We start from the raw sequence: 72,089 nt of genomic DNA, 5'->3' as shown, positions 1-72,089 counted from the left end.
TATTAATATTACTCCCTCCCTTCTGCCCACGCGCCCTTCGTTGCCGTTCTCACTTCTCACACTCCATGTGATACTTCTTTTTTCCTCCTCTAATAAAATAATCTTAACGAAATATCATTGTTACTATTTATTTTTAACATTAAGGATATTTTTACTTTAAAAAGTTACTTCTAATATTATTCACTTACAACACATTTTTATTATTTTTGTTAAAACTCAAAATTTTCAATCAATTTTCATAGTTTTTCTAATAAAGTATCATTTGTGAACCAGATAATGACTTGGATCCAATCTCCATACGATATGGCGATGGCCATGCAGACGACTTTGAGGAATATTTTGCTTAACCCTGTCAAATAATAGTGACGTTTACAACTTTATATATTATTATTAGATGTGTTTAAATTTTGACATTTGTATAGTGGATGCATACAATTTTAAAATTTAAATTCATTTAATGATAATAAGTAAAGCGGTTAATATTACTAACACTTGAAAATCGTGAGCAAAAATACACCCAATTTTGACTACATAAAGTTCAAGTTCAAATCACATTTTTCCTGTAATTGTTTCCTAGCAATCTTTTGACAAGGGGATATTTTCTAGGGTGTTAGTGCCACTTTAAAATATCACGCTGAACTATTCTCAATGCAAAGTTTTTAATTTTTCTTTAATGGCATGCAACATTAAGTGATACGAAAGTGAGTGATTAAGACTGGAAATTAAAACATATAATTGCTATGACAGTTAAATCTAACGACTAAAACACACGTTAAACTAAGTGCTACGTAGCATTGAAGTCGGACTCCAAATTTTTCTCATGCTTCTGTAAATTTGGAGTGCACGATGACTTGTCAATAATGGCTTCTCATTTAGATTCTAAAATACTCAAATTTAAGAAGGGGACTCAAGTTCGAATGCAAGAGAGCGAATCTTGATCAACTAGTCTAACTCACATTTGCTAAAATTGACCAATTTTAATCATTTAGTTTTGTTAGTTAACAATCAAGTATTAAAGAGTTTTAACATTACAAAGAAGAGTAGAAGAATGCTTAGGGCCGTTTGGTATTCAACTCAGATACAATTTTTAATAACTCAAACCCAAATTATTATTTTTATTTTATTTTTAGCCGAAGTATGAGGTATCCCACGCCCAAAAGTGTAGGAATAATCTCCACTGAGGCTTGGAAGGGTTAACGTATTTAAGCACACTCCTAATTACAATCAAATGACACATATCTTTCCAAAATTTTTAATCTGAAAATCACCCGTGTTTATGTTAGCTTCGTGCCTCGAAACAAAGATTGGGGAGCAAACCCGATTGGAAATTCTACTACGTTTCCACTAGACCACTTGCCATGGTTAAACTCAAATTCTAGTTTTGTAGGCTTGTTTTCATAAGTTAACAAAAAATTAACTTAAACAAAACTTATTTGATGAAACCACAGAAAGTACGTATTTAGAGTTTTTGTACACCAAACAACCTTCAAACACAAATCAACTTTGGATACAGCCTAATCCTCAATCTTTTCCATATCCTCTCTCTCTCCGAGAAGATCGTAGCGTCTCTCTCTTCTAAAAAAAGAGACTATTTTTGCTCACCCCTTAACATCAGATGACCACTTACCCAATTCCTCCATTAGCTTAGTATAGATGCTATCGTCAATTAAAAAAAAACACACACGCAAAGTTAGTCCCCCTACCAAAAATCTACACGTGTCACATTCACTACCATGATTATGTTGTGTATTTGATTAAATATTTATGGAAAAAAATAAACGAATTAAAAATAAAACTTACCATTTATTCCTATTCTCTCACCTTAAATAATAAATGATTGCAATCTTTAATTTCACACTCCCCCTTCCTCCTATCATCATAAAATAAAAAGAATTTTAACGTAAAGCTTTTGGTACTGTTCATTTTAACGAAAAATCATATTTTTACATTAAAAATTCAATCCTGATACTATTCACTTTACCCTTTATTTTGTCTTTATCGTTAAAACTTAAAGTTTTCAAATCATTTTTATTATTTTTCCTTAAAATAAAAGTTCATGCCCGCACCATACCAGAAAACAATAACAATGTAAAGCAAATATGGCAAATATGGCAATCCCAATGCTTAAGTGTTAGTGCCACTTTAAAATATCACGCTGAACTATTCTCAATGCAAAGTTTTTAATTTTTCTTTAATGGCATGCAACATTAAGTGATACGAAAGTGAGTGATTAAGACTGAAAATTAAAACATATAATTGCTATGACAGCTAAATCTAACGACTAAAACACATGTTAAACTAAGTGCTACGTAGCATTAAAGTCGGACTCCAAATTTTTCTCATGCTTCTGTAAATTTGGAGTGCACGATGACTTGTCAATAATGGCTTCTCATTTAGATTCTAAAATACTCAAATTTAAGAAGGGGACTCAAGTTCGAATGCAAGAGAGCGAATCTTGATCAACTAGTCTAACTCACATTTGTTAAAATTGACCAATTTTAATCATTTAGTTTTGTTAGTTAACAATCAAGTCTTAAAGAGTTTTAACATTACAAAGAAGAGTAGAAGAATGCTTAGGGCCGTTTGGTATTCAACTCAGATACAATTTTTAATAACTCAAACCCAATTTTTTTTTTTTTTTTTTTTTTTTTTTTTTTTTAGCCGAAGTATGAGGTATCCCACGCCCAAAAGTGTAGGAATAATCTCCACTGAGGCTTGGAAGGGTTAACGTATTTAAGCATACTCCTCGTTACAATCAAATGACACATATCTTTCCAAAATTTTTAATTTGAAAATCACCCGTGTTTATGTTAGCTTCGTGCCTCGAAACAAAGATTGGGGAGCAAACCTGATTGGAAATTCTACTACGTTTCCACTAGACCACTTGTCATGGTTAAACTCAAATTCTAGTTTTGTAGGCTTGTTTTCATAAGTTAACTAAAAATTAACTTAAACAAAACTTATTTGATGAAACCACAGAAAGTACGTATTTAGAGTTTTTGTACACCAAACAACCTTCAAACACAAATCAACTTTGGATACAGCCTAATCCTCAATCTTTTCCATATCCTCTCTCTCCGAGAAGATCGTAGCGTCTCTCTCTTCTAAAAAAAGAGACTATTTTTGCTCACCCCTTAACCCAAGATGACCACTTACCCACTTCCTCCGTTAGCTTAGTATAGATGCTATCGTCAATTAAAAAAAAACACACACACAAAGTTAGTCCCCCTACCAAAAAATCTACACTTGTCACATTCACTAACCATGATTATGTTGTGTATTTGATTAAATATTTATGGAAAAAAAAATAAACGAATTAAAAATAAAACTTACCATTTATTCCTATTCTCTCACCTTAAATAATAAATGATTGCAATCTTTAATTTCACACTCCCCCTTCCTCCTATCATCATAAAATAAAAGGAATTTTAACGAAAAACTCTTTGTACTGTTCATTTTAACGAAAAATCATATTTTTACATTAAAAATTCAATCCTGATACTATTCACTTTACCCTTTATTTTGTCTTTATCGTTAAAACTTAAAGTTTTCAAATCATTTTTATTATTTTTCCTTAAAATAAAAGTTCATGCCCGCACCATACCAGAAAACAATAACAATGTAAAGCAAATATGGCAATTTCATGAGCCACCAAGTTGTCATCTCGCCGTTGCCAATTACATGATATTATTTCGATTCTCGAAAGCTAGCTCATAAACATACCCTTCGTTCATATCAACTTCAAAACAATCACTAGGGTGGGCACGGGTTGGTTTGGATCGGTTTTGGGCTAAAACTAAAATCAAATTGACCTGGTTGATTTGGGTAAAATTGCAAACCGAAACCAATCCAGCTGGGTTTAAAATTGATTAAGTCGGTTAACCGAATGTGACGGGTTGATATGTATTGGTTCTCAATTTGTGTGAACATGAAAATACATAATAAATTTCTCTTCCAAAAGCTACAAAACATCTGGTCAATGTGAGTGATTGCTCAAAGGAAAGCACAAATGAAGCAATCCAAGAATAGCACCAAAGCAACAACTGCTGCAGTCTCCAAATGGTGCTCTTATTCTTCTCGAAGGGGACTCTTAAACTAATCAGGTTTTGTTTTCATGTGGTTGAAATGCGGTAATTCGTAAATAACTAACTATTTATATAACTACACGTATTAATTATAATTAAAAAAATTAAATTAAATATATGCGGATTGGTTTGGTTAACCGCACCTTAAGAATTTTGAGAACCGATCGCCAAACCGATTAAAGTTGGTGTGGTTCAGTTTAACCATCATAAAAAAAAAAAAAAAAACCAAACCGTCGGTGCAGTTCCGGTGGTTCAAACGGTTTTTTTTTTTTTTTTTCTTAAATGTCCAGCCCTCACTCTCTCTGCCACACAAGCCTACCAGCACCAACACAAGTTCAGTTGCACCAACGCTTATATGCACCTGCACTGCACACCCAGCCACGAATTCACCTGTATCATTTCGAATCACAACATCAATCCAATAATTTAATTGGTGGGAGATTGATGAAAGAATAAACATTAAGTTTTTAAATTTCACGAAATTATTTTTCTTTTAAGTGGAGATTTAATTAAATACATTGCTTAACCATGGCTAGTAAAAGAGACACGTGGCGCAATTTTGAAGAGAAATAACGGTCCCTTTAGGTTAGGGGGGTGCGGGAAAAAAAAAAAAAAAAAAAAGTCACTCTCCACGAAGATCTCTGCCAGCAAATTCCTCAGAGTATGAAGCTTGTTAAAGTATCAGCAAATTCCTTAAACCAAAAAATTGAAACAAAGTGCACATTTGATAACACAGGCTCGAGTTGTCGAAGAGACTTACATGAAACCATATAATTCAGAGGTAATTGTTGAGACCTTCAAAACATTCAGAACGATTTATACAGAGTTCTGGTAATAGGTGTGTCTCCGTTTGGTACCATCTCAACATTTGTTCATTTTGAATTAGGAATATCTGTTTCGGAGTTCCAGCGGAAAGGTCTGGTCAGAGCGCCGGAGCGTGGAGACGAGTGAACTGAAGCACTTTGAGAAGCATTTGTTCTTTCTGGCCGCTGGTGACGCTGCAATAACTTCACAATGGTTGCATCATCGTGCAAGGAGAAGGGTGTACTGCCAAAAAGACAATTTAACTAGTAAGAGAACGATTATTCAGAACTACTTTAAAGTGTCTCCAAAGCAACACAATGTATGTATATGGATACCTATTGAAGTCGAAGTACACCATGCGCATGTCTTCGGAAATCTCAACCTCAACACTAGCATGAGAGCTTGTCTAGAGACGGAAAAGAATTGAAAACTGTAATTACTGGTCATACACATAGACAAGCTGTTGAATACATTGCTTATATTGTGAACCCTATGTATTTATACAAGTTAGAACCCATGATTCTAATCCTTGTAAAACCAATACTTCTCGCACTTGATTTGAATGTGTTAAAGAAAGTTAGAGACGTTACACGAAATTGAACTATGGATACGGATGGTTGATTGATGGTACAAACATTAGGAACAGGGTATGCCTTCCTTTCAACATACTATCCTTTCCTACACATTCAACTCAAAAGGAATGAGAACCGCATGCATGCTTCAGTTGTGCGATCATTAGGACTCGGAACAGATTTTTTTTAAACTTTAGACAAGTCATAGTCATGCAAAACAGACAGAGGACAACAAAGTCATATACCTGAACCAGTATAAATGGCAACGAAAATCCTTCAGGAAGAGTGTTCCCATTCTTGAGCAACTGCTTATTGTGCAACATTAAATCTTTGAGATCTGCAATCTTTAACATATTTCCACAAAAATAAAAAAGACGATTAGAACATAAGCCGGTAGAGTAATTTCTTTGGGACAAATTAAACAATGCTAAATTCTATATTTTCTAGTCTTTATAGATTTTTTTACAAGAAATCACGCCAACTGGTTATTGCAATTTAACAACTAATGTTCCAACACAAGTCATACTAGCTAAACCATTCCTACAATGACAGAATAAGAGTCTAACAACACAAAAGACTCCAAAATCATGAACGAAGAAAACCAGACGTAAAGTATGTAAAACTTCGTTACTTGCTCCTCTAATTCTTTCAAGTGTGCCGTCTTCCTTCCAATCGTATTCACCAATTTGACACACTCTTCCTGAAAGGATCAAAAACCAAATCAACATTGTCAAATTATTCCATCCCATTATCGTATGGTATGTTGAGGTATCACATGATCAAGATAATGACATTCACTAACATTCATCCCTTCCAGATTCATTATACTTCTGTCTGGAGGACGCCCCTTCCACTTGATTTCCTTTTTAGCTGTTGTGACGATATCCAGTGCCTCAAGAACATGGAACACAGTATATACTCGACGTCGTACATTTTCAAACTGAGAAGTTGAAAAATCATTTTCACAACATACTTGAGTAATTTTCATGATGGAAAAATCATGGTAAAAGTAATGATTATTATAACTCAAAAATCAGTTCCATGTATTGTTCTGAATCGAACCTCTTTCGAACACTTTGCTGTTTCACAGTCATTTCCAGAAAACTCAGAAATTATCTCATCTGCAACCTGAACATCATCACTATAAATACTGATACTCAACCACTCACTGGTCAGATAAGCCAAAATAAATTACAAAACTCTGAAGATTGGGTGGCACTGGAAAACTTTCCTTCACATAACCACGACGAACTCCAAAATTTAATTAAATGAGAAGCCATACCCATTATCCGCAATGAAAAACCATAGATACACGATCCTATAAACAGTTACTAGCTACTACGTAAGGGATCTCTTAATTATTTTCCCCAACGCTCCTTCACCAAACAAACTTCATAGTTACTCTAGAAAAATAAAGAAAACATACCTTAGATAAGGTTGTTGTTCCCTTGCTCTCCAATATGTTGCAAACTGAAAAAGAAGAAGAGAATAAGATGTTGACTAGCCCCATCTCCTACAAGTAGTAATCTATTACAACGAATACGATAGTCTTCTTTCATTTCACAGACACATACACACAAATCTGAATCGTTCTTATGAATTACTGACCTCTTGAACTGAACTCTCGCAGACCTCCCGCCATTATTGCCGATGCCCTTTTCTTCTTTGGTGCATTTCTGCAGGAACAAAAAGAAAAGGAAAAGAAAAAAAAAGAAAACGTTTTTGAGAAACAAATGCCACTTGATGCAGCCATCAAGCAGCTGCATTTCAGAACTCAAAATTTTTCAAATGATAACATATGGATACGAAGAGCGAATAAACGAATAAGCCACTTGACTCACATCTCAACAGAACTTTGGGCACTCTCGGAAGCAGCTGTATTGTTCATCACTGAAGCTGAAACAGAACTTGCTGCACTAGAATCTTTCTGAGAGAATCCACTAGAAGAATCCCCTGAGTAATTATCATCCATATTGTTCTAGTATCTACACTTGGCAGTGATCCTCAAATTCCTAAGTTCCTGCAAATTCAACATAAAAATTCAAAAAAAAAAACTAGGTGTTTACAGTTTGAATTTGTTTTTTGCATCATGAAAGGAAAGAGACCAAATTGATGAGTTTCCAAAAAAAAAAAAAAAAAAATCAACTCAGAATGACCAAAAACTAATTGAATTAAAAAAATAGAGAGTGAGCAAATTGATGAAGTTCAAATTTACTAGAACAATGAGAATCCAGATATTGTTCATCAATAAAAAAAGTACAGAAAATAATTTAAAAAATAATTTCAATGATCATGTATTTGTGGGGTTAAATTTCAACAGATAATGAAAAAAATGGAGGCATTCAACTGGAAAAATAGTGAAATATGTAACCTGAAGAGGGAAGGTTAAGCTTTTCGAAAGGAGGAACGCGAAACCCTAAAACTAGAGGGGTTTTTGCAGCATATTTGGAGTTCCCGCTTTCCGCGAATACGAAGTAGGAACAGTCTCAGATGAACCCAGGTCCCAAAGGGAAGCCCAGAGACCAATTGACGAAATTGCCCATCCAAGTGGGTCAGCCTGTGTTTGATTTTTATTAGTAGTATTATAGTATGTGGTGCTGGATTAGATTACCAAGGTTTCGTGGTGTAGTTGGTTATCACGTCAGTCTAACACACTGAAGGTCTCCGGTTCGAACCCGGGCGAAGCCACTAATCATTTAAATGTTTTTTGCTGTGAGATGAAGTTCTGATTAACCTACGACTGTCCGATCAGTCTGTTTTGTTTTCATTTCTTCTCTTTTTGTGATGAAAAAACCTTCGTCTTTGAATCCTTAGTTGTTACTGTTGAATTGAGCAGTCTGGAGCTTGAAGATCAACAATAGTATGACAATCCGTAATACAGATACATTACGTCCTATCGTGGCAGAAACGATTCATGGGGGGGTCAGAGCTTAACACAAAAAGAGAAGAAATAAAAAGACACATTACGTCCTTCAAATGTACTGGTAGAAGGAGCTCCGCTTTGGACCATGTCGTTGTAATGTTCCAACGTTAGATTGATTGGATTTGCCTTCGGTGGGCTATTCCACCTTATATAATGCAGGTTATGATTCACGCTTAGTCCTTATGGCTGCAGGCAACAGTGTGGAAGTAGCCCTCTGGGGATGACAAGAAGTTGGTGTAGTACATGAGGAAAGTACGGGGAAGATTGTCCCACCCCAAACACAGAATCCGAGAAATTACTTCGTCAGCACCACCCACGTCGATCCTGAAAGTAGAAAGTTTTAGGTTCAAGGTGTGCAAAATCAAATGGTACAACAAACCATCAGCCACAGAGAGTGCAACTGACAAAGATAGATTACAGTTCCACAATCCACTACAAGTTCCCAACAAGTACAATAAGTTAGTTTGCATCAAGTAAATGGCACATTCAGACTCCCAATCAAGGTCACAAAAACCAAATATATAAAAACGCCAGGTTACAACTTAAGTGTTAAACATGACTATTGCGACAGCACACTTGTTAAAAATCTAAAGAAACACTGATGGTACGTTTTCCAATATCATACTGATGTTGGAGATAATCGAATGCCTCCAGTCTTGCGAAACACAGAAATTATCTAATTTCATTAGAAATGGTACTCGGCGCTAAAGCTGCATTGGTTATTTGAAGAAAGCACATTGAACACATAGTTCTAAGAAATACCAGATACTTTATGCTTTTTCTTCTCAAGGTAAATGATGTAATGCAAAATTACAGTAAGGAGGCTGTACAGAAAGCTTAAAACTAAAGAACCAAATTTGTTTTGGGCTTTTTGAAGCAGTATTAATAGGGTTTAGGGTATGAAAATTGTGAAACCATTTCCATGTCATCACTTCCGATTCACCTAACAAACCCTACCACTAGTATAACAAGTGTTGATGCATACATTGTATTAGCACACACAAGCATCCATTAGCAGTACTAGCAGAATCCACTCGGTCCTAGCTTTCATAGACTCAACTGGAAAATAGGAAATCATACACTTCTATCCTAGCCAGCACAAGATAACTAAAGCAGAACAACGTATGCTATGCTTAAGTGTAAAGGAGTAGTACCCATGTATAACTTGAACGAAACGAAGCCGGAATTGATCTTCCCTCTTTCGCCCAAAACACACCGGATTTCATAGAGTGGTACAAACCAGGATCAATAATAACAGGCCTTGCTCTTTGATTTCTGCAACATTTGCACAATGTGAGAAACTATAAAAACCACGTCCAACGCTCGAACTCGAAACAAACATGTTAAAATTTAAAAAGCATTATGCTTTACTCACTCTTTCCAACCAATATTGCTTGTGTGCTCCAAGAAATTGAGCTCCCTTGGCAAGAACGAAAATATATGCAACAGATCTAGATAACCCAAATAATAATTAGTAAACATAATTAACCCTTAATCAAAAAAATTAACTAGATTTACCGCAAATAGTAAAGCTTAATAAACCAATCCCAATGCCCGCTTCAGCAAAATCGCAATGGCGTAGAGCGTGGAGGCAGTCATGGTGGGGCCTTGGCGGTGACCAAATTGGCGTTCCCGATCACCATCGCGTTCCGAAACTCCCGAATCGCGCCCTCCGATTACACGTACTTCTCCAGCTCGAGCCGCTCAACATCAGAAGCTTCGAGATAGGTGGAGTAAATAGTAATTCCTTGGGTGGTAAACCGCCGCAGCTGGGGGCCATCGCCCTTGGAGCCCGATATGAGGTAGGCGAATCGTTTCGGAAGCCCCAACCGGTGGTTGTTTTCGTCGTCGGTGTTCTCCGTCACGTCTTCGAAATTCCGGTCGAGGGTAGTGAATTCGCGTTGCTCGAAGTAAAAATCGGCCGCGGCGGAGGAGGAGTATTTACCGTGTCCGGCGAGAGTTAGGGTGAGGAGGAAGAGGAAGAGGAAGAGGAGGGAAGTGGCGGTCAAAATCATGAGCCATTGAGAGCGAGCTCTTTTCATGGCGGTGAGGTGGGTTTTTGGGAGAGTATTTATCAAAAATTAATTCTTAATTTCAAAAATATCATTTTTTATAAAATCTTTTAAATATATTTAAAATTTCACTTAAATAAACACAAATACTTTCAAATTTAACAATCAAATATATTAAAGACTTTTTAGCCTAAATGATTCGTGACATTGACATAACTCCTTAATCTGGTCCTTAACAATTAATGATAATCAATAGTAGTGTTCTTGAATTTATCTATCGTGAATCATTTTAGTCTTTCTTTGAATTTGTTCATCGTGATCGTTTTAGTTTTTTTTGTGAAAAATTTGTTAATTGCTCTGTTAGTGTGATGATGTGGTGTCACATGGGTCTCACAAATACAATCATATAATGACATGTGGATTAACTTTAAAAACTATTTTTATATTTAAAACTAAAAATGATATTAGTAAGAAAAAAGACGTTGAAGGCATGATTGAAATTATGCTGCTCCCACTTGCAGTAACTGCGGCAGTGATCAATGTCGGTGATGACGGGGTCAAAGGGGATAGGGTTGTGGTGGTGGAGTGTAGAAGCGAAGGTGAAGTTGAACCGGAGCTTGAGGTGACAGTATCTAAAAAGCCTTTAATTTATTTAATTGTTAAATTTGAAGGTATTTGTGTCTATTTAAGTAAAATTTTGGATATATTTGAAAGTTTTTATAAAAAATGACATTTTTGAAGTTAAGAGTTAATTTTTGGTTATATTCAATAAATACTATTTTTGGGAAAATTGGTAAAAAAAAGATGAGAGATTTGTGGATTATTTGGGCGGATGTTTGGAGGGAGGAGTCTTGAGCTAAGACCCAATTGTGACTCTATAATCGTGGCCGTGGGGCAAATTTGGAGATTAAAATTCGAATATTTTTCGGATATAGAAAAAAAAAATCGTGAATATCATTAAATCAGAGAGTTGATTTTTCGTGTTTCTGTGCAAGAAACAAACTAGAGAAGGAAATAGAGATAATGAGAGAGAGAGGAAGCGAGAGTGAGCGTGTCATTGGCCCCAACTATTACACCGAGCTTTTTAGAGGGATATCCAAGCAAGTGTGAATTGAACCTCAAAAGTGAGACCGGATAAATTCTATGAGTACTATTTAATACATAAGTGCACCTAACAACTAGATCTATATTATTAATCTTATTCGATCACTTATACGAATAGCCAAACGAGACCTATCTAATATAACGTCTCTTGAATAATTATAGCCTCAGCTTGCAACACAAAAAAAAAAAGACCAATAGAAAAAGATACGTATATAACATATGTGACAATTAGCATTTTTTTATTAAGAAACCCAAAGTAGCCTCAAGATCAGATTTAACACTACTATTAAAGCTAATTCTAACTTAAATATTAGTACGAGGAATTCAACCATACTCCTTAAAGTTTTTAATTTATCATCGTTTTTAAATTACATAGCTGCTCTCTTAAGGTTATTATTTTGAGGACCTCACAAGTTTTTTTTTTCATATCAACTTAAATAATCTCTGTTACGCAAAAACAAAATAAATACTAACTAATAAAAAAATGAGAAAAAGGTTTCACGTCATGTCGAATCTCTTTCAGTTGCAAAACCTAATCTTTTTGTCGAATATCTAAATCCAGCAAATCCAATTGTATAAAACCCTAATAACTTTACACATCCAATTTTATTTAACATAATCATTTTGCGGGATTATTGTGTTTCGGTATAACGGGGTTTATTTAAGTTGATAGCTTAATCCACCTTAAAATTAATCTGAGAGCTCATATAATAAAAAGCAATGCTTGGCAATATTCTCCTAAGATTGGGAGAGAAAAAAAACAATGTTTGGCTACTCAAGAATGATTAAGAATTCTTACTCAAAATTCTTCATGTTCAATTCAAAGAACTTAGTGTTTATAATCGAAACCATTTATATAATGAAAAGTACTCTATAAAGACCATCTTTGCAAAAAAATGAATTAAAACTAAGATCGTTTAATCAATCAACTATAACAAACTGAAATAGATTGTAATGCTTTTACCATTTATGTCTCTCAATTTTCATATAGTTCAATGTCTAAAAGACCTTAGTTTTAATTTATTCTTTTTTTCTCAGAGATGATCTTTATATAGTAATTTGTTACATGAATGGTTCTGATCATAAATACGAAGTTCTATAAATCAGAAACATAAAGTTTTGAGTAGAAGCTCTTACTTATCTTTTGAATAGCCAAGTATGCTCCAAAATAAATATAACTAAGGACTGTATGAATCAATCTTGGGGAAAAGTCTTTGTGTTTCAAGACACAAATAGGATTAGTGATAGGAGCATATTCATGCGACTTAATTAGCTTGTTCTCGTGCATTTATGTTGTGTTTACTTATCTATTTCAGTGTTTAAGGCCACTTTTGTGTATTTTCAGATTATAAGGCCAAAGTGTGCAAGAAGATGCAAAGTGGAGCTTTTTGGAGCGAAAGAGGAATGAATGAGTTGAAGACTTGAAGAAATGACGAATTCCTACTCCAACGATGAATTCTTACCAAAACGAGGAATCCTACTCAAACAAGGTTTCCTATTTTTAGGAAAGTTAACCCTAAGTTTCCCGTTTTGGTAACCTTTCCTAAATCTTAAACGTCCGTATTTTCTAGCCACTTTGAAGTCCTTGTAGGCGCTTTAGGACACAAAACGAATGCCCTAGCCCAAATTCCAACCAATGCCGTGGGCTTTAGCCCAAGTCCTTTCCCTTGCCATGCAAGGGGAGGCATTTTAGGCCCAAATCCATGCATTAAGCCCTTCACCCTAATTCTTCCTCCTAATTAGTGCATCCCACCATTCCATTCCATAATTTCCATTAGTGCATCCCACCATTCCATTCCATAATTTCCATTAGTGCATCCCACCATTCCATTCACACTTAAATGCCCATTATCCCATTTTTTTTAGCTTTTAATTCCACACCATCCCATTATCCTTTACATCCACTAAACCATGCATCCACATTCACCTAAATAAACCCTAAATTACATCCACTAAACCATCCATCCACCATAATTCCCACCATCCACACCTTTTCCCATCCACCAAATACCTTAAACAAACATCCATTAACACCCATTCTCTTCCTATAAATACCCATTCATTCCATTCACCAAATCATCTCATTTTCCATTGTAATACACAAACACTTCCCCTTCTCCATCTTCTCCATTTCCACTCCATTCCACACTTCCATCCCCCCAACCAACCTATCCTTAAACCTTGTGCTACAACAACGAGGAAGAGAAGAGTGCCTAAACGTTCATACAATTCAAGTTTGAGTTGTTGGAATGTTTAGGTGTTTCTTTGATTTCAAAGTTTCATTTTAATTCTCTTTGTTTTGTACGTATAAGGAATGGAAGAGAAGAGTGCTTAAACGTTCATACAATTCAAGTTTTGAGTTGTTGGAATGTTTAGGTGTTTCTTTGATTTCAAAGTTATGAGGAACTAAACCCCCTTTAGCTAGGGGGTGATTCGAAACTATGTTTATATTTGCAATATGAATTGATTAACTTTCGTTGGAATTTCATAAGTTGTGAATTCAATTTGTTTAACCGTTTGATTGATAACTTATTTATGAATGTTTATTAAGAATGCGCGCTTAATTTTCATGCATAAATATGACGCTAGAATATAAGTGAATTTCACCTAATCGTTATGAACTTATATTCACAAGTAGTGGAGGTTGCTTATAAACAATCGCGTTAAATGAATTCTTGGCACGAGTTTCATGCTCATCATAGTAACGAATGCCTCGTCAACACTTATAGTTTTCATAATGCTTAATGATCTTTGATTGTATCTTTATTGTGCTGTTCACGTAAAGGACTTTTGGAGAATGTTGTGAATTGCGTTGCGCAAACCCATCCAATTCATTAACTTAAGGAAAACTTGACGGTTAATTTAAGCGGACCTAATTAATCCGGAGTGTTGAGTTTCATAATTTATCGAAAGACCAACTGAGAATCAATCTTGTATGCAAGTATAACATGTGTGGAGAAGAACCCCTTAGCTAGCCTTCATTCCATTCATTCCATCACAAATTCATATTTACATTCCGCTTAGTTTGTTACTTTGTTTTGTTATTTCAATTTTCGTCAAATCAAAACTTTTTCCCCCCCCTTTTACTTTCTTGTTCTTTTTAGTTAGAAATCATTTTAGTTTGTGTTTTTAAAGCATTTTGAGTCTTTTGGTTTGTCTTAGTGTTTTAACGTTTAGTTTCACATTCTTTGAGTCTAGTTTAGTGTTTTATCTTGTTTTTACGTTCTTAAGTCAAAATCCAAGTGATTAACAATCCCTCCTAATCCCCGGTCCAGAACGATCCCTACTTTTACTTATACTACAATTGTCAAAAAGAGGGTTTAATTTGTGCGCGTATAAATCTCGCATCAATTAGAATGATGTTATCCATACATTTATTTTTAGGCCTATTTGTCGATATTCCCCCTTAACTTGTAACCTAATGTTAATTTACCTCCTGAACTTTAATTTTAGCCAATTACTTCCCTATATTTATGGCCAAATTCCCATCTTTCCTTAAGTGTCACACATTTTGTCCATGGTTCCGTTAGTTTGGAGGTCAAAGTAGTCATTTGGATCCAAACATTTTTGTTTCCTTTTTGAATTAGCATATGGGATTCGACCAAAAAGAAAGGATTAGCATCTGGGACTTGTCGGGGTTGTGGGTGGGCTTCCAAAATAGGAGCAATTTTTCGGTGTACCCGGTACACCAAAAAAATTTGGTGTACCCTCACTCATAATGGTGAGGGTGCACCAAAAAAATTTGGTGCACCCTCACTTTTTGTACACCAAAAAAATTCTAATGAGTGAGGGTACACCTAAAAATTTTCCCCAAAATAGTCCGGGGGGGGGGGGGGGGGGGGGGGGGGGAGGGGATCGGCCGCGTGGGGTGTGGTGTGGATTCGCATAGAGAAGGGGAAGGGGGATCACAATCAGGAATCTGGGACTTGCCGTTTGAGGTTGTGGGTTGGGTGGGGAATGGGTAGGCATCTAGAATTAGGGGTGGCTGGTGGTTCGAGGTTTGGGGTGGGTGGGAAGGGTGGTTTCTTTATTATTTTTTTATTTTTTAGTATAAATCATGGATAAAATGTGAGAAATTTAAACGGCAGGAGGGAATTTAGCCATAAACAAAAATTTAGGGGGGTAATTGACAGAAATTAAAGTTGAGAGGGTAAATTGGTAATCAGTTACAAGTTTAGGGGGGAATTTCGACAAATACCTCTTTATTTTTACTTTCTACACAGCCTTTGTTAATTTTGTCATTTGACCTTCTTCAATTCATTTAGAGGTGTGCTATCCACACACCCTAAATTACTTCTCACACACCCTTTGTTAATTTATATTCGTTGATCTTCTTCAATTCATCCGATCTAACCGCCGAAAATTAGAAGGATGTGTGAGAAGTAAAATAGGATGTATGGATATCACACCTCTTTATTTAATCCGACGACAAAAAATTAAGAAAATATGTAAAAAATAAAAATAAGTGTGAATTTCACCAACTATAAGATTATAGGACAATGGGAATGGGTACAGGCTTTGGTACGAAGTGGGCCTCGTTATACGAGGACTCAATTTATTGGTGTGACATTGAAAATTTTGCCTTCATTTAACCATGCATTTGGAATCCCCATAAAGGTAACCTTTTTTTCCTTTGTCCAAATAAGCACAAAACAAATATTGTACACAACATTGATCATGTGATGAGCCGAATATATCTCCAGTTGCATGTGAAAATATCTCTGCTTTCAAGATAAGATTAGAAGTTCTGCATGATCATCGACCTTCCTTTTGAAGGATAAGTCCTTGTTAAAAACAGTACCGAAAGAATATGTATATTTGAAGGGATGTGGCAACTTATTTACAAAGAATAATGCTAGGAAGATCAATTTTTTTAATAAAAAAGCTACTTTTACTATCTAGATGTATCATCATTTGTACGATCTCTCTAATAAAGATGGAATTCACATACGTTGACGGATCCTACCTCTATTAGAATAATGATACAAATAATGGTACAACTAGAGGTAAGTGTAACATTTTCTCATTTTAAACCAAATTGCAAATCCAATGTGTGTCAACTATATAAAACAAGCACGTTAACCAACATTTAATTAAACTTAATCATCTATAATCACATCATTTGATTTGCAAATTTAGTTTAAAAAATTTATCACTCACCCATTTATGAAACATCAAATGGGTTGTTGACAACTCTCCAAAGGTAGATTCTTGGCAACTTCTTGCTATATAATATTGTAATTTATCAATGTAAGCAATATGGTCCAATAAAACGTTTGTTAATTTGGTTGTTTTTGACCCAAAAAAAAATGGTTGTTTATAATTTTTAATTAAATTTCAGAGAACAATAACACCATTATGTGTAGTATGAACTCATACTGGTTTAAAGAAAACTTTTATGACTCAACCACTCCACTACACTCTTTGTCAATACTCACCAAGCAAATAAATAAATAAATAAACTTTGGTTAAATCTTAAAAATCTCTTAAAAGTCATACTTTTTTTTAACCTACAGGAAGAAGTTCAAAACAGTAGCAAAATGCCAAAATGTTCTCCATCAATAAGCAAAAATCCTCTTCAGTGTTTTAATTTTCTTTCAGTGATTTTAATCAATTATATTTGTATGTGTTAGACTGTGATTACATTAAAAAAACTAAATGAGAATTAAAATTTAAATGCAACATCATCTGGTGTGTACAGATCAAAAACACGAACAGTATGAGTTTCAAGTTTCAATCTTTAACCCCCAAATATTTTTTATATATATATATATGTGATATCCACCAGCGACCCAGAAATATATGAAAATTCAAATTTCAGATGGTCTTCAAATTATAGAAATCATAGATTAACTACTAGTTCCTGGCATTTCTCTCAAACCCTAATTCTCACTACAGATATAAGTTTACAACTTCTGTCGGCGAGTTTTTGAAAAACTTCGGAAAAGAAAAAGAGAAAAAGAATTAAGCCACCAAAATCCCAGAAAGAATTAATTGTCAAACCATGGCAGAAGCATCAGGCAAACCTTGTTGCAGATCATCACTGCCTCTTACTCCAGCAGCCGCCGTCCGATTATCACCATTACTCCGATCAACGGCGACTGAAGCTCGACAAATGGGGCAGTTGGAGTGATCCTTAAGCCACATGTTTATGCACAGAGAGTGGAAAGAGTGTTTGCAGACGCAAAGCTGCCGGACCTCTTCGCCGTCGGCAAACAGAGACAGGCACACAGGGCACTCTGTTCCGATTTCCTTAACGTGGGCTTCCTTCTGGTACTTGAGCTCCGAAATTACGTCGTTTTTGTTTTGGGTGTTGGGTTCAGTTTGGGTGGGGCCGGGGGCGGTGGTGGAGGTCCGGTGGGGTCGCCGGCGAAAAGGGTTTGGAGGGAACTTGATGGCGAAGAAGAAGGCGTAGACGAGAGCAGGGATGGTGATGACCGCGATGAGGCCGAGGATAAATTCAAGGGCGGAGAAGTCAACGCTCCGAGGCGGTGCTGGGAAGGGTGGCGGTGGTTTGTTTAGAAAGGTGGGTGCGCTGTCCATGAGGAAAGGTGGCGGTGGCGGTGGTTTGTTTAGAAAGGTGGGTGCGCTGTCCATGAGGAAAGGTGGCGGTGGTTTGTTTAAAACGGGGGGTGCGCTGTCCATGATGAGAGAGAGAGAGAGAGAGAGAGAGAGAGAGGTGAGGTTTTGGGGTTCTATTTGTGTTTTTGTTTGTTTGAGGTGTTGTGGTGGAGTTTTCTTTGGGTTTGTGAAGAGCAATTATTGATGGGAACGTGTGTGGGGTTTGAGGACAAGTTTCAAGTAATTTTGATGATGGATCCATATTTTACCACAGTTAGTATGATCATGGTGAGATATGACTTATTAGTCATTCTCTCGTGTCACTAATTATTTATTACGTAACAATGTATATTAGATAGTTTACTTTTTAAAAAGTTGAAATGAACATCTCACATTCAAGATACATATAATTTTGTTATATTTATGTGGTAGAGAACTATTGTTGGCAACCCAAATTCGTAGTCATGCATTCTTCTCATTCCAACTTTTCTTTTGTAAAACAGTAATTGAGGCATGTGTTATCACTATTTTGGGGTGTTAAAAATAATTCAAATGCAGTGATATGTCATACGGGCTAATATGGATAAATTAGAAGCATCCATAGCAGAGTTACAACCACACTGAAAAATTTATGGATAGATATTCAACAAGTTGGTATATCTTTTCTTTAGGAAGAATGAGGAATTCAACTCAAATAGCAAACTATAAAATATCAGCATACACAAACTGAGCCTAAGGGACTCTAGTAGCATCATCTATGCGAGCTGGTCTAATCCAAACATGAGGCTCATCAAATTCAAGAACACTAACATCCATATTAAAACTTCAGTTAGCCAAATGATCCGTCACAACATTCTTCTCTCTCTGTAAATGTGTTTCAACTCACATATCCTCAATTGTCTTATCATTAATATATAGCTATGCATAATTGTGTCCAAAGGATGGAAATCATCAACGTTTGCTTCAACAACATAACAATAACCTTAGGAACCATCTCAATACTAAGATTAGTATCACCCTTATCAAAAGCAAGCTGTAAACCAAAGTATAAACTCAACAACATCACAAACCTTGATGTTGGTATTTTTTTACACCAGCTTTGTCTTGGTCCTATTAATAAGGGATCTTGTCTGTACTTGGGTCCTCTGTGATGGATACAGAGCAGACTGGATTAAACCAGCCCATACAAAATTGGGCCAGAGCTCCACTAAGTATGGTACGGATGAACAAGAAACAAAACTTGAAGTTGACTACCTATAGAACAACTGGTAATTGCCTATCGCTGTGCAACTTTGGCAGGTTGGATTGATTGAGAGAGCAACTAGAATTCGTCGTGCAACTGGCAGGACGACTTTTACAACAATCCTATAGTCCATCGCGATAAGAGAAGAAAATGACTCCCATTTTTAGGTTTCGCCATTACGAGTGTACAATAATTATAAGATACTCAAGTTAGAGCGTCAGAAGCTAAATTGGAGTGGCAAAATCATCACACTAATATGAAACCTCCTCCATTTTTCTTCATTCACCAAAACACCCGCTAATTTGAGCAAGTCTAACTAGATACACTCTTTTAAACAAAAGTAGTTTAAGCAACTCAAAAATAAAAGCCATCAATCCATGACTCCAAAGATCAAGTACTCATACTATGAACCGCGCCGAAATTTGGCATCAATATCACAACATGTTGTGGTGAAGGCAAAGTATTCTGCAGAGGAGGAGTCACAACATCTTGCGGAGGAGGAACAACATGCTGCGGTGCTCGTCTAGGAATAATATCAGTTCGACAAAGAGGGCAGTTAGAGTGGGAGCTGAGCCACATGTCAATGCACCCCACATGAAACAAGTGCACACATTCCGGCAGTACACGGATGTTCTCACCGTCGGTAAATTCACACAAACAAACGGCGCAGGTTCCTTCTCTGCATTCCTTGGTGTACTTGAAAACCGGGATCAACTGATCATAGGAGGGCGAGTTAACGCTGCGTGCAGTTGTTGATCTGAGGTTTTGGTTGATGTGATGCCCTTGAAGACGCTGTTCATGTTCATTTTGTGTTTGTTCTTGTTGTATGTTGTTTTCTACGCGCATTTGGCTGCAACAAATGTGGTTGACAAGGCATTGGTACGTCGCGACGATTATGGCTCCAGCTGCAACGCCAATTAGGCCGATGAGTTCAGGGCTGAGTTTGAATCCATGATGCTGCCCGCCGTCGTCCATGGTGGGGAGATAAGAGGTAGAGATGGTGGGAGATGGAGGGGAGGATTTGGGCATGTTAAAATTGGCTTCGTTTTATAGGTGATCTGGAGAGGTTTGAGATTTTGTCTTGTGACATTGTGACAAAATAATGGCTTTAAAATATGCTTTGTTTAAACGTAGGTGTTACGGATAAAAAGAAAACGACTTTGTTACAAGCTGTATTTAGGAATAAGATAATAGGATTAATTTACGTAAGGATGGATAATAGAATTTAATCGAATATCATCCAGTTAGCAGTCCAAACACTGCGGAACTTAAGTCAACATTGTTGCTCAATAGCATATGGGTCTTATTGTGAAGAAGCCCAATCAAGTTAACTTGGCCCATCACAAACATTTAGTGACTTGATCCAGTCCAAACTCTTATAAAAGTGTAGTTTAGAAATAGGGGTGCAACACAGATAGATTGGATCAAAACTTGAGATATAAGTCATGCATGGATGATAGGTTGGAAAGTAGAAAAACTTCTCTATCATTGTTCGTATATAATCATGCATATATTTCTCTCATTACATGCACTGGCGGAGCAATGAAAGGACTACAATGGTTTCAGGCCTATCCTGACCTTTTATTTTTTTTTTTTCAAGTTCAAAAAATTAATACCATGCTATGCTTTGAGTTTTTTTTCGTAGGCTCAGGGCTCTGGTGGAGTTCAGGAGGCTGGCAACCATGGAGCTTTGAGGAGGATAGCGAGAAAGAGGAGGTTGAGAGACTTGGGGTTCATTTTTTACCCTTGTTTTATTCCTTGAAGCTTTCTCTAAGGTTTTACACAATTATTTTTTATTATATTATTTAGGAAAATGATTCTTTCACATATTTTTCTCTCATTCTACACATTTTTATATATTAATGTTTGTAAATACTATTCTCATTTATTCAATTTAACAGTTAGAATGAATATAGTGTAGAAGGAGAAAAAGAAGTATGGAAATCACATTCCAAAATTTATGACTCCCTCACTTATTTTGTGGGCGTAATATCGCAAGTTTAGGTCTAGATTTGTGGATACTCATCATTCAAAACCTAAACGAAAGTTAGTCGAAGCAAGATATGCTTAAATTTTTAAAAATAAGAAAAGCGTGTTGGCCCCCTCCTGGACCATAATTCTTGTTCCTCCACTGATCACATAATTTCAGTAATGAGAAAGATAGGTAGATGATTGTCTACACCTATTACACCTGAAAAGATAAGTAAATGATTGTGTACACATGTTACACTCGAAATTTTCTTTGTTAAGAGGAGTATAAGCTGAACTTGATTGACGAAATGAAAACTAATGAAAAAGACTTGAAAACTTTGAGTTTTAACCAACATGACAAAAAGTTGTTGTAAGTGAATAGTATCAGAAGTGATTTTTTAGAGTAAAAATATCATTAACGTTAAAAATGAACAGTACCAGAAATGGTTCGTTAAGACTTCCAATGACGAATTACCCTAACCCAACCGCGTTCTAAGCCCGGTGGCAAGTTTGGTCAATCCGAACATACAGTCCCATCAACTAATCCCAGAGCTAGGTGTTGGAAATTATATATTATAATATGAAATATTTAATAATTGAATGAAAAATATTATTAACCAATTTCTTAGAAAGGTTATGTTTTTTAGGTGTATTCCCTTGATAAGTAATGTATACTTACTAATAGATGAAAAGTTACATCTCTTTAATAAGTAAAAATTAGATTCTATTTAAATCCATGAAACCATTGGTATTAGATATAGAAAATTAGAGTTGATTTTTACTCTTGAGAAGTAGGGTTTCCCCACTTTGTTTCTCTCATGCTTTGTGAGTTAAATTCCGAGTCGTGTCTTGAGAGTACAGAATATACAAAGTTCGCCAGAGTCCGAATATTGAAGTGCTTTGACTTCGGATTATAGATTGTTGAATCTTGAGAGATGGACGCCTATCGAACTACAAGCACAAGAGTAGGGGCGAAATTCTATCTTTAGGACATTGCATTTATGCAAGCCTCAATCTTCAAGTTTGTTAGTTTTTCTAACTTTATCTCTAGTTGTTTATATTAATCTTGTATACTATTGATGTTGTTATTTTCTTTATGATTATTATCATTGGAATTTTTATGTTATTTTCATATTTTCTAATATTGCTCCAACAGTAGGTCGGTTGAACAATTCCAACGATGTTTATATTTTCTATTATGTTAGATGGGCCCATAGAGATTCCTTTTGATCATGGAGATTCCTTTTGATCAAGGGACATTCTTCCCCTAATTGCATATTCATTGACACCAGATGGTAGATACTAGAATTTGTGATGAGTAAAACATAGGTACCGTTTGGTACGTGGGACGGGACGAAACAGAGTGGGACAAGGCGTTCTGTCCCACGTTTGGTGCGCCTAAAACGGGTGGAACGAGCTGTTCCACGGGACAAGTTTTGGGTGAATTTTCGTTCCATCTCACCCCCCTGGAACGACTCGTTCCACATCCGTGGAACACAAAATTATAACCTCTCCATCTCATTCTTCTTCCTCCTTGTTTCCATCCGAGGGCATCTTTGCTCCCGCTCCGTTCCGTTCCGTCTTTCCTGTCCCGTCCCGTCCCGTCTGCATACCAAACGATACCATAAGGAACCGTTATTAGCATTCCAAAAATCTCAGTATACATTCTTCACAAGTATATTTTTCCTTTCTAATTATAGAAAGTTTGGAATGCTAAATAAGATTCCTGAAGTTCTAATAACAATTCTCAAAACATATAGTTGAAATAGAATCAACCTAGCTAGGCATAGGGCATACTCAAGGTCAAGGCACTGCTAATATTGCTCTCTCACATTCTCTTCATGTCACAACACCTTTCTAGCCTCCTACTTTGACCTAAAATACGTTCATAACTCAAGTTGTATCAAACCAATTTGTAGTCGCATCAACATAATTACCAACTTCCGTTGCTTATTCGTTGTTTGAAAAGCACCTCTTGTTCCCTCACATGTAATTCTTTCGAAAACAGTTCAAAAAGTAAAAATAACAAATAAATAGAATAATTTGTCGTGTTTCATCTTTATTTTTTTTAATACAATAATATATTCATACTAAATAGTGGGGTATTTGGACACATAATATATCAATCATAATAATTTAGTTTGAACTCATTGTTCACAAGAGTCAATATAAGTCATCCTACTAACGAATAAGGATAAATACCACTAATCGTGATACTTAGTGATGTAAACAACAAAATTAACATTAAAATTAAGTATAAAATTAAGATGACAAGTTGGCAGATTGCTATTAGTCCAACCAAGCGCTTTTTTTTCTAATCCAATACTTCATGGATGATGATACCTATAAAGATTTGATTCCAACTAACTCTCAAAAACCAAAAGATGGTTTCAACTTGTTAGTAAGATGTTGCTTTTCCATGTAAAAAGCTCTGCACTTTTCCGTATGTGTGGAGTCGAGTAGGATCCCAAATGCCGCCAATCCTCCCTCCAGAAATCTTCACACCTCGTTTTCAACGTCTTATTATAGCCTGTACGAGTTGCCTCAATTATTGTGGTTTTTTAATTATTACACAGAATTATTTTATAAATATTTCTTTTTCCTAAGTTTTTTTTATTAATTTTTCTTGTTTGTTTTATGTATTTTTTTGTTTGGATCTGCAACACGTGTCGGAATATCATGGAACGGCTTTGATCTGCATATACCTCTTGCTTTTCAGGTTTCCACTTCACGTGTTACTTGTCGTTGCCGACAACACATATAGGCCGCCGACGTTGCTGATGTTGCAACTTAAATGCTCCACAACTCCTCCAGTCATCCAATTGCAAGAACAAATGGGTTGAGTTGCCTTTCACGCCAAAAATCTCCTTCATGAGTCTACAAAATGAGAGGTAATTGGGTTGAAGGCAGCTGCAAGGGCTTGCGCCCTATTTGAAGCCCAGCTAGACAGTGAGGGCCCCTTACTAGAGATGGGCAAAATACTCATGTATTTTGGTAACCGCGATTACCTGTCTATTTAAAGTTCACGGTTACGGTTATGGGTAACCGTTTAGATGAACAAACGGTTAAGAGTATAACCGTTTATCCGTGAAATTTAAATGGACGGTTATGGGCATTACCCGCGGTTATAACGGATATCCATCGGTTATGAGTATTACCCGCGGTTATAACAGGTATCCATTTACCCATTTAATTTAATATATGTAAAATTTAATAAAAAATAAATATAAAAACCCTAAATTTTCAATCTCTCCGCTGGACTAAGAGTCTCAAACGGCCCGTCCCCTGCTCATCTCTCCCTCATCGCTGCACTTTCTCTCATCTCCACCAATCTTTCAGCTACCTGCTGTAGTTCCTCAATTTATGTCACAAAAGCTCATCCAATCTTTATTTTTCAGGATTGTCTTCCTGATGTGCTTCGAGTGAACTTGATTCGGCTTCTATTCCTATTTTTTGGTCACATATCAATAGCATTGGCCGCATATCACAGTTGAAGGAAGCTAGAACTATAGTTGTTACATCTAGACCAGCTGAGGATGCATGAGACAACAAGTGTGATTCGTCATTTGTAGACATGCTGCTAAGTCGCAAACATGCCTTTACTCGATTCTGAGACCTCCGTAAGCCCATTGAAAACGTCAAACTGGAATCTACTTAGTTATTATGTCTTCGTTGACCCATACATATTACGTGTTTTGTATCCAATACTTTTCTATGTATCCCATACATGTTACATGTTTATTATGTCTAATCGTCTAAAATAGGGAAATGCATGCTAATGTACCTATAACGGTGTTTAATTGCCAGAAAACGAAAATTATGACAAATTTTTCTTTTGTAATTTTCAAGTTGTTAAAAAAACATGTAGACGGGTGAAAAAAAGGGTAAATGGGTATATTAAAAAAAAAAAAAAAAAGATAAACGGGTAAATGGGTTAATGGTTATAGTTAAATGGGTAAACGGTTATGGTTAAATGGGTACACGGTTATGGGTATGGTTAACCGTACCGTTTATAAACGGTTATGGGTATGAGTATAACCATTTATGCAATTACCCAACGGGTAAACGGTTATGCGGGTATGAATATAAACGGTTATAGGTAAATAACCGTGATTACCCGCCCGCCATAACCAGTTGCCCATCCCTACCCCTCACGTAAGGCCTAGAGTTGCTATTGTCTGTTACACTCCATGAAATGTTCACCAGCTCTCCCACTTCCCCACCCACAGGGCTCTTTGTGAGCCTTTTGATATGGATTTTTACCACTGCAAAAGTAAGGATAAAAACACTTTAAATACATGCAAGAGTACAAGGTAATTGTAGTATAGCAGCTCAAGTAAGGTCGTTCTCCACAGGGATTGAATGAGTAATTTGTATCAAACCAAATCTTAATTAATTACTTAAAACAAAGTTTTGGAAAAAATTGATTTTGTGATTTTAAATAATAAAAACGAATTTAATAGAAAATAATTAAATAAAGTGACAAAATCAAATAAACTAAAAGAAAACAATTTTTGAAAATTAAATTGTAAAAGCATAGGGTTCCGCTGTCACCTTAACAATCCTATGTAATTCTTCCAATTACTTATGAATTACACATGCATATTTTGAAGGTTAGGTTTTCTTAAAGTATGCCTACTTAGACCCCCAACATAGAGTGTATATCAAATATGCAACCCGTATGTGGTATTCAAATCAAATCTAAACATGCATGACTCATTAAGCTTTGTGAAACCTTTTGTAAAACCATACAACTCTTAAGATGTGATATTCATCTTAAGTGAACTTGCACATATTAACCACAAGAAGCCTTCGTGAATTTTAGGGACCGAGCCTTCTTCCAAAATTGCATCAAATTACTTTTATAAAGATCCTAATGGTAGCTAAGTATTAAGATAATTAGATAGTTTAAACCGGTGATTAATAATTCAAATCTGCATGCATAATATCATAAGTAAATTAAAAAGAAACTACATATTCTTGCTAAGACTCGTGGCCTCGCCCTAGCAAATGGAAATTAGTTAAGAACAATCATAAAACAAAATATTATTAAAAATAAGGATAGAAAACACCTTGAAATACAAATCGTCAAAGCCTAGCAAAGTTCTCCAAAATATTATGCATTCTTCTCCTCTCTCTCCCCCCTAAAAAACCCTAATAGCTAAAAAGTCTTATTTATATTACTACATAATTAAACTTCTTGAGAAAATATCTTCTAAAAACTAGGAAACATAATAAAATAAGATAACTAGGAAATGCATTTCTATTCTGACTTTGGGAAATTTGCTCTGCCACAAATTAGCCACGTTTTAGACTTCCAGGACTCCAAAACAGGCTCAAAATGACTTGAATTAAAGCTTGAGATCTCCCGAACATAATTACAGAAGGCCTTGAACCCAAAGATGTCAAAAAGCCCAAATAAACCCAAAACGTCACTTTGACAGTATTGCGCGCCACTCCTTTATTTCATTGCCATAAATGAACTGTTGGGTAGAAAATTATGAAACTTTGACTATGAATAAGTTGAGAGATACATGAACATCCACCCATTTGAATCACTCCAAAATCGTTTGTTTCATCATGTATTGCTCTAGAGAAAGTCGAATGTCCTACATTGGAAATATAATTCAAAGTATCAAACTTCTCACAAAATAACCAATAAAATAATACTAAGAATAGGGTAAAATATATAGTTTAAAATCGACTCATCACCTTTAATTTCAAAAAATTGTTCAGTTCAACAGTTAGGATTAATTAACTATAAAAAATTATGTAAAAAATTAAAACTTACAAATTCACACTTTAAAAATCTTACATAGTTCAACACACTTACAAATTACACGTATAAAATTACGACAATAATGATATGTGGAGTTATGACGAAGAAAACATTAAAAAAAAAAAAAATATGTTTGTGAATAGTAATCACCTTTGCCCTTGTCCTTCCTCCTTTCAAACGAATGGACTCGCACAAAAATATTTACTGTTTAGAGTGAATAGTGAGGCAACTTTATTGTCGTTGCTCTCCAATTGCTATTGCCCTCCACCAACTGGTGGAGATGCTCACAAGGTTTCTACCAACAAACATCATGATATTCCACTTCAACTTTCTTCGTACTCTTGTTAAGAAATCGTTTCATAATTATGGTGTTGTATTAAGTTTTTTCTTCTTCGTTTATTTTAGAAACTAAATCTAAAAACTGTTTGCTAATCATGTTGAAGAAATGAAATGATATAGTTTCAAAATCATATCATTTTATAAAGATTTGACTTGATTTGTATTGATTCCAAATCGAAGTCAAATTTTGAAAACTCAGAAATTCAAACATACAAGTGAAATGAACCTACTTTTTTTTTTTTTTTATTTTTTTTTTAACAAACGATATTATCTATAATAAAAGGGTGGGGGGAATGGACTAATCTTTACAATGAGCTAGCAATAATGTGGTTCAAATTTGCCTTTGACGAAAATCAAATCTAACACTTCTTACTTACAAGTAAAGATGATTAACATTAGATTGTAATGTTAAGTAACAAGAACATACTTGCTTTTAAAAATAATTAAATTAATCACTAAAAGAGCCAGGCGGTCCCATGTTCCACATTTTCCTCGTACGTGCCTGGAAGAAGGAACTCGACTCTTGACAGGTAAGTTCCACTGTTCCACGCACACTTCCACTGTACTCTCACAAACAGAAGGCACCTGAATTATACAGTAGGTGATATCTGAGGCTGGCTTTTATACAGAGTCACAGACATATGTGGCCATTATTCTGCATTTTCATGATTAAATAAAAGAAACCATTTAATTTTTTAATTTAAAGTGGAAATTATTGAAGATCCAGTTTCATTCCCCTTTGTTTGTGCCCTCAACAATTTTTCTAGGGTTTTTATGGTCTGTGTCGTGTGTTCCCATTAAACTTTGGACAAGGATTGTCTGCCCTCTCACTTCAGGTGTCATTCCGTGTCCTTCTGTTTGTGTGGTCACGGTTAAATCACGTCAATATTTTATATTACTATTCATTTTTTGTCGTATTATCTTATAAAAAATAATATAAAATGTTGACGTGGTTTAACCATGACCACACAAAACAGGAGGGTACAAAAAGATACCGAAAGTGGAAGGGTAGACAATCCTTGTCCTTAAACTTTTGAGTCGGTGCCTGCCTATAAAGTGTTTGTCCTGATGAGACTGCACTTATACTTTTCCATATTTTCCAGGAATCTGCTCATACTCATAGATCATGTAAAACTATGTGCTCCTATCATATATCCATGTTACGTTTTGTGAATCATAAGTTCTACTCAGGGCTGTTTGTTACGTGAAAATGTTGAATCACTTATATCTGAGATATTTTAAGTTCGAATCAATTGAATCACAATTTCGATACTAATTTATTCTTTCACCCTTTAGTTTAAATATATCATTATGTAAACAAAAAGTTTTGATTCATAATTTGATAAGTTATAACGCACAAAAATGTTTGGTACAAGGACATTTAATTATACAAATAAGACAAATCTTGGGGACATGAGTGGTCAGTTGATCGATTGTATTGTGCTAGCCAACTAGTTACTCGCATCCCGCAACCATTGACGAAGCTAGAAATTAACGAGAGAAGATACATAATTTTAAAGGGTCAAGGTTCAAAAAAAATGTAGACAATTAAATCTTTTTAGATAGTAGACAATATTATTGTCGTTTATAATTTATCAATACAAACAAGTTACAACTGTTGCTGGAGAGATTTCACATCATAAAAATGTCGCATAATAGGCTCATTATCAATAAATGCAAAAACATCTCTCTTGATGTAAACAATCAAACTATCACTCAACTATTGATCTCCTATTTCGTTACACAGTGGTGTTTTGATTGTATTCATAGCAAAAAATGCTCAATCTACCGAAGTGGTTGCAATTGGTAACACCAAATTCAATATAAGAAGCTTATACACTAATTTGTAGCTTCCACGCCTCCCGATCTTCACCAATTCCTTTGGAAGATTCATGGGTGTGTGAAAACATATGTTTCCAACTAATCAATCAAAAATGACAAATTGAGGAAACTGAATTGAACAATTGGAAGGAGATAGAACGGTGATGGGAGCGGGGAATTGCCGTTTCATTTTGTTTCCAAGGTTCAAAATGACTGTTGTTTTGATCCGGGTGTTAAAAAAAAGGGTAAAGTACAAAAAACTACCCCAACTATTGCGGTCATGACAGTTTCATACCTCATCTTTTAAAAATGACAATGTCATACCGCATCTTACGAATTTGTGACAATGTCATACCTCCGTCAATTTTTCTGTTAGTTTTTTGTTAAATGCTGACGTGGCAATAGACGGGGACCACTTTCTATTAAAAAATTAATAAAATATTATTAAAAACTAAAAAAAATATTAATATTTTTAAATATTAAAATCATAAATAAAAGTAAAATTATAAAAAAAAGGGTAAAGTACAAAAAACTACCTCAACTATTAGGGTCACGACAGTTTCATACCTCATCTTTTAAAATTGACAATGTTATACCGCATCTTACAAATTTGTGACAATGTCATACCTCCGTCAATTTTTCTGTTAAGTTCTGACGTGGCTTGATTCGGGACATAGTTTCTATTAAAAAATTATTAAAAACTAAAAAACAATTATTTAATATTTTTTAAATATTAAAATAATAATAAAAGCAGAGGAAAAAAAAACCATCAGTTTGTCCCTCCCCTCCCCCTCCCCCCTCTTGTCACATCCCGATCCAGGGTGGATCACTTCCCAGGCCTGCTCCACCACCGTAGCACGATATTGTCCGCTTTGGGCTTACCATTCCCTCACGGTTTTGTTTTTGGGAACTCATGAGCAACTTCCCAGTGGGTCACCCATCATGGGATTGCTCTAGCCCCCTTCTCGCTTAACTTCGGAGTTCCTACGGAACCCGAAGCCAGTGAGCTCCCAAAAGGCCTCGTGCTAGGTAGGGATGATAATATACATATAAGGATCACTCCCCTGGGCGATGTGGGATGTCACAATCCACCCCCCTTAGGGGCCCGACGTCCTCGTCGGCACACACGCGACCAGGGTTAGGCTCTGATACCAAATTGTCACATCCCGGCCCGGGGCGGATCACTTCCTGGGCCCGTTCCACCACCGTAGCACGATACCATGCCCTCACGGTTTTGTTTCTGGGAACTCACATGAGAACTTCCCGATAGGTCACCCATCCTGAGAGTGCTCTTGTGCGCTACTCGCTTAACTTCGGAGTTCCTACGGAACCCGAAGCCAGTGAGCTCCCAAAAGACCTCGTGCTAGGTAGGGATGAGAATATACATATAAGGATCACTCCCCTGGGAGATGTGGGATGTCACACCTCCTCTCTCTTCTCCCCATCTTCATTTTCTTCCCCCCACTTGCAAACCCAAAAAAATAAAAAAAATAAAAATTTTTTGAAAACCCAACAACCTCCTGCTGAAGAACAAGAAGGAGAAGGAGGAGGAGGAGGAGGAGGAGGAGGAAGAAGAAGAAGAAGAAGAAGAAGAAGAGGACAAAAAAGAAGGAAGGAAAAAAAAAATTCCCCCTATCGGTGCGGAAGAAGAAGAAGGGAGAATGAGAAGGAGGCAGAAGAAGAAGAGGAAGAAAAGGAGGAGGAAGAAGAAGAAGAGGAAGAAAAAATAAAAAACAAATTTGAAAACCCATCAACACCCCCTGCGGAAGAAGAAGAAGGAGAAGGACAAGGAGAAGGAGAAGGAGGAGGAAGAAGAAGAAGAGGAAAAAAAGGAGGAAGGAAATTTTTTTTTTTTTTTTTTAAAAAAACCATCAACTCCCCTGCGGAAGAAGAAGGAAGAAGAAGAAGGAAAAAAAAAATTATTTTTTTGAAAACCCATCAAACCCCAAATCCACCACTTTCATCCATTCTCCACATCCTCTTCCGCACCCATCCTCCACCTTCTTTGTGCACCCATCTTCCCACCGACGAGATCCCGTTTTTTTTTTTTTTTTTTCCAGTTGCAGGAGGGAGAAGAGTGTGGGTGTGGGTATGGGTGTAGGTGTGGGGAAATTGAGTGCGAGTGTGGGGGGAAGACAAATTGGATTTTTTTTTTTTTTTTTTCGGTTGGGATTTGCAGGTGGGGGAAGAAGATGAAGATGGGGAGAGGAGAGAGGAGAGAGGGGGGAGGAGGGGGGAGGGGAGGGACGAAATGAGGGTTTTTTTTTTTTCCGACCTTTTACTATTATTTTAATATTTAAAAAATATTAAATAATTATTTTTTTAGTTTTTAATAATTTATTAATAGAAAGTAGGTCACAAATCAAGTCATGTCAGCACTTAACAGAAAAACTAACAGAAAAATTGACGGAGGTATGACATTGTCACAAATTCGTAAGATGCGGTATGACATTGTCAATTTTAAAAGATGAGGTATGAAACTGTCGTGATCCGAATAGTTAAGGTAGTTTTTTGTACTTTACACTTTTTTTTAATTTTAATTTTATTTATTATTTTAATATTTAAAAAATATTAAATATTTTTTTTTAGTTTTTAATAATATTTTATTAATTTTTTAATAGAAAGTGGTCCCCGTCTATTGCCACGTCAGTATTTAACAGAAAAACTAACAAAAAAATTGACGGAGGTATGACATTGTCACAAATTCGTAAGATGCGGTATGACATTGTTAATTTTAAAAGATGAGGTATGAAACTGTCATGACCGCAATAGTTAAGGTAGTTTTTTGTACTTTACCCTAAAAAAAAAGGGCAACACGCAGAACCGCCGCAGCAGAGAAGCAAAATGTAGCGGTGCCGCAGCAGAGAAGCAATAGCTTAACAGAAGGGCGAAAATGTGGGTCTTAGGAGCGAATATAAGGGATTTGGATCCTCTACGGATCCCCTCCTTGGGGATCCTAGGGATCAAGGTACAAAGACCGTTCATCAAAGATCATGCGGCCACAATTAAATTCTTTTTATATTTTTAAAAATAAAACAATCTCGTTTTGCGTAAAAAATATTTAATTATGATCTCACGATCTTTGATGAACGGTTTTTATGCCTTGTTTCCCGAAATCCCTAGGGAGGGGATCCGAAGAGGATCCAAATCCGAATATAAGTATGTATCTCTCAAAAATCTATACATCTATACAATAGAATATTTTTTATTGTATTCGCTTCTATTGACAGGAGTTGATTGAAACTTTAGCATGAGCCTATAAATGCACACCTTTGACTAATTTCATTTGATAACTGAAGGTGCAGTCGTACCTCCTTGCACCTCTGTGCTTCGCCACCGGCCACAACTATCTTGTCAAGCAACTCGATGTAATAGTGCCCATTCTACTTTATTCATAGTGAAAAGATTAGCAATATTAGAATTTATTTTTACGAATTTTAACGAAAAGCTCATAGTACTGTTCATTTTAACGAAAAATTACATTTTTACACTAAAAAGTCAATCTTGGTACTATTCACTTTACCCTTTATTTTGTCTTTATCATTAAAACTTAAAATTTTCAAACTATTTTTTCATTAATTTTCCTTTTATTTTTGTTGATAAACTTGTACTACGTAAGTCCTTCTCAGACCAGGTGGGATGTACTTAATATGAACCTTACATTATTGCATGTATTCTATTTGCTTGCGTCTTTGAATTTGACTCCAAAAAAAAGGCTGAGAAAAAGCCAGGGGAAAAACAAATAAATAAAAAAAGTAAAGGTGTAGATGAGCTGGTGTGATAATTGGATTGGAGTAACAAAACTTTGCACCCTAGATAAAAAAAAATGTAGATGATTCTGTACTTAATAACACTATAAAATTGAAATATAGTTTTATGTGGTAAGCATATGAGGAAACTGTGTTTGCTTGTGACTATTTGCTTTTTGCAGTTAATGGACCATGAAGCCATTATCGCACATTATTGCATATGTGGGACAAATGCAATTATACAATATTTGTTTCATCAAATGTGATCCCATTAGGAAGATGGACTTGGATGGCATCTATACACAATTATTATGACGTTTTGTGTCAATGATACGACGTTGTGTAGTGTAAAATTTACACATGTCGTTGTATTGTTGGTATGAGATGCTGCAATAATAATGTACATGTATTATTTATTTTGCCCACTAAAGCTATCTATGATAGCGATATTGTATTGCTTCATAGGATCAATCACAAGATGAGCAAGATGTGAATTATACACATACCGAACACGTGAGAAGAGCCTTATCTTTTGTTACGTGAACCATAACAAAAGTTGAAAAAAATATTGAATGTGCACCACAACGTTGAACATTATATATAAAAAAAAGCTATGCCACTTTTTTCGTTGGGTGGGATGATAGATCTATGGGTGTTTGGGGGGAGTGGCCGGGAGGTCCCTCAAACAAAAACTGTTAGCCACGCCCACCACTAAATTCTAAAAGGGGAGATGGACTGGTAAGACAACACTTTCTTCTTTGAGTTGAGAGCCACACATAGTAAATTAATGATCATATCGATTCCTTAACAAACATATGTAGTGTTTGGAATGAAGAAACTCGATCGATTAGGAATCTTTAAAAGTTCATTCAATCAATCAAACGATGTATTTCTTATGTTTTCTTTTCTTATATCCTACAGTGATTATGTGAGAACAAAAAAACTCTTAAATCATGTTGAGACGTGCAGTATGATATACCATGGATCGAACATCACTTAATCACCACTATGGCTCCAGAACACCAATTTAAGTAAACTCAGCAAATCAAGCATCTTCACCATTTCACACATAGATATGAAAGAGATCCAGCACACCAAGAAAAAACTAAAATGAAAGAACTCTCGTAAGCAGGAAAACCAAAACCATCAAACTCCCAGTGAGTTTTCTGAAAACTATTAAACAAAATCAAACTAAAGGGACGAGACAGTACTACCAGTATGTATCCCGATGATAGCCATATTTTCGTACCAACTAAAACCATAGTACCTTACTGACTAAACCAAAACCCGGCACAACGTAAGAGCTTTCATGCGCTTCAAACCCATATCGAAGTGACAAGTGGAGCCAAAACCTTTGTGTTTGGCTATGGACGTGAGCCCAAAAAACAGTGATTATCCCAACGACTACTTTGATGGCGACAATTTTTGCATAAAAACATGAGTAATAAGAGAGGAGAGAGAGAGAGAGGAGACAAATAAAGACCAAATATGAGTGCCGAAGACAAAAGATTTTTCTTTGTTTTTCGTTCTAGATGGTTAGAATTTTTTTTTATTTTTTATTTCCCACAATGTCGAAACTTAATGTTAACACATCAAGGATTTTACATCATTCTTTGTATTAAGTTGCGAGTTCATGGTTTCCCAATACCAGATTCTTGATTTAGGGTTTAAAGATCGTGTTTCGGGACAGGAGATGCAATTATCTAATATGTTGTTCTTTCTTTAATTATAGTAAAAATAAAATACTATCAAATCAAGAATTTAATCATAACACCCGCATCCAAAACTAAAAGCTATGCCTATATTTCAATATTGTTTGGTTATAGACTATTTTTATTTTTTTTAATCATAGTTTTTGGTTTTGGATGTCGATGTCGATGTTTTATGCTTAGGTTGATAATATTTTACTTTCATTCATAATTTTTTGTTAATGTTGCTTGACATCATGTAATCAAACATTTGTTTCATTAATTATAAGAAAAAAAATATTATTTATTGATGGAATAGATAACTTGTTAATTAATGAGACTTTGTTACTTAGTTGTATTGTTATGGGCAATACCCGATAATTAATTTAGTAATTACTAGCATTTGTCTGCACACTTTGTGTGTATGAACACATTTTTTTAGAAAATGGGAAGGAGAGAGGGAGAGAGAGAGAGAACGTGGGGGAGTGAGAGATTTTTATTTTTGTTTTTTTTTTTAGTATTGGAAGTATTCTAACATTACCTGTAGGTGAGGCTTCGATAAAAAACAATAAAATTTGAACTTGTGAAATTACATTATTGCCCATAATTTTTTTTGTGTGATAGAAGACTAAGTAGTTTTTTCACCCTCTTTTGGTTGACAAAGAGGGTTTCATTAATTAATAGAGATAAATATAACTAATTTTTACGGTTATGACCTTTATGGGAACGGATATGCTACATTTCTATTTGATATGAACAATAGTAATTGGTAGTTATTAATCTAAACTACTATTAAGAAAAGAATAATGCTAGAGGCATCAAATTTTTTAAACTAAATTTGCAAATCAAATTATGCGGTTGTTGATGATTGTTATTTAAATATTGATTAACGTGCTTATTTCTAAATAGTGACACATCATTTGGTTTGCAAATTTAGTTTAAAATTTTGATCTCTCTAGCAATACTTATTAATAAAACTCCATTTGTCAACCAAAAGAGGGTGAATGACTATTTGGTCTTCTATTACAAATTTTTTTTTATGGTCAGTAATCTAATTCCACTCCCGCTCCCACTTTCCCTCTCACCCTCTCTCTTTCCCATTTTAAAAATATTCACACACACAAAATATATAGGCATATGCTAGTAAAATATAAATGAAAAACAAATAACGCTTTACCGTAGTGGTGGAAAACAATTATGCTGAAAGCAATTATGCCTATATACCTTGAAGTGAGTTTAATTCTCATAGACTAGCTTCTCTTTTTTTCTAAGTTAATCCACTAACAATACCGGTCTATCCAAAACAAAAAAAAAAAATGCATGAAAAGAATTTTCAAAATAAAATGGTAACTATTGTAGATATATTAGGGGAGAGGGAGAGAGAGAGAGAGAGAGAGAGAGAGAGAGAAGAGTTAGAATGATAAGACCAAGGTAAAATAGAAGTCAACACTTCATTATTGTGACATTTAAGTGTTTCTTATTAAGATAACACATGCTGAATTATCTTAATAAAGTGAAACAGTTTAAGCATGTGAATTGTCTATTTCTTCCAACAGGATCCTTTTTGGATTCTTTTGGTGAGGATCTTAAGGATTCATGAATCATGTTCATTTATCGTATATTGTATGTCATGTTTTCGTCAAGTACTATTTGAGCTTAATTTTAAATAAAAATATTTAAACTAATTTATGATCGCACAATATACAATGAACGAACACGATTCACGAATCTCTGGAATTATAAGAAAGAGAATCCGAATTCCTATTTCTTCAAGTTGTTTTTTTTTTTGTTTTTTGGTAAATTGGAAATACACCAGGGCACAGCCAAACTACAACAGGAAAGCCCACACAGAGGACTAACACAACCTACAATAAAAAAGCCACCTAACTACCAAGTGATACAGGGTCACGGACCGACATCGGTAAATAACCTCATGTCACCCCGAATCCCTCAAAGAAAACAAAACTTAGTGTGGACATGGTAGGCCATCCTTGTTCAGAATATGTACAATCGAAGATGGAGATCTTTCGATCCAAGTATAATTGCTCAGAGTTCTTCACAGAAGCTAATCTATCTGCCACCAAATTGGCGGAGCGGGGGACCCAAGACCATCTACACTATTGGAAAGACGCCTTCAGCTGCATTGCTTTCCATAGTACTGGAAACGCTTCCCACCTACCGTTATAAATGGAAGTACATAAGCTAGAAACCACTTCTTTCGAATCTGACTCGACAATAATATTGCTTAACTCCAAATGATTAGCAAGCTTGCACCCCTCTAAAACCGCCTTTGCCTCAGCCTCCTGTACTCCCGAAGTCGTAACACTTTGTCTTCTGGCAGCGATAAATCTTCCATTGGAGCCTCTGATACGATGGCAATATATCCCTTTTTCGTTATCGAATTCCAACTAGCATCAACATTTACATTTCTTCAAGTTGTTTGGTTTAACCAATTGACATGGGTGTAGCCAAATTTTGCTAAAGACCAATGTGCTCGTTTTCTACACCTAAGTTTAGATTCTTCTTTTTATAGTTTAACTTGTAAATTAAATACAAATTTTATTTACAAATAACTTTTTTTTTAAATTGATCTAACATACAAAAAAAGCATTTAAATATGGATGTAGAAACACACTACTTTATCTAACTTGACTAACCTCAAAATACCGAATAAATAATAGTAAAAGATACTTGAGTTAACTCATATCATGACAATAAAACATAATAAATAAAGTTATATTCGTTCGCAAATAATACAAATAATATTATCTTGAATTTGTCAATGAAAAGAAAATGGTTGTATGTACAATTAATTCTTTATAAATGGACGAAGCTATCCACATACTCATTTTTAACTCTCACACACTTTTTCTAATTTCTGTTATTTGATGTTCTTTAATTCATTTAATCCGACAATTGAAAATTAAGAATGATGTGGAACAGTAAAAATAAGTGTGTGAATAACAAAACTCTTACAAATTCTAGATTAAATTCAGTGAATTAACACTTCAAAAAGTAAAAAAAAAAAAAATATATATATATATATATAAATAAAAAACCAAAGAAAGTACACAATTTGGAAAAAAAAAAAATGAAATAAATAAAGCCAAAAGTGCAAGCACCTTCACGGCGGTAACGGAAACCCAAACGGGGGCGTTAACCCACCACCTCTTAATCTATAAGTAGATGCTCCCACATGTCTCTGGTTTCCCTTCCTACTCCCAATCCCATTCCCCTTCCCCAACCCACCCTCCCCCAACCAACAAACCCTAAATCCAATTTTTCTTTCACCCTCCCCCTAATGTCTCTGTATTTTCGGACGGCAAACTAACCCAAAAATTGAATTAAATTAACAATTAAAAATTACAGATAAATTAAAAATAATTAAAAGTGGAAGAAGAGCAAACATGGTAGTTGATGATATGCTGGAGATGAGCATCATGGTCGCCTCTGGAGTTCCCTCTTGCTTCCGCTTTCCCGATGCTTATCCCAAAAGGTAATCGCTTTCAGGATCCCTGCTTCGTTTTTCTGCTTCTGGGTCTTCTGGGTCCTCTGGATTTTTAGCCCCTTTGTTTTTGTAAAATTTGTGCTTTAAAAAAAAAAAAAAATCATGGATTTGATGGTTATGATTCAGTGTCTTCCACCTGGGTTTGGTGGAATTCAGGAGATTCTTGGGCTAGGGTTAGATACATTTTTTGTATAGCGTTTTTATCTGTCTCCCTCTGTGATTGAATTTAAATTATGGACCATCAGTTCTTCTGAAATTCTATTTCTATTTATAATTTATTTATTGGGGGTATTGAATCTTGTTTTATATTGTTGAATATTTGATGTGGGTGTGTGAGGAAATTCTCATCTGGTTTGATAAATCTAGGGTTTTGATGGAGGGGAGATACAGTGGGGATTGATTGATATGATGTTGTTCCTTCTTTGAATTGTTTTTGGAAAAATGGCAATATTCAATCCACCAGCAACAATCCCCACCCAGGAGCTGTTCAGCTGAAACGGGAGATTCGATGCTCACGTCCCTGTCAATGGAGAATCACCACCCGTCCACGCTCTTGTCCATGGATTCCAGCGCTTCCTCTCACGACGAATTGGATTTGGAGATGAATCGACAGATCATACTTTCCGGCCCCCCTGATATAAATTTGCCCCTGTCAGCCGAGCGCAGCCCACCTCCACCTTCGTGGAATTCAGACGCTTGTGATATTCTAGATGTTGGCCTTGGCCCACAGGTGTATGAGACCTGAGAGTTTGCTAACAATGCCCAGGGTTGGACGGAAATGCGCCAAGCGAGTAGACAGCATATGGGGCGCTTGGTTCTTCTTCAGTTTTTACTTCAAGCCCGCATTGAATGAGAAGTCAAAGGCCAAAATCGTCCGGGACAGTAATGGTGTTTCTGGGTTTGAGAAATCTGATCTCAAGCTTGATGTTTTCATGGTTCAGCATGACATGGAGAACATGTACATGTGGGTTTTCAAGGAGAGGCCTGAGAATGCTTTGGGGAAGATGCAGCTAAGGAGCTACATGAATGGGCATTCCCGCCAAGGGGAGCGTCTGTTTCCATTTAGCGTCGACAAGGGTTTTGTTCGATCTCACAGGATGCAGCGGAAGCATTATAGGGGTCTTTCAAACCCCCAGTGTGTGCATGGGGTTGAGCTTGTTCGGTCACCTAATCTCATTGGTCTTGATGAAGAAGACCGTAAACGGTGGATGGAACTGACTGGGAGGGATGTGAACTTCACAATTCCTATGGAAGCAGGGGATTTTAGTTCTTGGAGAAACCTTCCGAATACAGATTTCGAGCTTGAGAGGCCACCTGCAGCAATAAAGAGTGCGCCCAATTCCCACTCAAGGAAACTTCTGAATGGGTCTGGGCTCAATTTGTCTACCCAGCCATCTAACAACAACAATTCTGATGGAATGGACCTATCTCCTGTCAGCAAGAGGAGGAAGGAGTTTTTCCCCCACGGGAATGATGACGATTGCTACCTGGCTGTTAATCCTCCGTCCGATCGAATCCCAGATACGGAAACCCACCCAAATGAGGTGCAATGGCCAAATCAATTTAGTGGTGTAATGAAGAACGTCTACGGGCCTGTTACAGCTGCAAAAACAATCTACGAGGATGATGCAGGTTATTTAATCATCATCAGCTTACCCTTTGTTGATCTTCAAAGGGTGAAAGTTTCTTGGAGGAATACTTTTACTCAAGGCATCATTAAGGTATCTTGTATAAGCACATCTCGCTTGCCATACATCAAGAGACATGATCGGACTTTCATGCTTACGGATCCAGCCTCTGAGCATTGTTCCCCAGGCGAGTTTGTCAGAGAAATCCCGCTTGCCACCCGCATTCCTGAAGACGCTAACATAGAAGCTTATTACGACGGGCCAGGCTCTGTGCTTGAGATTATGGTTCCAAAACTCCGCGCTGGGCCAGAAGAACATGAGGTTCGTGTTTGCCTACGCCCTCACCTCGGAGGCAATGATCTTATGTTGACTTAAAATTAGGCAATTTATAGAGGTCTATAAGGGTTTATTGTCATGCTTGGGGCATTGTTCTACTAACTGTTGTACCATCAAAGCGTATTGCATGAAGGAAACAGAAATGTGCTGCTCACGTTTGTCTTTTCAGTTTTTGCTACTAATTTATGCATCCGGTTATGAATTGACTCTCACTATTTTCTTTTTTATATAGATTTGTCAAAAACTTCTTGATTTTTATTCCGTTAAGTCGTTAAACTGTAGACTAATCTGCCTTGTGGATCCATTGAACATGGCTTTCTCACTTTCATAGCCTGTGTCAATGGCTTAGAAAACTGAGTGTGGTTGTATGAACTGGTTCTGTATTGAAGGGCATGATGCCAATTAATCCATGATCACATAATTCAGCGTCTTTTGAAAAATTGACTGAAATGATCAATTTATTTCAAATATCACTTGCGTAAATGATCAGTTATTAGTATCATTTTCGATATTTGATTCGATCAGTTCAATAATTAGGATATGATTTACGAATATTTTTTGTAATAGTTTCATTTAGGGTTGTTTGATCAAGACTTAAAAATCCCTTGAAGGCGGACACGTGTCATAGTTACATATCTTGCATTCTTCATCGTTCGGATGATATCTTATCAATTTTTCATTGCTGTCACCACCCACTTATTAGAAGAGGGACTTTCTGTTGGGGAAAAACGACTTGAGTTACAAATCGTTTCTTATAAAGCCGGACAACGACATAAGTTACAAACCGCTTATAATGAAGTTGGCATTCAAAATGAAAGGTCTTGTTGGAGTTTTTGACTCCTTCACACCAATGGATTTGCTTTCTGGTAAGAATAAAAATTGTGGCAGCCGCAGGGTAATTGAGGGAATTTCGAAGAGGAGATATTTTTTGGGAAGGCGACGTGACATTAGGGTTTTGTATTTGAATCATTGGATATTCCTAAAAGCTGTGGGTTGTGGGAATTCCACTTTATTCGCCAAAAGCACAAGTGATTTGAGTTCATTTCGGTTCATGGTGGTGTTATTGTTACAGAAATGGGGTCAACAGTGATTAACTATGAACAAAAAAGTAGCTGTCAAATGAGTAGGTAACAAAGGTTGCAATTCACTTAAATGATGATGGTATTAAAGCACGAAACTCGTCAACTAGCTCCCAATCTAGTGTTGCATTTTTTTTAATGTTAGAAGAGACTTAAAGTTCAAAATTTAATCGCGTGACTTTATTTGACGTATAACGGAATGTTAGGTTTAGATGATTACATATTTCAATGGCTTGTGTCAATGGCTTAGAAAACTGAGTGTGTGGTTGTATGAATTGGTTCTGTATTGAAGGGGCATCGTGCCAATGAATCCATGATCACATATTCCAATATATTTTGAAAAATTAACTGAAATGATCAATTTATTTCAAATCTCACTTGCGTAAATGATCATTTATCAATATCATTTTCTATATTTGATTTGATCAGTTCAATAATTAGGATATGATTTACGAATATTTTTTGTAATATTTCATGAGAGATTATATTCATGCATCCCAAATTATTTCTCTTACACTTTTTTAATTTTTTTAATATTATTTACACACCACTAACAGTTGATAGAAAAATATTAAAAAATTAAAAAGGTGTAATCATCCTATTTCATTTAGGGTTGTTTGATCAAGACTTCAAAATCCTTTGAAGCCGGACACGTGTCATAGTTACATATCATTGCATTCTTCTTCGTTTGGATGATATCTTATCAATTTTGCATTGCTGTCACTACCCACTTATTCGAAGAGGGACTTATTGTTCGGGAAAAGAAGCAAATACAAGACCTTGCTTGCTTTAATGTACACACTTAACGACTTGAGTTACAAATCGTTTTTTATAAAGCCGGACAACGACTTGAGTTACAAACTGTTTATAATGAAGTCGGCACTCGAAATGGAAGGTTCTTGTTAGGGTTTTTAACTCCTTCACACCAATGACTTTGCTTTCTGATGAGAATAAAAATTGTGGCAGCCGCAGGGTAATTGAGGGAATTTCAAAGAGGAGATATTTTTTGGGAAGGCGACGTGACATTAGGGTTTTGTATTTGAATCATTGGATATTCCTAAAAGCTGTGGGTTGTGGGAATTCCACTTTATTCGCCAAAAGCACAAGTGATTTGTGTTATTTTCGGTTCATGGTGGTGTTATTGTTACAGAAATGCGGTCAACAGTGATCAACTATGAACAAAAAAGTAGCTGTCAAATAAGTTGGTAACAAATGTAGCCTATTCACTTCAATGATGATAGTATTAAAGAACGAAACTCGTCGACCAGCTCACAATCTAGTGTTGCATTTTTTTTTTCAATGTTAGAAGAGACTTAAAGTTAAAAATGTAATTGCGTGACTTTATTTAGCGTGTAACGGAATGTTGGGTTTAGATGATCTTTGACCACTTCTCTTTTTTAGTCTAGTACAAAGAAATGGAAAACTAAATAATTCAAGGACACCATTTTTAAGGGTTTGCTACATTAAGTCATGAAAAACTCGATTAGAGACTAACTTTGTACGAATATCAGCTAACTCTTCAAGGATCTGACTTTTCTTTTATAAAATGTATATCACCAAATTAAATATCTCAAGTTCCGACTTTTCTTATACAAATAGAAAATTAAATATCACAAGTTTTGATTTTTCTTGTATAAAATGTGTATCACCAAATTAATCAAGATCTAAGTAGTTGTTGCTCGTTACAATGTAAATTCGTAAATCTTTTCTTTTTGAATTTGGAATTAGTAGGTGAAGGATTTATCCACAACTTGATTTGTATGACTTGATAGGGTTGCATTTGACAACCTTCGTCCGTCAGGGGAGTTGGCGGAGGCAAGTAAGGCTAAAAGGGTAAGGGCAGGCAGAGAAGAGGTCAATGGTGGCGTCTGGCCTCTTTGAAGCGACCCCTTGTTGGCTGTTGTATTTTGATGTCAGGTTCCAAGTCTTGCCGCCTTCAGTCAGTATCTCCACACTTTGGTTCACGCACGGATATGCCGTGCCATTGGATTGCAAATGGATGGTTAAAGAGTCAAGGAATTGCGTGATCATCATCTTTTCGTTCGTCATTATAGTCAATATAAAGGTCAAAATACGTGTCAACACTCAATATCTTTTTTTTTTTAAAGGAAATCAACCGGTTACTTCACCACCTACCTATCTTTTCGTTCGTCAGTATAGTTAATATAACGTCAAAATACATGTCACTACTCAGTATCTATTTTTTAAAAAAGGAAATCAACCGGTTACTTCATCACCTACCCTTTCGAGTAATAGAAAGACTCACAGACATTTCAATTTCTCTCTGTTCATCACGCAATTTATTAGAATCATGAATCAATTTTTAAGCGTCAATAATCAAACTTACAACGTACTGTATTTCTTACGAACTTAAAATTTGTTCCCTTATCAGCATCATGAATCAATTTATAAGCATCAAGAATCAAACTTTTAACCCTTTTTTGTCAAAATAAGTGTCCAAGAAAAAATGTGAGGTGAAATCTGTTCCATTTCAAAAACTTAATTTTCCAATTTAAGAGAAATTTGATAAATTATTTTTGTATAATAAAGATTCTAACAAAACAAAGAAAATTATAGCCAAAAGAATATTCCATTAAAACTGGCTAAAAAAGTACAAATTAAAAAGTTGAAAAAATAAGCCCCCGGCAAAAATTTACCAGCGGCACAACATAAAAGGTTCCGCAAAATAGAAAAATAGGCATTGATATATAATTTCAAGGCCCCAAATAAAACATAAAAATATTAAGTTCCCATACACCTAATTCATAATTCCCAAAAAACGACATTCACCCCTGCAGCAAAAAACTTAGTCGACCTCCTCGATCTTGGGGCCTGGGCCGCTGGCACTAGGTGGAGCATCATCCTCATCAACTGGGCCGGCACCGTCGCCCCCAGCTCCCTGGTACATCTTGGCGATGATTGGGTTGCAGATGCTCTCCAACTCCTTCATCTTGTCTTCAAACTCATCGGCCTCCGCCAGCTGGTTGCTGTCCAACCATTGGATGGCAGTCTCGATCGAGTCCTCGATCTTCTTCTTGTCGGCCGGCGGCAGCTTGGCCCCAATCTTCTCGTCCTTGATGGTGTTCCTCATATTGTAGGCATAGTTCTCCAAGGCGTTCTTGCTCTCCACCTTCTTCTTGTGCTCTTCGTCCTCCGACTTGTACTTCTCAGCCTCCTGAACCATCTTCTCAATCTCCTCCTTGGACAACCTGCCCTTGTCGTTGGTGATTGTGATCTTGTTCTTTTGTCCGGTGGTCTTGTCCTCGGCGGAGACATTCAAGATACCGTTAGCGTCAATGTCGAAGCAGACAGTGATCTGGGGTACTCCTCTGGGTGCTGGTGGGATTCCGGAGAGCTCGAACTTTCCGAGCAAATTGTTGTCCCTGGTTCTTGTTCTTTCTCCTTCGTACACCTGAATCAAGACTCCGGGCTGGTTGTCGGAGTAGGTTGAGAAGACCTGTTCCTTCTTGGTGGGGATGGTGGTGTTTCTGGGGATCAACACAGTCATGACACCTCCGGCAGTTTCCAATCCGAGGGAAAGAGGGGTAACATCCAACAGAAGAAGGTCCTGGACCTTCTCGTTGCCCTCTCCACTGAGAATGGCAGCCTGGACGGCAGCACCATAGGCGACAGCCTCATCAGGGTTGATGCTCTTGCAGAGCTCCTTGCCGTTGAAGAAGTCCTGAAGAAGCTGCTGTACTTTAGGAATACGGGTGGATCCTCCAACAAGAACGACATCGTGGACGGTGCTCTTGTCCATCTTGGCATCCCTCAAACATTTCTCAACTGGCTCCATACACTTCCTGAAAAGATCCATGTTCAACTCCTCAAATCTGGCACGGGTGATGGTGGAGTAGAAATCGATACCCTCGTAAAGGGAGTCGATTTCAATGGTGGTCTGAGCGGTGGAAGAGAGGGTTCTCTTTGCCCTTTCACAAGATGTCCTCAACCTCCTGAGGGCTCTGGGGTTGCCGCTGATATCCTTCTTATTCTTCCTCTTGAACTCCTGAACAAAGTGGTTCACCATTCTGTTGTCAAAATCTTCTCCTCCCAAATGTGTGTCACCGGCTGTGGCCTTGACCTCGAAAATACCCTCCTCAATGGTGAGTAGAGACACATCAAAAGTACCACCTCCAAGATCGAAGATCAAGACATTCTTCTCACCAACGCTGGTGGCCTTCTTGTCAAGACCATAAGCAATGGCAGCAGCTGTGGGCTCATTGATGATACGGAGGACATTGATTCCAGCAATAACTCCGGCATCCTTGGTGGCCTGACGCTGGGAATCATTAAAGTAGGCAGGGACTGTGACAACAGCGTTCTTGATGGTGCTGCCAAGGTAGGCCTCGGCGATCTCACGCATCTTGATGAGAACCATAGACGAGATTTCCTCGGCGGCAAAGAGCTTGTCTTCTCCCTTGTAGGAGACTCCGATCATGGGCTTGTCACCAGGGCCGGAGGTAACCTTGAACGGCCACAACTTCATGTCGCTCTGGACAGAGGCATCAGAAATTCTACGACCAATCAACCTCTTAGCATCTGCAATTTTAACAAATCAAAGATTATCAACATACGCATCTTTAGTTTAAAACAAATCACTGTAAGCATACTATCAAAACAATTATTTAAAATATTAATCTATACAACTAATCCATGTTTTTAACAGATCAAGTAATCTTATTCAATACTAATCCACGTTTTTAACAGATCAATCATTGTACAAAAAATTTAGCTTTCCAGATAAGATCTATGTTAATAAAGAATCAGTTGGGTTCTATCATTTCAATTGATATGTACCTTAATTAAAAAATTCAAATAATTTTCAAATAAATAATCAGTTGGGTTCCATCATTTCAATTGATATGTACCTTAATTAAAAAATTCAATTAATTTTCAAATAAATAGTCATACTTTTACAGAACTAAGACCCTGTTTTACTAGATCTACTAAGCAAATTTCAAAACTTTCAAATCACTGATCCAAATTGTTAGCTACAGATCCAATCTAAATCAGCAACCATAAATCTCACTACCACAAATCAAATCGATGCACATTCACAAAGTCAATGAACAAAAAGCAATCAAATAGTATTAACAGATCTAAACGCATACTACTAAGAGAATACAGATCTATAAGCTAAATTTAAACAAAAATACAGATCTATAAGATAATTTAAACAAAAATACAGATCCAGAAACTAGCAAAATAAACAATACAGATCCATATTCTACTGAAAGAGAAAGAACAAGGAGCTCAGATCTTACCGAAGACGGTGTTGATGGGGTTCATGGCGACCTGATTCTTAGCGGCATCTCCGATCAACCGCTCGGTATCAGTGAAAGCAACGTACGACGGGGTGGTTCTGTTACCCTGGTCGTTGGCGATGATCTCTACACGGTCGTGCTGCCAAACACCGACGCATGAGTATGTGGTGCCGAGATCGATTCCGATGGCCGGACCTTCTCCTTTACCGGCCATTGTATCAATCTAGGGTTTTGTCGACGGTGAATGAAATAAAAAGAAGGCGAAAAACAACTGTGGCTGCTAGGGTTTGCAAGGTGAATGAAAGGAAGAGGAGTATCGAGGAGGTTTATATAGAGTTTGGGGGGTTGGAATTCCAGAATGTTCTATAACCCTAGAGTTTTGGAGCCGTGGGATGTGGGGCCAATGGACGGCTGGGATTGTTTTGACGTTACGATCGTAGACTCGTGGTCATGTTTGATTGAGATTCCGCGCTCCAGTCCGCGCGGCTGTGGGTTGGTCGGTTGCTTCTTATTGGGTCACTTGGTTTGCAGTGCTCCCACCATCGCCGTGCACTTTTACGCGTAGGGGGTCCCACTCCACGTCGGAATCCAGATTGGCGGTGGTGATAAAGAAAACCCTAGGTTTTTAACCCCTTCTAGATTGCCTAATTACAAGTGTTTGAAATTTACTCTAAGACCTTTTCCCACAAGCAACTGTCATGCCGAAAATTATAATATGCTTCGGTGTATAAATTTAGCCAAATTTTTAGCCATTAAATCTTTGGCACATATAGGCCAAAAAATCAAATCTATAGAATCTTGAAGTATAGTATAAAATCTTCAGTCACGCTCATCTTCAAACGGTATAAAATTTTTTACTTTCATAAACAGCAGTCATGCTATTATACCCTGAAATTTTAAATATGTGAATTTTATATTCATAATTGTGAATATGTTAAGAAAATCGAAATTTAATTGATGTACGGTCCCAAAGATAAAATTGGGAAAAATCGTAAAGTTTTGTTCTGGGAATTATTATAATATACGTATTCGTGGTATTGCGAGTTTATATTATTTTTCGGGAATTTATATTAATTTATTTGAGTTCAGTTTTAAATTAAACTGCTTACGAGGTTTAAAGTTTGGAAATTCACTATTTAAAATCTGTAGACCTTTTGAGGTCACAATTTATATTTTTGAATAGAGCCCGATCTCACGAACGCGTAAGCGCACACCATTCGTGAAATGGAGTTATAACGAAAAAGTTATTAACGTTTAAAATCAGGGCTATTTTGGTAATTTTATTTCCCTTTAGAAGGCTCCAAAAATCTGGAGCCATGAGTTACGCCACATGTGTGGCTGTGATTGAAGAGAAAAATAAATGATGGATGGTTGTGATTAAAAGAAAAGAATAGAAAGGAGGGTGACCAATAGGCAGAGAGAACGGGGAGGAGAAAGGAGAGAAAAGAGACGCGAGGGATCGGGACCCGGGCCTTGGTGACCCGACTCGATCGCCACCCATGCATGTCTCCGACAAGTTTTCACCCTTTTTTCTGGTGAACTGCTTCAAGCAACCACTTGGAAACCCCTCCACGACCTTTCCTCTCCCTATTATTGGGAAGACCACACCCGTGGGTGCCGCGACCCTTCTTGCTCGAAAGCCACCAAATCTGAAATGATTTGGTTCAATTACCACCACCGTGAGACTACCATTGAGGTCTAGAACAAAGCCCAAACAATTGTATGGACGGCGGAACATCGGAGATGATAAATCAAGGACACCCATTTATAGGGTTTCTGGTGGGTTCGAGGCAAATTGGAGCCTTTCTAGGCCAAATTGGACTTGGCCACATGTATACAATTTGCTCAACTCCTTGAGATCTTCATTTCTGTAATTTTTGAGAATTTTTAGAAATAGTTGAGTTTTCGGCGAGCTGGGGTGATCGACCACCACTCGCGGCGGCGACGCACGGCCAGGGAGCCGACATTGTGTTTTGATGCGAATTTTGTTATTATAATTATGCTTCTGAGACCTGACTACTGTGGTTTAAATATCAATACGATTGTGGTATATGTTGGACTAAATGAATATATTCGGGTTTGGTTTTCATTTTTGAAAATGTGAACTACGAATGGCTTGATCCTATTTAGGGTACGTAGGTAGTCTAACGAGACGTTAGACGCAGCCATAAAATAAGTGAGATTAAATACTTCGAGAATAAATAATTAGAATGAGATTTGATCTATAAAGGAAGGTGGTGACAAAGTGTGAAAATAAATAGTGCATTTGATATAGAAATTGTGATTGTGGACCATGGATGGAAACAAGACCTATAAATAAAGAAACACGTTAAGTGGTAGCTAATTAATCGAGGTAAATCTTTTGTTGAACGATTGTGCTAAGAGAAGGGAGTTTGGGTTAATATCTTGAGTTTTATCCTTATGCTTTGATAATTAAATGTTGGTTATAAATTTATTGTGAGGGTTCATGAAATTAAAGTGTTTAATCGGGATTAATGGTATGTTAACTAAACAAGAGTTTAGTCCGGGCTTATCACCAATATACTTATTTTCCGAAATAAAACATATTTCGGGGCCGGGGTGTTACAAATGGTATCAGAGCAAATAATCCTACTCTACGAGATGCACTATTCTTGAGTCTTGTTGGTGTGAATTATGACATTCATTGTGGTTGCATTAATTCACATTTTTAGGAATAAAGTGGCATTCATGTTTTATATGTGAAATACCTATATAAATTGTATTATGATTGTGGTACAATTGCCTTGGTAATTATGAAAGTTTCGTTAATGGGAATTGTGCTTTGCGTTTATAATGCATTATTTCTAAGTTCTTTGAGTAATGAGAAAGTTATGTGAAATATATTTAGATGTTGAGATTCATCATGAAGTGAAATGAATTGGATTGACACATAATACAATATTGAGTTGTGGGTGTGAATTATGAATTGTATTGATATTGCATTATTTCATAAGTTCTATGACTATGATGGAAATTATGTGAAATGCATATATTGTGAATTATGATGCTTTGAATTGAATTGAATGGGAGTAGGAAAATTTTAAAATATTGTATTCATGGTATAGCTTTAAGGGTGAGCATTTGATTAAAGTTTTGGATTAATCTTGAATTGAATTGATATTATGCTATGCATTATGAAAATGTTGAATGTTATGGTGATTGTGAGGTGGTGATAAGTAAATGGAGAATTTGTATTATACCTCGCACTTGAGAAATTGAATTGGGCAAAAAGGCCCGTGGGTGAATGTGTGAATTGGGCAAAAGATCCGTGGATATGTGAATTGGGCGAAAAAGGCCTGTGGATATAAGGGTGAATGTGTGAATTGGGCAAAAGACCCATGGATATGTGAATTGGGTGAAAAATGTGACAGCCCGTCCCGGATTATTTGTACTGTAGGTGTGAAATGACGGTTTTGCCCCTAGTGGTTATGTTTCGTGGTGTGGTTGTTTTGGGATTTTGGTTGGCTGCATCTAGACCACACACACACACCCACACTCGCATCCTCATCTCATTCCCTATCCCGTGTCTCTTTCTCTTTCTCTATCCCTTCTTCTTCTTCGTACGGACCAAGACTAATCCTTCGAAAACAGTGCAGATCGAGGTGGAAAACTATACCTTTGTGTTTGTGAGGATCATACAAGTCCAACCATACCAATTTCACGTAAGGAATCCTTCGATTTCACGTCAAACCATGGAACCCCGATTTTGGTCACTATTCATACACACGTGAAATGTTATTTTTCAGGGAATTTGAAGCTTGTAGGAAGCTTAGTGAGGTCCTTAGGAAGCTTGGGGTGGTTCGTTGGAAGGATTTGGATGTCGGGATCGTGAGTTGCAGGTTTGGCCGGCTATTTGTGAAGTTTCTTCGGCGTGATCTCGTGAATTTCAGGGCTTGAAAGTGGTAAGATTTTGTTCTACTTGTTGTAAGCTTCATTTTGGTACCAATTTCATGAAATTTGGTTGAAAAACGAGTGAGAAACGAAGGTTTGAAAATTTCCCGGTTTTCCGGCGACGGTGACAGCACCGGAGGTGTGCTGGAGAAAATGATGGAATATTCCGTCAGTGTGCCTGACGGCGTTAACTGACGGCGTTAACTGACGCCGTCAGTGTGCCTGGCACGTGGCTGCGCATGGCCGGCGCGTCTAGCCGTGCCTTGGCTGGTGCGTGTGAAGTCAGAAAATTATTTTAAAAATATGGGGATGTTCGTGAGGTTGAGTAGATCACGTTGGTGTATTCACACACCCCTATTTAAGCATTGTATGAAAAATTATTACCTAGTTTTGGTTATGTGCTTTAAATTAACGTTTTTATAGTTGTTTCGTATATAGGTGAGACCTATCCCGAGGATGAGCGCAGTCACTCGAGACAAGGGGTTACGACCCTTCCACATACCAGTGAGTGGGCTTTTGGTTTTCCATATATACCTATATACTTGTGGTTTTTCCCTGAAAATGATATGGAATGTTTATATGTTTTAAATGCCATGCATAGCGTTTGTCTATTTATTTATGCATTAGTAGTTGCATATATATATGTTTGGTGTTGCGGACGCATAGGTAAGTTTATGGTTTATGATTGTGAATTAGTGGTTATGTGAGATGCATAGAGAGTTCATAACCTGCACCCCCGGTGTTAGTGTTCCCGCCCATAGTAGGGCACAGTCCTTCACATGATGTTCACCTCCCGCACCACACGCTCATCTTGGATCCAAGTTACGTGCACAGTCCTGTCGTACAGACCACTATAGGTGGTTCCGACTCATAGGTGACCCGTGATTATTCATCCAGTCTTCACGTGATCGTAGCACTTTAGCGTATTTATTTACACCTAGTTCTGTCGTACAGACCACTTTAGGTGGTTCTGACTCGTGTGTAGGTATAGTTAGTGAGTTGGGGATTTGAGCTCTAGATTCAGCCATACAGGTCATGTTAGGTGACTCCGGCTGACATGTTACTTGCATTAATTGACATTACCTGGATTACTTACAGTTTATGTGAGGCATTTGACATGGCATCTTTCTAAACATGTTTTCGATATGTGTGTATATTCTATTTTCTGGAAAACTATACAGGTTTTACGGCGAGGGGTTAGAACTTTTGATAATGAAATGATTTTGAAAAGCTTTGTTTTTTCCCACTCACACTTTCTGTTTTGCGCCCCTCCAGGTTCTAAATTGGATTGCTCTTTTGGTGGCTCACGAGGAATTCACGGCATATCTGACAGATTTTCACCAGTGTAGGACCCCCTTTGGGTGTGTTTAGTTAGCCTTTGTTCCTTTGGACTGCACTAGGTTTTCTGTACTCTGAATATTGTTTTTCACACTTACGCTTGCACATGTATGCTAACTACCCTGTATGTAGTTTGATTTTTATTTGTTCGTACTTTTATTATTATTCTTATCTTCCGCATTGTGCACATGGTTACGTCACTCTCACGTGACGGCCAGCATGCCCTGATTTTAGTCGGGGTGTGTCAGTTTGGTATCAGAGCATAGGTTTGGCAGTTTTATGTATTTTTGTGAGTGTTCTAATTGTTTTGGTGTCTTCTGTCAGAACTATGTCGCCTCATAGAGAACCACGTCGCTCTGCTGAGCCTAGTTTCCCCGATGTAGCTCAATTGGGGGAAGCTATCACTACCGCTATTCAGTCGACGCTCCGCCCTCCTAGAGGACTCCTCTGGAGATTATGTACAATCTAAAGCTGGATAAGTTTGAGGGCCACAAGGGTTTTAAGGGAGCTGAGTAGTGGCTAGACCATATTGAAAAGACTTTCTGAGTGTTGCATAATCAGGGGAATCTCCCTGTTGAGAAGTGGGTTGAGACGACATCATGGCTTCTTGGGTAAGGAATCGTCATCCTAGTGGGAACAGTAGGTCCGTCGTTTGACCCCAGAAGAAAGGGCTGACTAGGGAAGTGTTTAAGCATTTGTTTTGGAAAAGGTTTGTGCCTCCTGAACACATTGATCGTAAGAAGCAGGAATTCACCGAGTTGAGGCAAAGGAAGTTATCGGCGAATAAGTATTATCGGAGGTTCACTAATTTATCCTGTTATTATTCGGAGATTGCTGCCAATCTGGGTGAGATGCTCCGTCGTTTTCGTTTGGGTACTAAGAAGAAGTGGCGTTCTATGGCGACCACTACCCCTTGCGACTTTTACTAGAAGTTCTATGAGATTCTGTTGAGGATTGAGGATTTCGAGAACATGCCCACGAGAGTGAGGAGGAAGAAAAAGATGGCAATCAGAAGAAAGACAACAAGGGGAAAGGTCAGGTATCTCTGGGACCTCGCAAGACCCAGAGTTTTAAGCGAAGTGGGACTAGTTTCAGTTCTTCCAACAGTGGTTTCAGTGCCACTGGTTAGGGAAGAGGTGATAGATTTGCTGGGGGTCCTAGAGGCCAGAGGCAAGGTGATACTGGTAGAGGAAGAGCTCCGGTTTGCTACAAGTGTAATAATTGCCATTTTAGAGAGTGCAGGAGAGGCAGCAGTGGTTGTTTTACTTGTGGGCAGATGGGACATTGAGCTGCAAATTGTCCCCAGAGTCAGTAGAAGCCCAGCAGTCTTTCTTGCCACCACTTGCGCCGATCCAGCAGGTTCCAAGCCCTGGTGGTTATGGTCAAACGGGTCGTGGTGGTGCCTATTATTATCAGGGTGATGCCATTCCTTATGCTCCAGGACAATATCTGTATCCCCAAGATCTGTATTCTCAGAGTGGGTATCCCCAGTATTCTGGTGGCTATATGTCATATCCCCCAGTTCCCGCGGGTGGATCTCAATGGTACCAGGGATGACAGCCTCAACAGGAGGAGATTGCTGCTAGTAGTGCAGGGTCTTCAAGGCAGTCTAGTCAGCCTAGTCAGGGGTGTAGTGTGCAGAGTTGAGATGGTTAGACTAGTAGAGGTCGTGGTGGACGATAGCAGACCCAGGGGCGTATCCACAATATCTCTCTGCAGGATACTCAAAATAATCCAGACTTGATCATGGGTACGTTAAATATCCTTGGTTATTTTGCTAGAGTATTGATTGACTGTGGTGCTACACATTCTGTTATTTCTTATACATTTGCTCAAGTGACGCAACCTCACCCTACACCTCTAGGGTATGATTTAGAGGTTGCTATGCCTAGAGGGGAGAGATGTATTGTTGATTGTGTGTATCCAGGATGTCCAGTGATGGTGAAGGATGTAGTTATGCCAGCTGACCTTATCCTGTTAGATATTGTTGATTTTGATATAATTTTAGGCACAGATTGGTTGTATTTTAATCGTGTTAATATAGATTGCTACGGGAAAATAGTACATTTCATCGTCCTGGATTACCTGTGGTTATTTTTATGGGTGAGCAAAGTGGGGTGAGACATGGCGTTATTTCTGCTGTGCGAGCAAAAAGGTTGTTATCAAAAGGTTGCCAGGGATATTTAGCTCATGTGGACGATGTTGCTCCTAGTAGTGTGGAGAAGGTAAGGGTAATCAGACATTTTCCTGATGTTTTCCCTGATGATTTACCTGGTTTGTCGCCAGACCGAGACGTGGAGTTCACCATTGATTTGCTTCCAAGTACTAATCCTATATCCTTGACTCCTTATCGTATGGCTCCTGCTAAGTTGAGGGAATTGAAAATCTAGTTACAGGAATTAGTAGATAAAGGTTTTATTCAGCCTAGTACTTCACCTTGGGGAGCTCCAGTGTTGTTTGTGAAGAAGAAAGACGGGACTTTAAGGCTATGCATTGATTACCAGCAATTGAATCGGGTAACAATTAAAAACTGTTATCCATTGTCGCGTATAGATGATTTGTTTGATCAGCTTCAAGGTGTTTGTGTATTTTCCAAGATTGATTTGAGGTCTGGTTATTATCAGTTGAAGATCAATAAGGAGGATGTCCCTAAGACAACTTTCAGGACTCGTTATGGTCATTACGAGTCTGGTAATGCCATTTGGATTGACGAATGACCAACATCTTTTATGGATTTGATGACCCGAGTAATCTAGCTGTATTTGGATAGGTTTGTCATTGTCTTCATTGACGATATTCTGGTATACTCTAAGTCTAAATCTGAGTATGTTCGACATCTTACTTTGGTGTTGAAAAGGTTGAGGGAACACCAACTGTATGCTAAGTTTAACAAGTGCCAGTTTTGGTTAGATCAAGTAGCATTTTTGGGACACGTCATTTCTGCTCAAGGTATTTTGGTGGATCCTCAAAAGGTTACAGCAGTAGAGAAGTGGGAGCAAACATGAACCGTCACTAAGGTGAGGAGTTTCCTTGGTTTAGCAAGGTATTACCGACGGTTTGTAAAAGATTTTTCCGTGATTGCCTTACCACTGACGAGGTTAACAAGGAAGGATGTTAAATTTGAGTGGGATGATAATTGTGAGCAGAGTTTCCAGTAGTTGAAGTATTGTCTCACTCATGCACCTGTTTTGGCACTCATGGATGATAGTGGTAATTTCGAAGTCTATAGTGATGCTTCCTTAAATGGTCTGGGACGTGTGTTGATGCAGCATGGTAGGGTGATTGCTTATGCTTCACGACAATTAAAGCCTCATGAATTGAATTACCCTATGCATGATTTGGAGTTAGCAGCCATTATCTTTACTTTGAAGATGTGGAGACATTATCTTTATGGAGAAAAATGCAAGATCTTTACGGATCATAAGAGTCTTCAATATCTTTTCACGCAGAGGGATCTTAATCTTCGTCAGCGAAGATGGTTGGAACTGCTTAGTGATTATGATTACACGATTGATTATCACCTTGGTCGTGCGAATGTGGTAGCTGATGCACTTAGCAGAAAATCTCAGGGCCGTATCAATGCATTGTACACTAGTCGTGTTCCTCTCCTAGTAGACTTGAGATCAACTGGAGTGAGGTTAGAGGCAGAAGATCAGGAGGTAGCTTTACTTGCTAATTTTCAAGTTAGGCCAATTTTAATTGATCGTGTACTTGAAGCCCAGATGATTGATGAAGAAACTCAGGAAATAATTCAAGCAAGGAATCAGAGGAAAAGGAAGGACCTCAGAGTTCGTGAATCGGATGGCATGCTTATGCAGGAGAGTAGAATGTTTGTGCCGAATAATTTGGATTTAAAGAAAGCAATTCTTAATGAAGCACATATCTCAGCTTATGCGATGCATCCAGGAGCTACTAAAATGTATCATACCATTCGACCATTTTATTATTGGTCGGGTATGAAGAAGGAGATAACTGAGTACGTGAGTAGGTGTGCCGTTTACCAACAAGTTAAAGCTGAAAGGAAGAAGCCATTTGGGTTGTTGCAGCTGCTTCCTGTTCCAGAGCGGAAATGGGAAAACATTACTATGGATTTTGTGTACAAGCTTCCGCGTACACATAATGGTTTTGACAGCATTTAGGTGATAGTTGATCGACTTACTAAGTCAGAGCATTTTATTCCAGTGAGGAAAAAGTATTCTTTGGGCCGATTAGTTGAATTATTCATATCGAAGAGTGTGAAGTACCATGGTGTTCCAGTGAGTATTGTCTCGGATCGTGACCCAAGATTTATTTCTAAATTTTGGGTGGCTTTTCAAGAAGCTTTGGGTACGAGATTACTCTACAGTACGACATATCATCCTCAGACAGACGGACAGTCAGAGATGACCATGCAGACATTGGAGGATATGTTGAGATCTTTGGTGTTGCAGTTTGGCGATGCTTGGCACAAGCGGTTGGATTTAATGAAATTTGCCTACAACAACAGCTTTTATTCGAGTATCGGCATGTCACCATTTGAGGCGCTGTATGGTAAATCTTGTTGTACACCCTTATGTTGGTCAGAGGTCGGAGAAAAAATTTTGGTGGGCCCTGAGATTGTTGAGGAGACTACTCAAAATGTTCAGGTAATTAAGTCTAACCTAATAGCGGCCCAGGATCGACAAAAGAGCTTAGCGAACAGACATGCTACTGACAGAGTGTATGAAGTTGGCGATTGAGTGTTTCTGAAGCTTTCACCGTGGAGAGGTGTTGTGCGGTTTGGAAAGAAAGGTAAGCAAAGTCCCAGGTATATCGGACCGTACATGATCACTGAGCGAGTTGGTGAAGTGGCTTACAGGCTTGAGTTACCTTCTGAGACTGGCTAAAGTACATAATGTTTACATGTGTCCATGCTTCGTCATTACATTGCGGATCCGTCACATGTGATACCTCCTCAACCCTTGGAAATTAATCCGGATTTGACTTATGATGAGGAACCAATAAAGATTCTAGATTGGAAGGAAAATTTTCTGAGGAACAAGACTGTGAATTTAGTGAAAGTTTTATGGAGGAATCACTCAGCGGAGGAGGCTACTTGGGAGGCAAAAGATCAGAAAGAGATTTGTATCCTCGGTTATTCTTTGATCGCTAGTGGTTGGTGTGAGTGGTTGCTATAAATTTCGGGACGAAATTTTTCTTAAGGTGGGTAGGTTGTGACAGCCCGTCCCGAATTATTTGTACCTAGGTGTGAAATGACGGTTTTGCCCCTAGTGGTTATGTTTCGTGGTGTGGTTGTTTTAGGGTTTTGGTTGGCTGCATCTGGACCACACACACACACACCCACACTCGTATCCTCATCTCATTCCATGTCCCGTGTTTCTCTCTCTCTCTCTCTTCTTCTTTTTCGTACGGACCAAGACCAATCGTTCGAAAATGTTGCAGATCGAGGTGGAAAACTATACCTTTGTGTTCGTGAGGATCATACGAGTCCAACCATACCAATTTCAAGTAAGGAATCCTTCAATTTCACGTCGAACTATGGAACCCCGATTTTGGTCACTGCTCATGCACATGTGAAATGTTGTTTTTTAGGGAATTTGAAGTTTGTAGGAAGCTTGGGGAGGTCCTTAGGAAGCTTTGCGTGGTTCGTTGGAAGGATTTAGATGTCAGGATCGTGAGTTGCAGGTTTGGCCGAATTTTGTGAAGTTTCTCCTGCATGATCTCGTGAATTTCAGGGCTTGAAAGTGGTAAGATTTTGTTCTACTTGTTTTAAGCTTCATTTTGGTACCAATTTCATGAAATTTGGTTGAAAAACGAATGAGAAACGAAGGTTTGAAAATTTTCCGGTTTTCCAGCGACGGCACCGGAGGTGTGCAGGAGAAGATGACGGAATATTCCTTCAGTTTGGACGGAATATTGAAGGAATATTCCTAGCGGCGTTAGGTTAACTTTAACGGAATCTGTTAGTTTTAACGAAATATTCCTGACGGCGTTAACTGACGCCGTCAGTGTGCCTGGCACGTGGCCGCGCGTGGCGGCGGGTATGACATCAGAAAATTATTTTAAAAATATGAGGATGTTCGTGAGGTTGATTAGATCACATTAGTGTATTCATACACCACATTTGAGCATTGTATGAGAAGTTATTACCTAGTTTTGGTTATGTGCTTTAAATTAATGTTTTTATAGTTGTTTCGCGTATAGGTGAGACCTATCCCGAGGACGAGCGCAGTCACTCGAGACAAGGGGGTTACGACCCTTCCACATACAAGTGAGTGGGCTTTTGTTTTTTTGTATATACCTATATACTTGTGGTTTTTCGCAGAAAATGATATAGAATGTTTATATGTTTTAAATGCCATGCATAGCGTTTGCCTATTTATTTATGTATTAGTAGTTGCATATATGTATGTTTAGTGCTGCAGACGCACAGGTAAGTGCCATGTAAGTTTATGGTTTATGATTGTGAATTAGTGGTTATGTAAGATGCATAGAGAGCTCATAACCTGCACCCCCGGTGTTAGTGCTCCCGCCCATAGTAGGGCACAGTCCTTCACATGATGTTCACCTCCCGCACCACACGCTCATCTTGGATCCAAGTTACGTGCACAGTCCTGTCGTACAGACCACTATAGGTGGTTCCGACTCGTAGGTGACCCGCTATTATTCGACCAGTCTTCACGTGATCGTAGCACTTGAGCGTATTTATTTACACCTAGTCTTGTCGTACAAACCACTTTAGGTGGTTCCGACTCGTGTGCAGGTATAGTTAGTGAGTTGGGGATTTGAGCTCTAGATTCAGCCGTACAGGTCACGTTACGTAACTCCGGCTGACATGTTACTTGCATTGATTGACATTACCTGGATTACTTACAGTTTATGTGGAGGCATTCGACATGCCATCTTTCTAAACATGTTTTCGATATATGTGTATATTCTATTTTCTGGGAAACTATACAGGTTTTACGGCGAGGGGTTAGAACTTTTGATAATGAAATGATTTTGAAAAGCTTTGTTTTTGCCCACTCACACTTTCTGTTTTGCGCCCCTCCAGGTTCTAGATTGGATTGCTCTTTTGATGGCTTACGAGGAATTCACAGCATATCTGATAGATTTTCACCAGTGTAGGACCCCCCTTGGGTGTGTTTAGTTAGTATTTGTTCATCTGGACTGCACTAGGTTTTCTGTACTCTGAATATTGTTTTTCACACTTACGCTTGCACATGTATGTCAACTACCCTATATGTAGTTTGATTTTTATTTGTTCGTACTTTTATTATTATTCTTAGCTTCCGCATTGTGCACATGGTTACGTCACTCTAATGTGACGACCAGCATGCCCTGATTTCTGTCGGGGTGTGTCAAAAAGGCCCGTGGATGTGGAATTGAAAAAATACATACATATCATAGAGTGAGATTTTGAACGTATTTCTATTACCCAGTGAGTGTGATTGGGAATTTCCATGTTTTGGTTGGAATTCTTGATATGTGTTTTGTCAATTTGATTGGGTTGGTCTGAAATTTTGATAATTACTCAGCCACTGATGATTTTGGTTTGAAATTCTGATAATTAATTGACAAAAGATGGGTAAATCTGGAATTTATGATAACCATGGTTATTATGCTAGTATGTATCTAGCCGATGATTGATGTTTTGGTATCTATTTAGCCAACGAGAATTATGGTTTAGGGTTGATATTATTTTTGCCAATGTGTACGGTTTGGATATTTATTTTGTCAATGAATGTGGCTGAGAATTTGGGAGTGTGAGTGAGAATCATGATTATTATTCATTGAATGCTTATTTTGGAGCCTAAATAAAGTCGTAAGATCGAGAGTATGATATCTTTCACCACTAAAGGAATGGTGGAAACAATTCTAATTCTTTTTCGTTATTCGATGGTTGAAATCTCGGGACGTGATTTATTTTAACAGGGGGTGATTGTAATACCCTGAAATTTTAAATATATGAATTTTATATTCATAATTGTGAATATGTGAAGAAAATCTAAATTTAATCGATGTACGGTCCCAAAGATAAAATTGGGAAAAATCGTAAAGTTTTGTTCCGGGAATTATTATAATATACTTATTCGTGGTATTGAGAGTTTATATTATTTTTCGGGAATTTATATTAATTTATTTGAGTTCATTTTTAAATTAAACTGCTTACGAGGTTTAAAGTTTGGAAATTAACTATTTAAAATCCATAGACCTTTTGAGGTCACAATTTATATTTTTGAATAGAGCCCGATCTCACGAACGCGTAGGCGCAAACCATTTGTGAAACGGAGTTATAATGAAAGGGTTATTAACATTTAAAATTAGGGCTATTTTGGTAATTTTATTTCCCTTTAGAAGGCTCCAAAAATTTGGAGCCATGAGTTGTGCCACATATGTGGCTATGATTGAAGAGAAAAATAACTGATGGATGGTTGTGATTAAAAGAAAAGAATAGAAAGGAAGGTGACCAATGGGGAGATAGAATGGGGATGAGAAATGAGAGAAAAGAGACACGGGGGATCAGGACCCGGGCCCTGGTGACTCGACCCGGTCAGCGCCCATGCATGTTTTAGACAGGTTTTTACCCCTTTTTCCGATGAATTGCTTCAAGCAACCACTTGGAAACCCCTCCACGACCTTCCTTCTCCCTATTACACCTCAAAAATCATGAAATTTGGCCTTGCATTTGGGAAGAAGACGCATGTGGGTGCCGCGACCCTCCTTGCTCGAAAGCCACCAAATCTGAAATGATTTGGTTCAATTACCACCACCATGAGACTACCATTAAGGTCTGAAACAAAGCCCAAACAATTGTATGGGCGGCGGAACACCGGAGATGACGAATAGAGGACACCCATTTATAGGGTTTCCGGCGGGTTCAAGGCAAATTGGAGCCTTTCCAGGCCAAACTGGATTTGGCCGCAGGTATAAAATTTGCTCAACTCCTTGAGATCTTCATTTCTGTAATTTTTGAGAATTTTTAGGAATAGTTGCGTTTTCCAGCTAGCTGGGGTGGCCAACCATCACTCGCAGCGACAGCGCACGGCCAGGGAGCCAACATTGTATTTTGATGCAAATTTCGTTATTATAATTATGCTTCTGAGACCTGACTGCTGTGGTTTAAATATCAATACGTTTGTGGTATATGTTGGACTAAATGAATATATTCGGATTTGGTTTGCATTTTTGAAAATGTGAACTACGAATGGCTTGATCCTATTTAGGGTACGTAGGCAGTCTAACGAGATGTTAGAAGCAGCCATAAAATAAGTGAGATTAAATACTTCGAGAATAAATAATTAGAATGAGATTTGATCTATAAAGGAAGGTGGTGACAAAGTGTGAAAATAAATAGTGCATTTGATATAGAAATTGTGAGTGTGGACCATGGATGGAAACAAAGCGTATAAATAAAGAAACACATTAAGTGGTAGCTAATTAATCGAGGTAAATCTTTTGTTGAACAATTGTGCTAAGAGAAGGGAGTTTGGGTTAATAACTTGAGTTTTATCATTATGCTTTGATAATTAAATGTTGGTTATAAATTTATTGTGAGGGTTCATGAAATTAAAGTGTTTAATTGGGATTAATGGTATGTTAACTAAACAAGAGTGTAGTTCGGGCCTATCACCAATATACTTATTTTCTGAAATAAAACATATTTCGGGGCCGAGGTGTTATACATGCTCACCTTTAAACAATATATACGGGTCTGACTTTCAATTGTGAGAGGTTGTTGTTCATGAACTTAAGAAACCCTAATTCCTAAGTTCCTATCTGTTTGGTTTTTTTTTTTTTTTCCACCAAATATAGCTTCATTAAAAAGTTAAGCATCAAAAAATGGTTGGTAAATCTATAGTATCATGCTTATAATTTAAAGTTGCAATCATAAAAGTCGTTAACGCATATTTTCAATTCTAGTAAACCGTCATTAATTCTTAAAAATGACATTATTTATCATTCTTCAAATATTTTATTTATTGGAGAATAAAGTGACCACCACCGCCTACTAATACCACCACTACTATTGCCTTCCCTACTGCTGCCCATACAACGATTGTTACATCTGCACGCCACTATTGGCACCACCAGAATCGTCATTGTCGCTCCATTGTCATTGTCGTCATTGCAACCACTACTACCTCTACACACTAACCACCACACCTTACTATTGGCTGACCACCATACTCCCATCATTGTCGCTGCCATCACCATCACTACCTTAGCCACCGTTGTCATCGCCACTACCCCACGATTATCTCCATTTTTGTCATTACATATGATTGTATCACTTTTACTTTAAAATTGGCCAAACAATTTTACACTATTATATATATTCACAACACTTAAAAATACAGTTTATCAAATGTTCTACTACTTTATTTTACAACTTATTAGTCTTAAAGAACAACACAAACATTTTTTTTTTTTAAAAGCACAACAATCCCAAGCTGACCAATTCTTAGGCCTTAGAAAACCTTTGGATTATGCCACATTAATGTGAATAACAACATTTTGCGCCATATCAAGTTGTTTTCCTACAAATATTTTTTTAAGGACTAGCGGTGTTCTATAATGATAGGGTTTAAACGCAGGGACACAATCTGTAAAAGCACTCTAAAAATTTTATTTGCACTATAAACATTTTAAAATATAAGCGAAAAATACACTTAAAAGGGATGTATGATGACTTTTTAATTAATAGCAATGTTAATTCTAGCAAGATTCTGAAAAAAGATGTGGAATCTTAACTTGCCTCACAAAGTTGAAAATTTTGGTTGGCTTCTAATTCTGGGAAAACTCCAAACCAGAGACCGTTTGGCAAGATACATTAATAATATACCTACTATTCATCCCCTTTGTAACTCAGGAAATGAAAGCATAGCCATTTTTTTGTTGACTGTGTTTTTGCTAGACAGATGTGGAATAACCATGCCATATCTAACTCTTTAAAGATGAATCACACCCTTAATTTCAACGATTGGATAAACTACCTATGTAATGCCCTGAAAATTTAAATATATGAATATATGGAGATAATCGAAAATAAATCGATTTACGGTTATCAAAATTTAATCGATAAATTTTAAAATTTTGTTACCGGAATTATTATAATTTACGTCGTAAAATTTATTGATAAGTGAAAAAGATGGGAATGGGTTTAACATAATTGTACAAGGACGTATTTTATACATATACATATACATATTAAATTATTTCTCATTAAATTTGGATACTAACACAGCCATACGAGCGCATAGGCGCAAACCGTTCGTGAAACGGAGTTATAACGAAGAATTTATTAGCGTTTAAAGTCGGGGACATTTTTGTAAATTTAACCCCATTTAGAAGGCTCCAGATTGTCTGGAGCACTAAGATTCTGCCACGTGTGTGGCTGAGATGAGAAGAAAAGAAAAGAAATGAAGGAAATAGACGGTTGTGATGAAAAAGAAAGGACTGAAAAGGGAGGGACACAGACGAATCAAGGGGGAAGGAAAGGAGGGGAAATGTGGGAGAAGGAAGAAAGAGAACCAGATCCCCTTGCCCTGCCAACCCAACCCGGTTCCTTGACCCTGTGCTACCTTCCCCGTCCGATGTCCGTTAAAGGTGATTCTGAAGTCTATGGAAAGCTCTTGACAAGCCCAACATCCTTGTGGTGTTAGATTCTTAAATTTCTTATCCAATTTTACGAATCGAAGCCATAAACCCACGGTTGCTCCGATGGGTTTCTCCTTTTTCTGGTGAATTCAGAAATGATTCCCTTCAATTACCACAACCTTTGGACTCCCCTTGAGGTCTGGAACAAAGCCCATGCATTAGTTAAGGCGTCGGAATGGTTTTGGAATCGAATCAAGAGCACCCAAAATCAAGGGTTTCCAGTGGTTTGAGGTGTTTCCTAGCTGAATTGGACTTCGGCTCAGGTATGAAAGTTGTTCCTCTCATTGAACTCTACTTTCCTGTAAAATTTGGTAATTTTTTGAGTTAGACGGAAATATTGGGTTTCCGTTCACCAAAAACTGCCACCCACGGTGGTGCGTGGCCAGTGGGCCGATGCTGTTTTTTTTACAAATTTTAATACTTCAGATATGAATTTTTTATCTAAATGATGTGTTTGTTTGTTAAACCAAATGTTGGTTATTTTGGAAGTGATTTGAAAATGAAAGGTGAACTACGAAAGGCTTGATCCCGTATCAAGGGTACGTAGGCAGTCTAACAAGGGTTAGATGCAACCTTAAATGTTTGAGTTTAATCTTTTGTTGAGATTTTGTTTGAAGGAAAGAAACTTTGGTGAATTATTTGGAATTTAAATCTTATGTTTTGGGAAGTAAATTATGGGCTATATTTTATGAAAGATTTTGAGAGAGATTAAGAAATTGAAATAAAGACTTGTGATAAATTGATAGTTAATTAAATAAGAGTTTAATTTTGGCCTATCATCGGAATTATTTCTCGAAAATAAGTATTTCGGGGCGCGGGTGTTACAAATGGTATCAGAGCAAATGATCCTACCTTACAATGTGAGATATTATTGGTGTTTGTGGATGTGAATTGTAAATTATGAATTGCATTGATGTTGCACTATTTTATGAGTTCTATGTGTATGAAGGAATTTATGTGGAATGCATATATTGTGAATCATCATGAATTGAATTAAATTGAATGGGAGTAGGACAATCTTAAAATATCGTATTCATGTTATAGCTTTGAAGATGAGCATTTGATTTAAACTTCTCAGATTAACCTTGAATTAGGTTGATTTTATGATATGCATTATGAAAATTTGAATGTTAAGATGATTGTGAAATTGTGACAAGTAGTTAGAAAAGTCGTATTACACCTGTGCAATTGAGGAATGTTGAATTGGGCAAAAAGGCCGGTAGATGCTGAATAGGGGAAAAGACCCGTGGATGTTGAATTGGGCAAAAAGGCTTGTGGATGCTGAGGAGGGAAAGGACGAAAAAGGCCCGCGAATGTCGATTTGGGCGTGATAGCCCATGGAATGGGAGGAATGTTTGAGTGGGCAAAAAGGGCCCGTGGATATTGATTTGGGTGAAAAGGCCCTAGGATGTGTGATTGGGCAAAGTGGCCCGTGAATGATGAATTGGGCGAAATGAGCCGTAAAATGTGAATGAATGGTTGAATGGGCACAAAGACCCAGTGTTTCCGATGAGAAGCTCTATATGTGGGCTGTAATAATGAATTATTGAAGTGATAAAAATGTGTGATGTGTATTAGCCAATTATATTACAATATTTTTCAGTTTACTAGTCACTGATCGGGGTAAAAGAAAAAGGTGATGAAATTATTGTATAAGTGACGCTAGAAATTTTAAAATCTTATGGCCAACGATAATTATGGTTGGAAAGTTTAATATTTATGAAAGTTGTGATGATTTATTGAACAAGAATGAATCATAAACTGAGGTTATGGTTTGTCCATTATAATTGGAACGGTGAAAAGACCATGAAGATTTCTCCACTTATTAATGGTGGACATGAATAAAATTATGAAATGAAATTTTGAATTCGTTTAATGTCAACAATTTCCCAGCTGAGTTTTCTTCACGTTTGATGAAAAGAATTGACGGGGAAAGTTTATAATTACAAATGTCATTGGTTTGGTTGCCATAGTCTTGAGTTGTCATTGTTGGCTTTGATATTGCAAATAGAACTGATGACGAGCATGTATTCTCGTGGCTATATGGTTAGTAAGGTTTAGTTGTTGGCCAATACAGTTGTAATATATTTAAATTTCTCTTCTTTGGTTGATGAAATGTGAATAGTACTCTAGAAGTGCGAGTCACTAAATTTATTCGATATGTGGCTGCACTTTGAAGCAATTTAAAAGAGAAACAATTGAAGGAAAGATTGGAAAAAAAAAAAAAAAAAAGGTTTTTAAATTTACTATGGGTAATCTAGTCTAATTGTGGAAATGAATAAAATCATAGAATGAATTTTGATTTTGTTCAATGTTAACGGTATTGCAGATTTGGTTTTAAATTTCTTTCCATTACCTAGTAAGTGTGATATTTATTTAGCCACTGATGATTATGGTTGAAATGTATGATATTTACGTTGCTGATGATGAATATGGCAAAAAAAATTCTGATGTTGGGTATCACCAGTGATTTTGGCTAGAGATATTGAAGAAAATTGTGGTAATGGCTACATATAGCCAATGATGGTACATGGTTTACCAATGATTGTGATTATTATGTTAGTATTTATCTAACCAATGGTAGATGTGGTTTGATAATCTAGTAGTTATTTTAGGCCATACGGATTGTAGTTTGATGTGGATATTTATTTTGCCAACGGTTATGGCTAGAATTTCTGATATTTATTTTGCCAATGAATGTGGCTGGGAATCTGAGAATGTGGGTAAGAATCACAATTATTATTTGTGGGTTTGCTTATTTTTGGAGTTTGAATAAAATCGTAGATTGAGACTATGTTTTTATTCACTATAAAAGGAATGGTGAGAAATGATCCAATTTCTTTTTGTAACTCAATGGTTGAAATCTCGGGGATGAGATTTATTTTAACGGGGGATGAATGTAATACCTAAAAATTTAAATATATGAATATATGAAGATAATAAAAAAATAAATCAATTTATGGTTATGAAAATTTAATCGAGAAATTTTAAAATTTTGTTACCGGGAATTATTATAATTTTCGTTGTAAAATTTATTGATAAGTGAAAAAGATGGGAATAAACTTAGTGGGTTTAACGTAACTGTATGAGGTCATATTTTATACTTATACATATTAAATTATTTCTTGTTAAATTTGGATAGAACACGGCCATACGAGCGCATAGGCGCAAATCGTTCGTGAAACGGAGTTATAATGAAGAAGTTATTAGCATTTAAAGTTGAGGACATTTTTGTAAATTTAACCCCCTTTAGAAGGCTCCAGATTTTCTGGAGCATTGAGATTCTCCCACGTGTGTGGCTAAGATAAGAAGAAAAGAAATGAAATGAAGGAAATGGACGGCTGTGATGGAAAAGAAAGGACTGAAAAGGGAGGGACACAGATGAATCAAGGGGGAAGGAAAGGAGGGGAAAGAAGGGAGAAGGAGGAGAGAGAACTGGATCCCTTTGCCCTACTAACCCGACCCGGTTCCTTGACCCAGTCCTACCTTCCCTGTCCAATGTCTGTTGGAGGTGATTCCAGGGTCTATGGAAAGCTCTTGACGAGCCCAACATCTCTGTGGTGTTAGATTCTTAAATTTCTTATCTAATTTTACGAATCGAAGCCATAAACCCACGGTTGTTACGGCTGGTTTCTCCTTTTTTCGATGAATTCCAAAATGATTCCCTTCAATTACCACCACCTTTGGACTCCCCTTGAGGTTTGGAACAAAGTCCATGCATTAGTTGGGGTGTTGGAATGGTTTTGGAGTCAAATCAAGAACACCAAAAATCAAGGGTTTCTAGTGCTTCGAGGATGATTTGAGGTGTTTCCAAGCCGAATTGGACTTCGGCCCATGTATGAAAGTTGTTCCTCTCATTGAACTTTACTTGCCTATAAAATTTGGTAATTTTTAGGGTTAGTTGGAAAAATTGAGTTTCCGTTCGCAAGAAACCGCCACCCACAGCGGCACTTGGCCAGTGGCCCGATGCTGTCATTTTTACAAATGTTAATACTTTAAATATGCATTTGTTATCGAATTGATGTGTTTGTTTGTTAAACCCAATGTTGGTTATTTCTAATACTTGAGTAGTTTCGGAAGTGGATTGAAAATGAAAGGTGAACTACGGAAGGCTTGATCCCATATTAAGGGTACGTAGACAGTCTAACAAGGGTTAGATGCAGCCTTAAATGTTTGAGTTTAATCTTTTGTTGAGATTTTGTTTGAAGGAAAGAAACTTTGGTGAATTATTTGGAATTTAAATCTTATGTTTTGGGAAGTAAATTATGGGCTAGATTTTATGAAAGATTTTGAGAAAGATTAAGAAATTGAAATAAAGACTTGTGATAAATTGATAGTTAATTAAATAAGAGTTTAATTTTGGCTTATCATCGGAATTATCTCCCGAAAATAAGTATTTCGGGGTGGGGTGTTACACCCTAGACTGCAAAAACATTGACAATTTGTGTGAGTTGGATATGGCGCTCCTCATTTGTTGACAAGTTTGGAAGGAAAGGAACTTTGTTGTTTTCCCAAAAAAAAATATGAATTACACTAGAATCGTGATTTCAGCGTTAAGTATAGGTAGAGATTATCGTGCAGCTAATTTGATGTTGCATAAAGGTTCGTCTGGTAACCAAATGGCATAGCCCGACACCATTCGATGGTCCCCCTAGTATACTGGTTTTGTCATGCTCAACTTTGACGGCTTGGTGGTGAACTAGCGGGCTGCCTCTGGCTTTGTGATTAGAAATGAGAATGGGTCCCCTATCATTACTGGGGTTCACTCCATGTCTGAATCCTTATTGGCGGTGGTGATAAAGAAAACCCTAGGTTTTTAACCCGTTCTAGATTGCCTAATTACAAGTGTTTGAACTTTACTCTAGGACCTTTTCCCACAAGCAACTGTCATGTCGAAACTTCTAATATGCTTTGGTGTATAGATTTAACCAAATTTTTAGCTGTTAAATTTTTGGCGCATATAGGCCAAAAAAATTAAATCTATAGAATCTTGAAGCGTAGTATAAAATCTTCAGTCACACTCACACTCACCTTTAAACGGTATAAAATTTCTTACTTTCATAAACAGCAGTCATGCTCACCTTTAAACAATATATGGGTCTGACTTTCAATTGTGAGAGGTTGTTGTTCATCAACTTAAGAAACCCTAATTCTTAAGTTCCTATCAGTTTGGCCCTTTTTTGTTTTTTTTTTTACAAAAAATCACTTCATTTTAAAGTTAAGCGTAAAAAGTGTTTGGTAAATCTATAATATCATGCTTATATTTGAAAGTTGCAATCATAAAAAATTGAGTTCTTAATGCATATTTTTAATTCTGGTAAACTCTCATTAATTCTTAAAAATGACATTATTTATCATTTTTCACATATTTTCTTCATTGGAGAATAAACTGACCACCACCACCACTGTTGCCTTCCCCACCGCTGCCGATACCACAATTGTTACATCTGCACCCCACTATTGGCACCACCACAATCGTCATCGCCGCCCCATTGTTGTTGTTGCTATCGCCACCACTACTACATCTACACCCTAACCACCACACCTTACTATTGGCATAACCACCATACTCCCACCATTGTCGCGACCATTACCATCACTACCTCAACCACCGTTGTCATTGCCACTACCCCACGATTATCTCCATTTTGTCATTATATATGATTGTATCACTTTTACTTTAAAATTGGCCAAACAATTTTACACTATTATTCATATTCACAACACTTAAAAAATACAGTTTATCAAATGTTCTACTAATTTATTTTACAACTGATTAGTCTTAAAGAACAACACAAACATTTTTTTTAAAGCACAATAATCCCAAGTTGACCAATTCTTAGGCCTTGGAAAGCCTTTGGATTATGCCACATTAATATGAATAGGACTCGATTTATTTTTCTTCCATCTAATGGTTTTAGGGATGCAAACAACATTTTGCGCAATGTCAAGTTGTTTTCTTACAAACATTTTTTTAAAGGCAACCGGTGTTCTATAATGATAGGGTTTGAACACAGAATACAATTTGTAAAAGCACTATAAAAATTTCATTTGCACTATAAAAATTTTAAAATATAAGCGAAAAATACACTTAAAAGGGACGTATGATGACTTTTTATAAGTATCTTTAACAGCTCTCTAAAATCATGACACATATCAATTTGAATCTACAACCAATTAGTAGCTCCTATAATCAAATACCCTTCATATTTCTTCATTTTCATTTGTTTATGTCATGGCATATCGGGCATGGCCACTCCATCCATTAGCCTGCGCCAATCCCCTCCGCCAAACCCTTCTTCTACAACACCGTTCAAACTGATGAATCTGATCCATTAGTTGCTTAATCATCATGTAAGTGTGATTTATCAAACTTAGAAATCATTATCAGTTTGATATATCATAAAAAGGAATTTTACGGGGGATGAGAGATAAGTATTTGGTTATAGATGAAGATGGAGTAGGTTTTGAACTTGAAACGAAATGAGTTAAGACAAAGATCCTAACCATTAGGGCAATTCCCGCTTACAATTGCACAAATTCTTGTAAGTGAGAGGTTTTAGGTTTGATTCTTGCCAAAGCAACCTCATTATTGTTAGCATATTATGAGGCTAAGCCTATCTCCTGCCCCTTAATATAAAAAATATCGTTTGTTCAAAAAAAAAAAAAAAAAAAAGGGAATTTTGAATTAGGCCGTCCTAGCTTGGCCCATTCTCTGCAGGTTCGTTGGTCCAGCCCGTCGCTGATGCTAGAGCTCTGGAAGCTTTGAACGGTAAAAACCCCAACTCCGAAGCTCCTCTAAGTATAAAAACATCAAATCATCTTTCCCCCAGCTTCCATCTTCGCCTCTTTCTATCATTGTTCATCGCCCCAAAATACGATCATAACCTGCTTTTTTCAAAAAAAAAAGAAAAAAAAAAAAAAAAAGGATCACAACCTGAGGGGATGAAATGGAAGCTGCAAGTGAGGCAGGGAACGCCGATGAGCTCGAAGCTATGTGCATGGAAGACTCCTCTTGGCACCCATGCCAAGTTTCTCTCAGGTGAGCCATCTATCTGAAGTTGAACCAACCCACTCAGCATTGTTCCAAATAGATTGGGATCCTGATGTTTATTGAAGAAACTCACCAATGGGTTTTGTTTTTAGTAGATTTTATGAGCTGGGTTTTCTCAAAGTTGTGATTTTTTGTAGTGTTTTTGACTAGATGATCACTGGGTTTTCCTTAGAGTAATGATCGGTTTGGATCACGCAATGAAATGTGTTTTTCTTGACTATCCCATGTGCATGTGTGTGTAGTACTCATTTTGTTCATGTATGACTACGCCGAAATGATGCTAAATGATATGTCTTAATGCATTGTCATGTGTGTGATGTAATCAAACAATTTAATCCCAGTTCAGTTGTGAATTAGTATCCGGTCATCGTGTGCGCGTGCAATGAGCAGGTGGTCAGTGATTTCATTTTCCTTTTAAGTGTGTGATTACTCAGTGATGTTTACTTCCCAAATATTTATCTTTCTGAGTAAAGTACTGCTACTCTTGTCCGGTAAGAGTGCCATATGTCATGACTGTGTATTGGGATGACTATTCTATATTCTGATTCTCTACAGATTATGAGAGATTTGATTTTAACACTAAAGTAGGATTGTCCTGAATTTACAGAATTAAAGTCAGATACTTATGTCTTCCCCCCCATTTTGGGCATATAATTATTCAATTGTTGGATATGCATACAAAATGTGTTGAGGTGGCTCCTTATTGTGGTCCACAGCTCTACTGGAGATAGCCTAATTGTAGAATTTGGGCGCCAGGAGTTAGAAGATATGGTGTTGAACAAGGATGAAGCACTTTCCCGTCTCCGCTTCCGTTCTACTCCTCTTGAAGGCAATGACTGCGCTCACATTGAAGGAGAGAAAGTTCTTGCAATTAACAAGTCACAGTTTAAGAGCCACTTATGTGATGCCAAGGTGGAAAAGGTACTTATCTGCTCCTTAATTTATTCAGAGCTTCCTTGAAACCAGGCTATCATCTAATCATAAGCTTTCTACTTTCTTGAATTAATTGTTACTCATTATATAAGTGCTTGATTATATAATGCCTAATCAGTCTAAATATATGTATATATTTAGTGGTTAAGAGAATGTGTCCTTATAAAATTACAGTAGCAATGGGAATGACATTGGGTTCTTACTCAGAAATCCTTTGTGTATCTGGTTAATAGCTTTAAGATGAAAAAAATTAGACTGTTTGTGTTAACCATATCATGTTCTAGTTGATTATAATGTACTGCAGTCCTAGGCTTGTGTGATAATTATGATTTACAATACATGTTATGCCTTTTGCATGCAAAAAGCCATTCTGTTAATTGAGTTCATGTCCCAACATCATGACGACTAGGTGCTCAGAGTGAGACACTCACAGAGGGTCTATTGTAGATGCACTTTCATGATCGAATGGCTTCACCAAGAACTCAAAGGACAGACCGTGACTCTCCCCTCTAGTTCAATTATGAAACTAGCAAGCAAAAGCATCATTGTCCATCCAACTGTTGCTGCATTCTTGAAATCAGTTAAACAAATGGGTCCGAATAGTGCTTCTCCCTTTCCAGTCATGCATGAGGAGTTTGGATTTGAATTGGACCTTAACAAATTGCTGGAAAAGCAAATAGAAGAGATCAATATTTCAACTAATGGATTCAGAAAAGAAATCACAGAAAACATTTTAGAGGGGGTCA

At 37.1% G+C, this 72,089-nt stretch overlaps 5 protein-coding genes, 2 non-coding genes and 1 pseudogene across 8 annotated transcripts in view; 3 read left to right on the top strand and 5 right to left on the bottom strand.

Annotated features, from left to right (window-relative positions):
* Positions 1-4,791: 4,791 nt before the first annotated feature.
* LOC103931069 (transcription factor-like protein DPA) lies at positions 4,792-10,158 on the bottom strand. The gene is made up of 13 exons (XM_048573600.1): positions 9,903-10,158; positions 9,760-9,835; positions 9,539-9,659; positions 7,833-8,708; positions 7,303-7,481; positions 7,070-7,137; positions 6,888-6,931; positions 6,524-6,589; positions 6,264-6,401; positions 6,093-6,161; positions 5,707-5,805; positions 5,225-5,295; positions 4,792-5,132 (listed from the first exon to the last, which is right to left on the bottom strand). The coding sequence occupies exons 5-13, from the start codon at positions 7,431-7,433 to the stop codon at positions 4,958-4,960; spliced, it is 861 nt and encodes a 286-aa protein (XP_048429557.1). The 5' UTR covers positions 7,434-7,481; positions 7,833-8,708; positions 9,539-9,659; positions 9,760-9,835; positions 9,903-10,158; the 3' UTR covers positions 4,792-4,957.
* Positions 8,076-8,149, top strand: TRNAV-AAC. Its single transcript has one exon. It is a non-coding gene; the product is annotated as a tRNA-Val (tRNA).
* On the bottom strand, positions 8,558-10,466 carry LOC103931088 (annotated as a pseudogene).
* A 6,824-nt stretch (positions 10,467-17,290) lies between these two features.
* LOC103931070 (RING-H2 finger protein ATL33-like) lies at positions 17,291-18,226 on the bottom strand. The gene has a single exon (XM_048573603.1). The coding sequence runs from the start codon at positions 18,143-18,145 to the stop codon at positions 17,498-17,500; it is 648 nt and encodes a 215-aa protein (XP_048429560.1). The 5' UTR covers positions 18,146-18,226; the 3' UTR covers positions 17,291-17,497.
* Positions 18,227-19,534: 1,308 nt separating this feature from the next.
* On the bottom strand, positions 19,535-20,357 carry LOC103931089 (RING-H2 finger protein ATL51-like). Its single transcript, XM_009340503.2, has one exon. The coding sequence runs from the start codon at positions 20,331-20,333 to the stop codon at positions 19,695-19,697; it is 639 nt and encodes a 212-aa protein (XP_009338778.2). The 5' UTR covers positions 20,334-20,357; the 3' UTR covers positions 19,535-19,694.
* An 18,313-nt stretch (positions 20,358-38,670) lies between these two features.
* Positions 38,671-40,335, top strand: LOC103931071. Its single transcript, XR_007254235.1, has one exon. It is a non-coding gene; the product is annotated as an uncharacterized LOC103931071 (transcript).
* Positions 40,336-43,773: 3,438 nt separating this feature from the next.
* On the bottom strand, positions 43,774-46,744 carry LOC103931072 (heat shock 70 kDa protein 1). The gene is made up of 2 exons (XM_009340486.2): positions 46,467-46,744; positions 43,774-45,741 (listed from the first exon to the last, which is right to left on the bottom strand). The coding sequence occupies exons 1-2, from the start codon at positions 46,678-46,680 to the stop codon at positions 44,009-44,011; spliced, it is 1,947 nt and encodes a 648-aa protein (XP_009338761.2). The 5' UTR covers positions 46,681-46,744; the 3' UTR covers positions 43,774-44,008.
* A 23,389-nt stretch (positions 46,745-70,133) lies between these two features.
* The window catches only part of LOC103931074, a 4,497-nt gene continuing 2,541 nt past the window's right edge, over positions 70,134-72,089 (top strand). The window contains exons 1-3 of one of the 2 annotated variants that reach the window (XM_048573586.1): positions 70,134-70,398; positions 71,127-71,331; positions 71,753-72,089. The exon at positions 71,753-72,089 is cut by the window's right edge and continues 3 nt beyond it. In XM_048573586.1, coding sequence (XP_048429543.1) covers positions 70,307-70,398; positions 71,127-71,331; positions 71,753-72,089 — 634 coding nt within the window. In that variant the 5' untranslated portion in view covers positions 70,134-70,306. The remainder of the gene's footprint in view (positions 70,399-71,126; positions 71,332-71,752) is intronic. The other variant, XM_009340487.3, reaches the window with a different exon arrangement.

Source organism: the organism of the source record quoted next, unplaced genomic scaffold (assembly GCF_019419815.1).
Source record: "Pyrus x bretschneideri cultivar Hongxiangsu unplaced genomic scaffold, Pyrus_bretschneideri_v1 Contig11, whole genome shotgun sequence".
Classification (NCBI taxonomy): Eukaryota; Viridiplantae; Streptophyta; class Magnoliopsida; order Rosales; family Rosaceae; genus Pyrus; species Pyrus x bretschneideri.
Note: the sequence above shows the minus strand (reverse complement) of the source record. Positions and strands in the feature narration are given on the sequence as shown.

Bases quoted from the DNA above. Each gene is read 5' to 3' on its own strand.
- LOC103931069 (XM_048573600.1), bottom strand. From the start codon at position 7,433: ATGGATGATAATTACTCAGGGGATTCTTCTAGTGGATTCTCTCAGAAA. The intron at 7,138-7,302 runs GTGAGTCAAGTG...TTGTTCCTGCAG, and splicing joins GCCCAAAGTTCTGTTGAGAT to AAATGCACCAAAGAAGAAAA. The intron at 5,296-5,706 runs GTATATGACTTT...TTCCGTCTCTAG, and splicing joins TGCCATTTATACTGGTTCAG to ACAAGCTCTCATGCTAGTGT.
- LOC103931070 (XM_048573603.1), bottom strand. From the start codon at position 18,145: ATGGACAGCGCACCCCCCGTTTTAAACAAACCACCGCCACCTTTCCTC.
- LOC103931089 (XM_009340503.2), bottom strand. From the start codon at position 20,333: ATGCCCAAATCCTCCCCTCCATCTCCCACCATCTCTACCTCTTATCTC.
- LOC103931072 (XM_009340486.2), bottom strand. From the start codon at position 46,680: ATGGCCGGTAAAGGAGAAGGTCCGGCCATCGGAATCGATCTCGGCACC. The intron at 45,742-46,466 runs GTAAGATCTGAG...TTAAAATTGCAG, and splicing joins CCCCATCAACACCGTCTTCG to ATGCTAAGAGGTTGATTGGT.